A 71,305-nucleotide genomic window follows, 5' to 3' on the forward strand; every position below is an offset into this window, starting at 1 on the left:
GGTAATAATATGGTAGCTAGACCTTCAAAATTTATGTGTCTAAACTTTGTTAGTGCTGTTTCTTTGCTATTCTTTTACCCTTCTTGGTTAGAGCGATGTAGTAGGAGCTGCAAGCTTCACGTGCTCAACTTTGGCAGAGAACTTTGGCAAAGTTATCTGTGGTACCCATGAGCTATTGTTGCGTGTGGGAAGTGGGTGATTGAGCAGTAAGATTCATGTGCTTTCTACTTCACCAGAAGTCTTTGACAGAATGCCCATAATTTCCGTAAAGCTGAGTGTGCATGTGACAGGTGCTGACAAGGCTGGAAAAAGTAGGTGCCTCTTCGATTTCTGAGATCGGCCCTCGTGGTCTCTGAGCAGCCCAGCTTTTGAGAAAGCGAGCGCCTCTTCGATTTCTGAGATTGGCCTTCGTGGTCTTTTAGCAGCCCAGCTTTTGAGAGAGCAAACGCCTCTTTGATTTCTAAGATCAACCCTCGTGGTCTCTGAGCAGCCCAACTTTTGAGAAAGCAAACGCCTCTTCGATTTCTGAAGCTCCGTCGAGTGCAGATTTTTATAGGGGCTGGCATTAAGTTCTAAAGCACACCTGAAATCCACCAGTAGAAGCTCCATTCTTGCACTTCTAAGATCTTGATTTGTTCGATCTCTTCTCTCTTCAACACCTTTGAAAATGTCTGGCCCCTCCGACCGTCGTTTTGACTTGAACCTTGTTGAAGAGGCAGCCCCGCCTTCTCCAGACAATATATGGCGCCCATCCTTCGTCTCCCATACTGGTCCTCTTACCGTTGGGGATTCCGTAATGAAGAATGATATGACCGCTGCCGTGGTGGCCAGGAACCTTCTCACTCCCAAAGATAACAGACTACTTTCCAAACGGTCTGATGAGTTAGCTGTTAAGGATTCGCTGGCTCTCAGTGTTCAGTGTGCAGGTTCTGTGTCTAATATGGCCCAGCGCCTATTTGCTCGAACCCGCCAAGTTGAATCATTGGCGGCTGAAGTGATGAGTCTCAAACAGGAGATTAGAGGGCTCAAGCATGAGAATAAACAGTTGCACCGGCTCGCACATGACTATGCTACAAACATGAAGATGAAGCTTGACCAGATGAAGGAGTTTGATGGTCAGGTTTTACTTGATCATCAGAGATTTGTGGGTTTGTTCCAAAGGCATTTATTGCCTTCATCTTCTGGGGCTGTACCGCATAATGAAGCTCCAAATGATCAACCTCTGATGCCTCCTCCTTCTAGGGTTCTGTCCAGTACTGAGGCTCCGAATGATCCCCCTCCAGTGCCTTCTCTTTCTGGGGCTCTACCGACTGCTGAGAGTTCTCCTAAGCAACCTTTGTGAAGGCTCCCTCTTGTTTGTTTATTTTGACTTATGTATATGTACATATTTGTAGCTTATCGGGAATATCAATAAATAAGCTTTCCTTCATTTCAACGTTTGTGTTAAATACACCAAAACCTTCTTCGCTAAGTTCTTTGAATTTTCTTTTGTTAAAGCTTGTATGTTGAAACTTTGTGAGTGGAGCATGTAGGTTGAGGTAGTGTTCCCTTAATTTCCCGAGTGAGGAAAACTACTCGGTTGGAGACTTGGAAAATCCAAGTCACTGAGTGGGATCGGCTATATGAATCTTAGAACGCCATTGTGCTCGGTCCTGTGTCATGTCCTTTGTTAGATCCAAGTACTCTAAGTCTTTTCTTAGAGTCTTTTCCAAAGTTTTCCTAGGTCTTCCTCTACCCCTTCGGCCCTGAACCTCTGTCTCATAGTCGCATCTTCTAATCGGAGCGTCAGTAGGCCTTCTTTGCACATGTCCAAACCACCGTAACCGATTTTCTCTCATCTTTCCTTCAATTTCGGCTACTCCTACTTTACCCCGGATATCCTCATTCCTAATCTTATCCTTTCTCGTGTGCCCACACATCCAACGAAGCATCCTCATCTCCGCTACACCCATTTTGTGTATGTGTTGATGCTTCACCGCCCAACATTCTGTGCCATACAGCATCGCCGGCCTTATTGCCGTCCTATAAAATTTTCCCTTGAGCTTCAGTGGCATACGGCGGTCACACAACACGCCGGATGCACTCTTCCACTTCATCCATCCAGCTTGTATTCTATGGTTGAGATCTCCATCTAATTCTCCGTTCTTTTGCAAGATAGATCCTAGGTAACGAAAACGGTCGCTCTTTGGTATTTCTTGATCTCCGATCCTCACCCCTAACTCGTTTTGTCCTCCATTTGCACTGAACTTGCACTCCATATATTCTGTCTTTGATCGGCTTAGGCGAAGACCTTTAGATTCCAACACTTCTCTCAAAAGGTTAAGCTTTGCATTTACCCCTTCCTGAGTTTCATCTATCAACACTATATCGTCTGCGAAAAGCATACACCAAGGAATATCATCTTGAATATGTCCTGTTAACTCATCCATTACCAACGCAAAAAGGTAAGGACTTAAGGATAAGCCTTGATGTAATCCTACAGTTATGGGAAAGCTTTCGGTTTGTCCTTCATGAGTTCTTACGGCAGTCTTTGCTCCTTCATACATATCCTTTATAGCTTGGATATATGCTACTCGTACTCTTTTCTTCTCTAAAATCCTCCAAAGAATGTCTCTTGGGACCCTATCATACGCTTTTTCCAAATCTATAAAGACCATGTGTAAATCCTTTTTCCCATCTCTATATCTTTCCATCAATCTTCGTAAGAGATAGATTGCCTCCATGGTTGAGCGCCCTGGCATGAACCCGAATTGGTTGTCCGAAACCCGTGTCTCTTGCCTCAATCTATGCTCAATGACTCTCTCCCAGAGTTTCATTGTATGACTCATTAGCTTAATACCCCTATAGTTCATGCAATTTTGTATGTCGCCCTTATTCTTGTAGATAGGCACCAAAGTGCTCGTTCGCCACTCATTTGGCATCTTCTTCGTTTTCAAAATCCTATTGAAAAGGTCAGTGAGCCATGTTATACCTGTATCTCCCAAAACTTTCCACACTTCGATTGGTATATCGTCTGGGCCTGTTGCTTTTCTATGCTTCATCTTCTTCAAAGCTACAACCACTTCTTCCTTCCGGATTCGACGATAGAAAGAGTAGTTTCTACACTCTTCTGAGTTACTCAACTCCCCTAAAGAAGCACTCCTTTCATGTCCTTCATTGAAAAGATTATGAAAATAACCTCTCCATCTGTCTTTAACCGCGTTCTCTGTAGCAAGAACCTTTCCATCCTCATCCTTGATGCACCTCACTTGGTTTAGGTCCCTTGTCTTCTTTTCCCTTGCTCTAGCTAGTTTATAGATATCCAACTCTCCTTCTTTGGTATCTAGTCGTTTATACATATCGTCGTAAGCCGCTAACTTAGCTTCTCTCACAGCTTTCTTCGCCTCTTGCTTCGCTTTTCTATACCTTTCACCATTTTCATCGGTCCTATCCTTGTATAAGGCTTTACAACATTCCTTCTTAGCCTTCACCTTTATTTGTACCTCCTCATTCCACCACCAAGATTCCTTTTGGTGTGGGGCAAAGCCCTTGGACTCTCCTAATACCTCTTTTGCTACTTTTCGGATACAACTAGCCATGGAATCCCACATTTGGCTAGCTTCCCCCTCTCTATCCCACACACATTGGGTGATTACTTTCTCTTTGAAAATGGCTTGTTTTTCTTCTTTTAGATTCCACCATCTAGTCCTTGGGCACTTCCAAGTCTTGTTCTTTTGTCTCACTCTTTTGATATGTACATCCATCACCAACAAGCGATGTTGATTAGCCACGCTCTCTCCTGGTATAACTTTGCAATCCTTACAAGTTATACGATCCCCTTTCCTCATTAGAAGAAAATCTATTTGTATTTTTGACGACCCACTCTTGTAGGTGATCACATGTTCTTCTCTCTTCTTAAAGAAGGTGTTGGCTAAAAAGAGATCATATGCCATTGCAAAATCCAAGATAGCTTCCCCATCCTCGTTTCTCTCCCCAAAACCATGGCCACCATGAAAACCTCCATAGTTGCCTGTCTCCCTGCCCACGTGTCCATTTAAATCTCCTCCTATAAATAACTTCTCCGTCTGAGCAATTCCTTGCACCAAGTCTCCAAGGTCTTCCCAAAATTTCTCCTTCGAACTCGTATCCAACCCTACTTGAGGTGCGTACGCACTAATCACATTGATAAGTTCTTGTCCTATTACAATCTTGATTGCCATGATTCTATCTCCTACCTTCTTGACATCTACGACATCTTGTGTCAAGGTCTTGTCCACGATGATGCCAACACTGTTTCTCGTTCTATTTGTGCCCGAATACCAAAGTTTAAACCCTGAGTTTTCTAGATCCTTTGCCTTACGACCAACCCACTTAGTTTCTTGTAAGCACATAATATTTATCCTTCTCCTCACCATAACTTCCACTACTTCCATAGATTTTCCCGTTAAGGTTCCTATATTCCACGTTCCTAAACGCATTTTGCTCTCTTGAACTCTACCCTTCTGTCCTAGCTTCTTCACCCTCCCTCGTCTAATAGGATCAAAGTAGTTCTTTTGTGTGTCCCGTGTAAAGTTGATAGGAGCATATGCTCCCAAACAACTTTGAGTGGAGTCGTTCGAAAAGAAGTTTCTATGGCCCCCTTGCTCATTTAACACTGCATCCGGGTGCCGATGGAGATACAGCGACCCTTGCTCACTTATCACTGTGCTCGGGCCACACAGCACGCCACTTACGGGTGACGCCCTAGCTTTAGCGCGATTTCGTTCTGGATTCATTTTCATAAGGATTCGACGTGATCATGGAGTGCCGGCTGTCGACTACCTGACGCCCTCCCCCTCTTCCTTTATCCTGGCTTGGGACCGGCAATGTAAGAACATAGGCGGAGTTTGACATTGTAAATAACATTTCACAAAAAAAAAACCTAGAAAAAACTAAACTAATTACACTCGGATTGCAATGTTATCATTTAGCAGAAGATCCTGCATCTGCAAAGGATCCTTTAAAACCTTTTTTCTTGAACAGCCCCGCACTGCAACACATCCAGGCAAGGTAAACCAACAGCACCCTCATGCTGAGCTCTCTTAAGCAGCACAAAATGATATCCTCTGCATTTCATTCCAAAATCCATCACTCTTATGTCTTTGCCTGCACAGAACCGAAATAAATTTCAGTTTCGATTTCGATTTTACCCTAAAAGTGCACTGCACCAAACACTAACCACCACTACTTCTGGTTACTAATGCATGGAATACAAAAAGTGTGTATTATGCATTAAAATTTGTAATTCAATACTTGAAAAATTAAGAAATCAGATTAATTAGAATGACTATTTGGTGCACACCAATTCCTTCTTTTCCTTCAAGATTTGTGATTTCTTCAATTCCACATAGGTAGAATGGAATTAAATCCCAAAATAAGCTTGTATTTCTTTTCTGCTGTGATGAGTTAGTCATTTTATGTTGCAATTAACTGGACTTCAGTCAAGTTTGTAAACAATACTCGATAATCATTTTAAGATCAAAATATCAACAATATCAATAATATCGACTAGCATGCACCATATATTCTTATAACGTGAAAAATTGTAGTTCACCGGATTGGAGAAAATATGACGAATAATTTGATCTTACACTTGCCATGAAAAAGCAATCTCACCACACCCTGGTTTCATCGAACACTACAAATTTGTCTACAAAAAGAATCTAGCATGCACATATCCACTCTCCCATAAATAACCCTTTTTTTATCCCTAAAGAAAACCATTTTTTGTAGGTGTTAACATCTTTATACGTTGATTGTATTGTATGGTCACGATCATGTAATTCGTTTGACCACTATCTTTGACGTGTAAATTTGGTCCCCCAGCACAAGTGGCTCTCTAATAGCCTTGGATTTGGTTTGATATTTTTTTTGTTTCTTAATCACTTGCATAATCATATATAGAGTCATATAGTCTTATCTCATTGGACGGTTTAGGCAATTCACCTAATCTCTTTGATTAATAAACTTACTTTCGCAATCACAACTTTGTAATGAACTCTTGCACTTAAATAATCTTCAAGATAATACATCTTTAATCACAATCTAATCTCTTCCACATCAATATTGATTTCTTCTAATCATAGCGGCGAACAGGTCTTTTTCCATTTGTTTAAGACCGACTTTGTGTAGAATATTGCTGATTAGCTAATGATAATCTTGCTAGTGCTTCCAAACCCACATAGCCACACGTATGCAGTATATATTTATTTATTTGTTTGTGATAGCTTAAACTAAAAGCATATCATATGGCTGAAGTGGGCAGGCAAATGATGTATGTGAATACGTTGATGTAACACCCTCTCCCTCTCTCTCTCTCTCTCTCTCTCTCTCTCTCTTCTTTCTCTCTCTCTAGAATGTCCAAAAGAGCCATGACAACTGCATGACATGGCGGCCACGGTATTGGCGTTATAGTAATTTTGCACTCAAAGCATGCTTTTGCGTAGGTCTACTTAGAGCTTGCAAACAGAAGAAGGTGAAGTACATGAAAATGGAGTATAAGCAAGAGGAAGTGTTTGTTTGATTGTTTCGTCGTGGACCATCGCCTCTTGCAAGTGTTTGTTTGATTGTTTCGTCGTGGACGATCGCCGGCCGGAAATCATATTCCAGCAACTCATACCGTACAAAGTAAGAACTTATCGATATTGAAGGCTTTGTTTCTCTTTCTTCTTTGCCAAGGAATGTTGAAGAATGATTTTTATTTTTTCGGATTTTATTGGTATATATTTGCAACCAATCACTTTTATCTTTCCAAATCCTTTGCATGTCTCTTAAACAAAGCATGATGATTGATGAGAGCCTAGAGTTGTTGTACCTTATTCTATTCAAGCTATAGAATTATAGATACTTTGTTTTCAAGTGTGTAATTATCGATCTGGACTTAGGGGCTATGGTGTTATTTCCATCTCTTCTTGAGGGGTTGGGAAGAACGAAATCGGGCAAGAAAACGAAGAATTGCCCTAGCGATGTTGCGAGGAAAACTGCAAAAGCATTGGAAAAGGAAGCCAAAAAGAATGAACGCGTTTCGAGTTCTTCCGGCATGGTTATGTCTGAGAGGTCCAACACTCTCTCCTCCGTTTGCTCCAAGAGAGGCCGGAAGGGGATCAATCAGGATTGCTTAACCATTTGGAAGGTAGGTCCAAAGTCACGTGACATTATTTTCGCAGATGCGGTCATAGCTGCATCAGCTAGAGCGGATGTGCTCCCCATATGCATCCAAGCTGGAGTCCCCTCCTTTAGTTTAGATGAGTTTAAAGTAGTATATCGTTTGTATCCATAAGACGTACCATTTTCAGTATTTTCGATAAGTTGGATTTTTTGTTGCAGGAATTTGGATGCCAAGAAGACATGATATTTTGTGGGATATTTGATGGACATGGCCAATGGGGTCATCTTGTTAGCAAAAGGGTCAGGGAATCCTTGCCTGCTTCCTTGTTGTGCAATTGGCAAGAGACTCTCACTTCAACATCACTTGACCTGGATTTTGAAATGGAGATGGACAGAAACCTCCATGGTTTCGATATGTGGAAGCAATCCTTTCTGAAAACCTATGCTGCCATTGACACGGAGCTCAAGCATTCTTCCAAACTCGATTCCTACTGGAGTGGCACTACCGCACTGACAATTGTTAAGCAGGTAATCAGAAGATTCCGATTCTCTCTTCACGGTAGCACATCTTAAAAAACATGTCTATATTTCATCGAGCATCTTTACGAGATATCCTTGGTTCTCCAACTAGGGCTGAAGCTAGTGTCAAATATAGGAACTTTGTATATGAGTAGTTTGGTACTGTTTTTAGGAAGAGAAAAAAAGCATGTACGGGTAGTTTAGCTAGACACGAGAGACTACAATGCTTTCTCAACATAGGATTTAGATTAATGCCATCTCGATTATAGGAATTCAATTAGAAGTAACCCAAAAATGTCCCGATCAATTATCTTTCAGGGTGAAAATCTCATCGTTGCAAACATCGGTGATTCTCGGGCAGTTTTAGCCTCCGTTTCTGAAGATGGCAGTTTGGCAGCCCTCCAGCTTACAGTGGACTTTAAACCCAACTTACCTCGTCAGCTCTCTTTTTCTCTATTTGTCTCATGGATATACAAATGAGCATAATATTCTTAATATTCGAGGGTCCTTTTCCATTACAGAGGAGGCTGAGCGAATAAATAGCTCGAACGGGCGAGTGTTTTGCTTACAAGATGAACCAAGGACTTATAGGGTGTGGATGCCAAATGGTAAAACACCAGGACTGGCAATATCAAGAGCATTTGGTGACTACTGTGTGAAGGACTTCGGGCTCATCTCAATGCCTGACGTGACTCAAAGACGCATAACCAGCAGCGACCAGTTTGTCATTCTAGCAACAGATGGGGTATGCATTTCCTCTAAATATGCCATTAACTTTGTTCAAATTGGTTAAGAATAACAAGACCAAATTGCTAGATGGAATTATTGGTTTCAAAATATGCCAGAAACTTAACTATCCCGGATTCATAACCCCCCTGTCCTCTATCTCCCTACGCACGAGTAACGGTCGCAGATTCATACCCTACTCTTGTGAGTAGGAAGATGCGAATAGAAAGCGAGTGCCTTGAACAAATCTGCAATCAATTAAACAAAACAGTAGTATTTTCTGTCAAGCGTTGCACGAATGACAAGTAATTGTATGGTTGGTAGTCTTAGAAGTTTGATAAAATCGCATGGCATAGATGAGTAGAAAAAACTATATATATACATATGAAAGTTTCATCTCATTTTGCATTTCCCGATTTCAGGTATGGGATGTCATCTCCAACCAAGAAGCTGTTGAAATAGTTTCCTCATGTCCAGATAGGAAAAAAACAGCTAAAAGACTGGTGGGATGTGCCTCTCTTGCATGGAAGACTAAGAAACGAGGCATCGCAATGGACGACATCTCAGCTATTTGCCTATTCTTTCACGCTTCATCCCCGCCACAAGCCAACCATTTGGTCTCAAAATACTCTGGAGTGGAGGAATCGGGGTAAATAAGGATTTTGTATCCTCGGTTCCTATCAGCGCTGTGTGTATATATATAAGTGTATGCCCTCCTAGTTGATGTAGAGTGCTATCAACCACATAATATGACAGCCTAATACAATTGTGCTAATCAAATTCTTAGATCAAATCCTGAAACACGAGTGAATCAAAGCATCAAGCACCATGTATTAAGCCAATAAAATCCAGTTCAAAGGTTTCCAACTAACCTGGGCAATATGAATCTCATACAGAAATGTACTTTCCATTTTTTGGCCTAACAAGGAAACGAGAAGCAATAAAACCACCAATGAGGCATCAAAGTAGTGAGGCAATCATAACTGGTGCATCAAAATGATTGAAGTTGCCCATTACTAATAAACGAGGCAGGTTTGTGAGCAAGCACATAACCATGAATTGAAGGCATCAAGATAAACGAGGTATCCATCCACTAAGAGCATCTCCAGCAGTAGGGCAACTGCCCTACCAATTGGGTTTAACGGTCTTTGGGCTGAAGAAATAAGCTCCAGCAGTTCCAAAACAACGGGGCGATTGGGCAAAGGGCTTGTTCTTAGAAATATATCTTTCATTGATTGAAATGAATTTACATTGGCATATTTATACATTTCGGAATAAATGATTAGTAAGCTAAACAAATGTAACTAATTAACTTTTAACTATGATTAGTTACATTTCTGTTAAAACATACTAACTGCACTAAGCTATGACTATGCTGCTAACATGGACTGCTGACTAGGCTGCTTATCTGTGTCTTTATAACCCCTCAAGCTGAACGGGGGGAAACCAAGAGAAAGCTTGGATTGAAGATACAAAAATCTAGCCTTGGACAAAGATTTACTATGGATGTCTACAATTTGGTTGTGACTGGGAACAAACTAAACCTTCAGAAGTTGAGCAAGTACAAGTTCCCTGTTATAGTGTTAATTCATCTCAACATGTTTGGTACGAGCATGAAAAACAAGATTCAATGCCAAAGAGATGGCTGAGACATTGTCACACCACAAGACTTGAACCTTAGAAAGAGGAAAACCAATGTCCTTGAAAATTTTGCATATCCAAGTGAGTTCTGCTAAAAGTGTGGGCAAGAGATCTATGTTCAACCTCAGTGGATGAACGAACAACAGTATGTTGCATCTTTGCACTGCAACTGATAAGCTTGCTGCCCAGATAAACACAATAGCCATTAGTACTTATTCTGTAAAAAACACATCCTACCTAATCTGCATCTGAGAAAGTAGTGACATGAAGATTGTTTTTTTTTTTTTTAAAAAAAAAAAAAAAAAAAAAAAAAACCACATACCTTTATCAATAGAGCCTTTTAAAAATCCTAACATTTTTTTCACAGCTCAAAAATGAGTGTCCCTTGGACAATGAAGAAACTGACATAGTTGATTAACTACGAAAGAGATGTCAGTTCTAGTTCATGTTAAATATTGGAAAGCCCCAACTATAGACCTACATTTATGTGGATTAGACAACAAAGTATCACTATGATCAAGTTTCTGAGTGCCAAGAGGTGTAGTACAAGGCTTACTCCCTACCATATGTGTCTTGATAAGAAGATCTAGTGCATACTTGTTTTGAGAAAGAAAAATTCCATCTGAAGTCCTATGTACTTCTAAGCCTAAGAAGTAATGTAGAGCACCCAAGTATTTTATTGGAAAAGGTTGGCTAAGCTTAGTTATGAAAGATTTGCAAACGTAGGATTAGGACCAGTTATGGTTGAAATTTCACAAACAATGAGCAGTCAGATTGAGAATTTGAAAACCCAAGAGAGAACAAAGTGTGGAATAACTTGTTATACCAAGCTTTGGGGTTTAGGGGTTAGGGGTTAGGGTTTAATGTTTAGGTTTAGGGTTTAGGATTTAGGTTTAGGGGTTAGGGGTTAGGGGTTACGATTTAGTGTTTAGGTTAGGGTTTAGGGTTTAGAAACCACACATCAAATAATTTGTCTAACCCTAAACCCTAACCCCAATCCCTAAACCCTAAATGCTAACCCTAAGACCTAAACCCAGCCTTGTCTAATGCTTTTGAACTTGAAACTGATACATCGATTCTTCGAAAGCAACAATTTGTATCTGAAAGAAGCATAAGGATTTAATGCTATGAGTTTGCCTTGTGACTTTCCTGTTAAGTTGTGTTATATGAATTTCATGGCTTAGAATGAACAACATTTTTGTTGCACTTCCACCCTTCTGAAAATGGTACCCATAAGGATAAAGATTGAGGAATCTTATTACATAATTTTATTTTTTTATTATTGAATGGGGTGAGTTAGAAACTGAGCTTGAGACATCTTTTAACATTAAGAAGAGAAATAATACTAGACAAAGAGCTAGTTGGTCAGTCAATTATCCACTTGGCGTAGGATTTGCCTCATTTTCTTGGCATCACATATTGCAATTTTTCAACAATCAGTGTTCTAAAAATTGGCCTAGGCGGCCGCCTAGGCGCTGGGCAGTCGAGTGCTGCCGGGATTTATGCTAAAACGTTCATCAAATTGGGTAGGAGTTAGTTGGCCACCTATGCGCTATTTAGGCGGTCTCGGAGGTGGTAGGCGGCGGTCTAGGCGGCCTCTCGGAGCCTCGCCGGTTCTCTATTTTGATGCTATCTGACGAGAAGAGAGAGAGTAAACTGGAAATCTCAGCGACACATACAAACCCCACTTGATTGTTCAAAGAATCTACCTTAAATTTCTTTGGACGTTGTTTGTTCGTTGGGATTTTTGGAATTCTTTCGGGCTTTTGGAATGAAAGTTGGAGGTTTGGAGGAGCTTGTGGAGGCGGTGGGAGAGATCTGATGGGGATAACGACCTGGTTCTAAGAGAGGGAGAGGAGAAGAACAAGCAACATCTTTGTTGAAGAGAGAGAAGGTGATGGAAACGAAGATGTTTATAATACCAAAAAGAAATAGAGGGAGAGGTATGATAGTATAAAACAGCTCATGTGGTTATAATTAGTTGATGGAAACGAGGCACTCATAATTAAAGGGAGAGAGAGGTAAAGCATATAAGCTGCATGATTTGGCTTTTTTAATTAATAGATGGAAATGATGTTGCAGAAGAGAGAGAGGAGAAGTGGAAAAGAAAAGGTGGGGTGGGCTGTTATGTATGCTTACCATCTTATTAATTTTTGAATTTGAGTTAATAAAATAGTACATCTTATTAAGTATAACTAGTTTTTGTTATAATAAATTTAATTAAATTATGAAAAATTATAAATCCGCCTAGTCCGTCCAGGCGCGTAAGCGCTAGGCTCTTGCCGGCCGCCAGACTAGCGCCTAGCGTCTTTTAGAACCATGTCTACAATACCCCAGAAAATGAATGACCATATTTTAACATTGAGATCTAATTGCTACTAAAAGGATAAAATCATATGGCTACAAATTTGGGGCATTCAATACTGCGGGACATTGTAACCACACCCCACAGTTTTAGAATAATCACAACCCTTGTCAACGCTTTTGCTTTGAAGTACTCGCATTATAACACACCAAACAGAAACAGTTGCAATCCAACATTCTTAATTGTAGACAAACTTTGTCCCACATCGGGGGTGATGTAGTGGAAGGTTAACAAGTTGGCTATAAGTAAAGCGATACGCAAAGCGCTACCCCTAACCTGTCCTGTCAGGGGTGAAGGATGACGCGTCAATGATCGTAAGTGACGGCGGGTCGTGCCAACACCTATTATTTCGAACACAAATCTGTGCGTGCTAGTTCCACCCTACTTCGGTGGACGTGCTCGTCAATTTTTGAAAGCCTCGCCCTCTGCGGTGGGGCTCCAATAACTCTTAATGGACAATTTAACCAACTGAACATGCGCATAATTTAAAACTAGTACAAGTCATTCCTGTTAAATTGGTAAAAATTCTGATTAGTTTTCACGAGCCAAGTACTTCAAATCATAAGACGAGAAACTGCGGAAACAAGCAGTATGTTAGCTCAATCGGTACAAAAGACGAGAAACTGCGGAAAGAATCAATTGATTTTATTAGACTTTTGTTCCTAACTACATTCTTTAAACAGTGACACATATGCAGGGCTTCAGCCTTCTCCTCTTTTTCTATAACTTTAATCTACAAATTCGCCCGACAAATATTCTCCTTTCACAAAGCAATATGTGCACGTATCCAATGTTGGAGGGCGGCCCGAGATAGTAAAAGCTCGAATTACTTCAAAATGGTGTTCAATGAAATACTTGAGGAGACGCGTAATACTCACTTTCATTGAACACAGGTCGTAGATCTTCCTTCAACATGAAATCCAAAGGAAAAGAAACCAGATGGCCCTTCACAGATTCTAACCTCTCCATGGGTTCTGCTGTCTTCACATCTCCATTTTGATATGATTCTATCTTCTCGGGAGCAATTCCCAAGTCGATAGTTGTGTGCCCAATTTTCTCCTTCCAGAAGGCTATACTTTGCCTGAATGCAGCCCTGCGTGAAGTCACCCGTGGCCAGATGGGGCAAACAATTTGTTAGCAAGGGAGAAAATATAAGGGATTAGGAGGAAGACATAAGATGCATGTACCTGGAATGTATAAAATCGTTTGGTATGCAAGAAAACACATCTTGGTAGATTGTGGTATTTGTCTGTTAACAAAGAAACAAAAAAGCACATTGTTATTACTTGCAGATACAAAGCAATATATAACTTCAACAAAATTAAACTCCAATATATTAATTATTTATTCATCTGCTCGTCAAGATATTTTTCTCCTTGTTTTTTTCACCTTTGCAGTTGCCATCCAGATGTCCTTATAAGTTGAATCGACAATTGGGTCGATTATTTGATTCATCTGACAACACAATGAAAAACGTACAAAGACAATCAGACAAGTGACACAGGGTATCTTAAGATTCACAATATCATTATCGTTACAGCTGTGAATTAATGATGACGAAGAAGAAAAGAAGTGAACAAAACAAGATTTACTAACCTCTGTGGCACGAATACCGAGGTGTTCAGACCACAGTGACATGCGAAGACTCAATGAAAACTTTCCAGCCTTCCATGGCTTTCCTCCCATAAATGAATTAATCATCTCTTTATCTTCAATAAGTAGACCAATCTAAGATACAAAATAATGACGGTTAATGGAAGCAACCATGCATGTAGAAGAGGAGCACAAGAAAAGTCATGTTTACGCAACAGACGGTATATACTGAAATAGTACTACATTAACAATTCTGGGTTTATACGCTCAGTCAGCATTATGTTGCATTTTATTCAGAATAAATGCTTTAACAAGTCATTTTGTGCGCTTAGGCCATGCATAACTTCATAGCATAACAAACACACTCTGCATCTTTAAGGTTTAAAGCACCATCAAATGTATAATAAGATAATGCAGGAGAAACCAGAGCGGAAGAGATACCTCAGAATCTCTTGAACCAAGCAAACTCCTATCATTGATGTTAGCTGATCCAATTAGAGTTGTGCAATCATCGACAATCATAATTTTACTATGCACATAGATCTGCAGTGCCAATAATAATATAATGATGACGTATTCATGAGGTGGAAGCTATAAAATTTGACAAACATGTTACCAATATCTTTAGATGGGAAAGAGATGCATAGGCAGGCACAAAGTGACATTGATGATAGGGAAATACCTGACTACAGGCCAACGGACCGCCTTCAAAGAGTTTACCATAAGATCTAAGGCCATAGAAGGAAATATAATCATGCATCTTTGCACCAAGAATTTCATTAAGATTGTGCAATATTGAATTATGTCCTCTGCAAATGGTTCGATATTGCCAATGCATAACAGCTCTTACAGATGCTGCACCAGCATCATCCAGACCCCCCTGTTCAACCACAAAATCAGCACAAGGAATATATGGGCAGATATATACAATATGTTATGGACTTTGACAAGAATTGGAACCTGGAAGCCGGGTATAAGCGGTATCACAATTATAACTCTAAAAGGCTTTTTATCATTGTATGCTCGCATGATACGGCGAAATAATGCTTCTAAAACACGATTCCGTATAATTTCATCTCCTGAAAGACCTGATATGAAAAATTGGTTCTGGGAAGAAGTTGCAAAAAAGTAAAAGGATGTCAGAAAAATAGTTATCACCAAAGTCCCTTGCAGGATATCCAGAAAGATCAGAAAGCAGAAACTGCATAGTGCAAAAATGTATCCACAAAGAAAGGGGAGTTCTCAATATAGACTAAACGCTGACGAATGGACAAGAAATATCATACATGACTACTAGCAAATTCAACTCAAGCAGAATTTTTCTTTTTGAAATAAAAATCTCAAGCAGCAATAATGCTTGTCAAATTGTCGAGAAGGCTTAAAATACTCTTTATTTTGAGCATATACTTCCTGAAATATATGATATATCAGTAAGTCTAAATTATTACATAAGAACATTGAAATACATTAGGTATGGGTTTCGTTACTTTTGTATCATCGCAAAGTGAAGAAAAATGAGAAAGAAATTTACCTCAATGTAAATAAAGTGCTCTGATTTGTCGATTAGAGAGCAATAAGCATTGTGAATGCTCTCTTCAACTTGGCTTGTTCCTGCTGACCACTGACTGACGCTTCTAATAACCTAAAAGTGAGATGTTGTTAGGAACATGCAGGATGCAAGGTCCATTATCACAATCAAACAGTAAGAAAACAGAAACATTTACTACGCATTAAATGATTAAACCCTCTGACATTTCTGAATATCACCTCCTCCGGAGGTTTATAGAGTACACGTCCCCTTGGAAACTTAACTTTGATTAAAATTCTATAGTCCTTCTTTCCCCTGGTTCAATTCCTACGACATTGTTCTAAGCAGTAGGTTCTTCAAGGTTATTTAACTTGACACTTATGACAGATATATCACTACATAAATAACATCAAAATAGGAAGATGGGAAATAAGAAATTAGAAGCCAAATCAGAAATGACATTTGCAATAATATGGAATTTCAAAAAGACAAAGGAGTTTTGGTTCACCTGACATCGACACGAGCAACAAGGGCCAACTTGTCCCGATTCATCTGTGAAACCACCCTTGTTGCCCCGTTCTTGTGTTTCCCACCACTCTGGATCTTTCATGCCAGACTGTGCCACCCCGTCAGAAGCCATTTTTCCGTGTCGAGACAGAGAATCTAGGTCATCTACAAAGCCTCTCATTGGCGTATCAGGACCTACTGGTGGAATTTTTAACTTCCGGAAAGGGAAAGCAAGATTGTTGCTAACCCTGCTTGGCTGATCAAGGAGATCATGGGGAGAGTCCATCCCATTTAGTTTTGTGTGTTCATTTGGAGAATCCAGCCCATCAGCTTCTTGGGGTATAAGAAGTGGAATATCTTGACAGGATGATATCGACGAGAAGGAATCCGTCCTTTTATGCTCTTTGTGATTATTAGCGTTCTTACTTTCAATCTCCACCTCTTGGCTTCTTCCCATGTAATGAGGAATGACCATGTGGTGCTGCGGCATAAGTAGTGGAATTGCTTGTTCGTTTGGAGCCTTATTTCTCTGAAAGAATAAATACCGACTTAGCACATAACTTATTATAAATCAAAATCATACCATCCTAGCAGGATATCAACCTTTGCATAGTTCCAGCGCTGAACAAAATGTCTAGCCACATCACGGCAGGGTGGTCCCCAAAGGGCACAGTGAACGTCATGCCAAGGCATACGAGGATATTTTCCACGATCCAACTCATCTTTCATTGTATCCTCCCACGAATTTGGTTCAGATTCCCTGACAGGGTTATATTTCAAAAACCATATTTCACGACAATGAAATCATTTCAGAAAAGATCTAGAGCTAGGTAACATATGAATTTAAACCCTTAATAAAAGATACAAAGCAAAGAAAAATAAATATGTATAAATACAGATATCATGTTTCTGTCATTATCTGCAGATAGTTGTCAATGCATAATCCCAGAGTAGACAAGAAGCTCACCTTGGGTTGTAATAGTCTTTTCCAGGCCATATCGAAGGAGGGCAATCACCCACTTTATGCTCAGCAGTATCGTAACGACCAAAGCATAAATCCAGTCCTCCAAGAAAGCAAATCTGATAATCAACAATGACAAGTTTTTCATGGTGGGACCTATATGTAACAAGTATTTAATATCAGAAGCAGAAAAAGATTACATGATAGGGGAGTTCCAAGAGACTTTCTGAATAAGTAATACAAAATCTACAAATTGATTTGCAAATACAGCGCGTACCATAAGTAAACACCACTTGAGAAGTGGTCAGGATAACGTAGTACCCTCACATTCTCATGAATCCCGAGTAGTTTTCTCTTGCTATAAACACTGTTGATTTTCAGAGCAAGAGCTACCTCTTTATAGAGAAGAATGTATATCTGCAGACATGTTTCAGTGTCAAAAAATTAGAAATAACGTCTAAATCTTATTTCAAGGAACCGTGTTTAAGTCAATTCACAGTTGATGGATATGCAAAGAAATAGAGTTTGAAGTCAATTCATAGATGACGATCCTGTAAAGAATTAGAGTTAAAGATTGCTTGAAAGTAAGGTTCACCTGAACCCCTTCCTTAGCTTTTTCTTCCAGTAAAGAATCAAGTCTAGAAGAAGCATGAGCATGAAATGGACGCCGCAGGTACAGTTCTGGACACAGCCACCAGCCACAAATAAATATCTGCATGGTACTTTCATTCATCAAACAGAAGAAAAATGAAAAATGATACTTATGATATACATCTGAAAAGTACCCAGCAAACTGAGAAGAACATACCTCTGATTTTGCATCCTCAATTGCAGAAGCAATAGCTTCAAATGCTGACTGACCATCTATAAACCATTGAGCCTGACTGCCATCGTCAGTCAAGCCTCTCGGAGGTGCAAAAGAGCCAAAGCGGTGAGGATGACACCAGCCCTCTGGAGGCCTAAGTCCAGCATCATTGATTGAGGCAACCCAATCTTTTACTTTGGAACCACTCTTAACTCTCAAATTAATGCTCCGGCTTCCACAAGCCACCTTTTCAAGTTTAACGTTACTTATCAAAAGATTGTCTGGATATTCATTCATTAGGCAGATAGTGCCCGCAACAACAGACTACAAAATTGGGGGAAAGGTCTACTTGCAAACATAGAAATTCGTCAGCCACCAGCAACTTGTGCATTTTATTTATAATTAACTAAGAACAATATTCTTACAGGGGTAAAGTTAGCAGTCCAAGTTCCTAGTTTATTTTTGAGTTTTTAACCATAACTCATATGGTTGCATTCTACTAGAGAATTCACATCCAAATGATAATAAACCATAATATATAGATTGCCCAGAGTAAAAGCAATATGCACGACCATCTGATAGAATCATTTATACACAGACCTAACTGGAATTTCAGGAAAGAAATCACAGGAACTGCAGTTTAACAAATCTGGAGCATCAGATATAACCCCAGGAAAAAAAAGCCAACTAACACTGACCTTAAATGTATGCCGTAAAGGATTCCGCTCTTTTATTTCTTTTGCCAGTGATACCCGGCCATCCCCATTGCCATCTGAGGTTGGTAGTACATCAAATACTATTATATCTAAAGGTTGGGTATCAAAAGGATGCGCCAGCAAGGCCAAGAATCCTGGTTTTAATACAGCCCAAACCTGCACAGGATCAATTAGACGGTAATACGAAGATAACAAGTGAGAAACATGCCTTAAATTAAAGACTTAAAAAGGATGAGGAGATTATGCATATGATATCTCTTAAGCTTGTATATCTGTTGTCTAAAAATAATAGAATCTTCTGTCATTTGATTCAAATCTACATTTGGACTCCTACCAACAAAAAACCTATATTTTGTCGAGTATCTAAGAAATCACAGGTCTCTGAGTTAATTAAACTTTCACAGACAGATTACTAATATGACTGGAGAGTTGACCACCATAACTTTGTCACCAATGTGCTCAAGTTACAAGTGAATATAAAAGATAACTTATCAAAAGGACTTCTTACCTTTTGCCAATTGTCATTACAGCAATTGAACCAACGACATGCACAACATTTCCTGGTAGTATCATCCTTCGGAATTTTCGGAAGATGCTTGACCATCACATAGTCTTCTTTTAGCTTAGGGCCATATTCTGGAGAAAATGATAACATAGAGACCTCCAGGAACTTGCAGACCTACAATACATAATTATTGAGGCTTAGCCATTTAATAAGCAAACTGAAAATAGCTAAAGGCAGAGGACGTTCAAAAAACACCATTAATTATAGCTAATTTCAATTCCAAAACTAATTATTTAAATCGACACATGTGATTGACATTTAGAAAGAACAGCACCAAGCACACCTCTCGAGAGTTCACAATGTCCATGTTTCCTAGAAAGTGGTTTAGATACCCTTGCATTGCAACCTTAGATCTCTCCGAAATGGATTGCTCCCTACCCAGCGCTGGCCGGATGATTGGCAGAGCAGCGCTAGATGGAACATCTCTGAACAAAAGATGCAACTATAAGATTTATGACAGTAATTCCAGAAAAACGTACACAACAAATATAAATTTAACAAGTAGTGACCTGTTTTTAGCGCTTTCATCGTGCTGCAGGGGAACAGTCTCATCATCCTCATCATCTTGCACCACATCAGTGTGATCTCCTATTCCTAGATTTTGAAGCCATTCTTTAACCTTTAATATAATGTTGCAAACGAGATTAAATCCCAAACTTTCCGAAATAAGCAGTTAACTGCCAATTGCATACAAGAGTGAAAATGCAAACTGGCTTTCCGCTCACAAACTCAGACGATAAGATAAAAAATCACAGACCTGCTCTTGCTTCTCTTGAATTTCCTCAAAAAATGCACGCTTCTTCAATGCGAAATGCAAGAAGAATACATGTGATGGTTTCTTCACTAATCGCCACTTAAACTAATGTTTAAAAGAAAATAAAAGCACATAATTAGTACATGATATTCTTAAACAGTAATCTACAAAGCTAGCAACTTCACAACTTGATATTGAAGCCAAAATTCGAAATGAGTGGACCCAATTAGGAAATAACACCTCAATTTTACAAAGTAAACAGAAATGCAATGATTCTAGAAGATTCTCTATAGTTAAAAGTTAACGACTTTCTCTTTACTTAACATCCTGATATCGGATTTTCTCTGCTCTTATCCAAATTTTCTCGGCATCCAAACACATAATTCAGATTGAAAACTGAAATTCAGAAACAGAGAATCAGGCAAAAGCGTGGAGAGAGAGAGAGAGAGAGAGAGAGAGAGAGAGATCGGAGTTGCGTGCCTGCTTGTATTGGAACTCGATGGTGTACGAGAGAAGCACGGGGCTGATATCGCCGGCGTCGGGACGGGAGACGGAGACGATGGTGGCGCTGGGCAACTCGTCGAAAATCCGAGCGGGCTCGAAGGACGAGAGACGGCAGAGAAAGGAGGAGGGCGACATGGCCGACTCCGATCGCATTTGGAGGTAGCGGGATCCGCCCCCGGAGATTAACTGCTCCGATTCCATTTTCCGGTTTCGATCACTTGGAGATTGATCTGAAAAATTTGATCCACTTTTGTTGTAATTTGTTTGTTGCAGGATATAATTTGAATGATAAAACGAAAAGTAAAACAAAATAACGAGACGGAATTGGGGGGAGTCACCACTCGCCACAAGCAAACATGTCAAAAGAAACGAGTCTTTATTTCGGTCAAAAAAAGGAGGGAGGGGGTCGAATTCTCCTCAAAAGTGGAAACTTCGAGTTTTATTGGTTTATACGTGTGGAGTGGTGTGGGGAGTCGACTTTAAGAATCGGACAATAAGAAGCATGTTTTGTATACGCTTCCAACAATACCAACCAACTTATGACTATGTGTGCCATGTCCCATCTAATTTAATTGCGATCCATAGTTTATATCAAATTCAATTTGTGATTATCTTTTTACATTCTTTATATATGTAGAGTTCAGTATCTATGTGACACATTTGGAAGCGATTTAGAAATAATTGAAAGTACTTACAAATCACCAAAACCACCTCTATCTATATTGGGAATAGAACATTTTTCCTAATAAAACGCTTTTCATTTTATTATTCAAATTATATCCAAATTTCGAATATGCAAGTTATGTTATAAACTTCAAAGTACATGAGCAAAAGTTCTAAAAAGAGTACAAAACGAGCATGCTGGTTCATCGTGTGGCGTAATCTAATCTTATCCTTACCATGAAATTTATCAGATAACCCAAATCTTGTAGTGATTTGGTTTGGGATTTATATCTAACAGTCCAAAATTAATTATAAAAGACTGGTTGGTCCAGATTGTTGGTCAAATTATTGGTGCTACTAGAATGTTGTGCATGTTTCAGAAACAAATGTGGGTAATGCAGTCCTATCAATGTTCAACCTTTTTTTAGATACGGTCTGAGGCCAAGAAATGCACTTTCGTTTTCTAACTTTGGAATATCGGAATCAGCGGAAAAAATAGTTTAGAAATCGCAGGCGAATTTAACAAGGAACAAAAAGGGGAGTTATAGTGTAATCTCATAAAATTTGCTGAGTCTACCAAACAAAGCACAGAAACAACCACAACATGGGCATCGATCCCTCCTTCCAGACAGCATCGACGCCGATGATGTCCGCCCCCCTTCCTCGACTCACATGAGATGTCATTTGTATCTAGACCGCTTAATGTAACTAGAAAGAATGACATTTATTCTTTAGCCCGGAAAGAGGACCATTCTCAATCAAATTGCATTCTGAAAATTAGCACAAACATACGCGTTGACTGATATATTCAACAAAGTTACCAACACTGCATTCAACATATAAGAAAATGTACTACTCGATCTCAAAAGGTTTAACGGTTTCTTTTGAGTAGCTCACAAAATAAAACTTCTGTATATAAATAAAACTTAACAGCAATAACGTCTAGACTTCTGGTTCTTCGGTGCTCGGAGTAAAGGTCCCGTCGCTACTCACTTCTTTGCCTTCTTCGCACCTCCCCTGCAGAAACGAACAGAAATGTTTCATTTCATGATCCTTGTGTCCAACAAATGTATAAGCGTTAACACAAGATTTCAAGTAAACTTACTCAGACTGTTGGGGTGCGGCTGCGGGTGCTGCCTTCTCTACAGGTCCCTGCAACATCCAGACACAGAAATAAAAATTAATGTCCAAAAACGTGTGTTACAAACTATCAACATGAATTCAGCACAAAAAAGGGCAATCAAAAGATTTTCTTAATGTCTAAGCTTACCTGTGCCAATCGTTCTTCACGGCGAGCATGCTTCCTCTCTCTGCTAGCCTTGTTCTTCGCACGCTTGGCCTCAAACTGGTCAGCTAGAGTCTTTTCTCTTGCCTTCTCGGCCTTTGACTTGTGTATGCTCTCCATCAACACACGCTTGTTCTTGAAGACATTACCTTTCACTTTCATGTACATGTCATGGTACATGTGCTTGTCAATTTTCTTGGACTCTCGGTACTTACGGAGCAAGCGCCTCAATACTCGCATCCTCCTCATCCAGAGGATTTTGGTGGGCAGCCTTGCCTCCCTGGTACCCTTGCGCTTACCTGGAAAATTTAAAAAAAACGCGTCGTATCCTTTACAATGTCCTTCCTAGTAACAGTATGGGAAAAAGAAACCTAACTGAACTAAGATGGTTTGCAGAAAGAAATATGACCATCATATGACAAAAAAATTGCTGAATCAATTGAAGAATAACATACCATAACCAGAGTGACGACCCTTCCTCTTGGCCTCCTTCATTCTCCGAGCACGAGAACGGGAGTGGATCTTTGTTGGTTTCCTGATGATAAACCCATCCTTAACCAATTTCCTGATGTTTTGCCCTGAAAATCGGTTATTATTATCATCAATCACATCAAAGTCTATAACAAACCCAGAGGCAAAAGAAACCAGTGCGGAGAAATCGAGAAATGGAAAAAACTAAGATGTATAAAGCACTACTTCGGTTGTGTATACAATGGTGATAAAAGTGCAATCACAAATATAGCGGAACTATTGCAGCCGGGACTTTAATTTATCAATTAATCCCATAAAGTGCAGTGCTTTCGGAACATTACAGGAAGATATTATCAAACAATCAGATTTTAACTGTGAGAAGGCGGACCGCAACGCAAACTTTTTCGACAAATAACACGGAAGCACATTGGATGGTCTTAATCGATCATTTCAAAAATCGACGATATGCAGTATACACTCGAATCATTTCTCTTGCTAAACTAAATCAATTAGTTATACTAATCAATTGGGTAAATTAATCAACTCAACACCGTTTTTATAACATAAATACTCTCCTATTAAACCCAATCGAAATCAACTCGGTGCAACAATCCAAATTCGCACAAATCGTATTCCAAAATGTTCAGATCCAAACCCAAGAAATAAGCAAAAAACCTCGAATTGAAACGAATTGGAAGAAACCCTAAAAATGAAAAGAGGGGTACATACTGGAATTGGCCATGGAGATCTCGCTGACCTCATTGGGGTCGAGCCAGACCTTTCCTTGGCCGCACTTGAGGACGCTGGCGGAAAGCCGCTTCTGGAGCTTCAGCGACACCATTGCTGCTACCTCTAGGGTTTTACGGGAAAGAGGAGAGTTGGAGGCTGTATCGGAGGTCGGGGATGAGTATATAAGGCTAGGGTTTTAAGCGGCTGAGTTAGTGAGTTGTTTACGATTTTGGAAATGTGGGCTACCATCGACCCAAAGCTACTTTCCCTAAAGCCCAATATATTGGCCCCAGTTCTTTGAGCCCATTAGCCCACATAGTAAAGGTTCGGGTAAACCGTAATTTTGGTCGGTGTGTTTGCTCACTCTTTTTTTTTTTTTTGGAAAGTGTTTACTCACTTTGCCTTGCAAAAAGATCATCATGCACTAAATTTTTACGGAATGATAAGAGATAAATTACATTTCGAGGAGTCCATAATGATTTGATGAAGTGAAAACGACAAATCCCTTTTTTAATGTAAATTACTTTTATTTTATTCAATGTATCTAAGCAACAATTTTAATTTTCGACACTCTTTTGTATATCTTTAGCATTTCGGATGCCAACGAATGCCTTTAATTTTTCTTGATTCGAACCATCTATGTCGAGCCATTACTTATGCCCTTTTATCATGATTCAACAACAAATGCTCACTATGATTCTTTTATAAGCTAATTTTTGTTTACTCTACATTCTTCTTATTCCAGTTCTATGTATATAAACATGCTATTAGTATATCTAATTTTTTTTTTATAAATTTCAAATAGAAATGAAGAAACTAGGGAATCAGAAATGTAAAGCCATCTCGAGTCGTAAAGAGCCAACATTAGTTTCATACTATGTTTTAGTCTATTTTAAAAAGAGAAATGCTAAGAGAACTCTCTTGAATGTATGCTTGTATACCACTTCATGTTTTTTGACATGATATTTTACAATATTTATACGTTAAATTGTGAAATAACAAAAACTTCATAAAAAGTCACTTTTAAAAGAGAGATGTTAACATTTCTTTTTCAGAGACCCAATCTATTGTTCGGGCTTTTGTCATCAAACCCAATCCAAGTTGGATGCAATTTACTCAAGGGAGATTATATTCACACACCCCAAATTACTTCTCTCACACTTTTTTAATTTTTTAATATTTTTCTATCAAGTGTTAATGGTATGTAGAAAATATTAAAAAATTAAAAAGGTGTGGGAGAAGTAATTTGGGGTGTGTGAATATAATTTCTCTTTACTCAATTGAGAAATCCATCGCCGACGTCGAAATTGTACCGTAGCCACCCGCCAAGGAATAACACCTGGCCGTTCACAGCTGTCGCCAATTTCTTCTACTCTTCCTCAAGTTCCCATCGTTTCCCTTTTACCGTCCTTATTTTCCCGCACTTTCCCGGAAAATTTCCCAACCAAAATTCACACCCTTTTAGACTCCAGAATTCCCAACCGATTCCGCCAAATTCACTTTACCCACAAATCGAAGTCATCGGCGATGGATATCTCTCTTCTATACGACACCGTTACAGTCGCCACCACCGCCCAGGGCCTAGGGTTCGCCAAGTTCCTAATTCGTCGCCATGACCTCACCTCCAACAATCAAATCTCCATCACCGACACTCATCCCGATCAGCCTTCGCCTTCCAATGGAGTCCCCCAGATCTCCGCCGTTATTTTTTCCTTCGACGCTGTCGCTCCGCCGCGTGCCCGGCCCAACTCTACCAGAACCGCAACCCGAACCCTCCTCCGCAAAAAACGCCGCACCAGACGGAGACCTTCGAGCGGCGACGATTCTAACGACGGAGGCCAGGAAGACGGCGGGTTTTTCGGCGGCGATGGTCCGTTTTTCAACGGAGGATGGGGAGGCAGTGGAGGTGGCGGCGGCGGGGGTTGGAATTTCGATAGGTTTGGAGGGAATAGTTGGGATGAGCCCTCGTCGTCTTCGCCGTCCGATCCGGCGTTCGATTTCGTCTACGAGGTGATGTGTTGGATTGCGCTTTCGAATTGCGTGCACTTCGCATTCAAGAGGGTGATTCGAATATTGGCGGATGGGTTGGGAGACGCCCACAGGGAGAAGGTGCCCATGAGATTGACTTCGGTATGCTGATTTGGTACCGTTTCGTTCTCAATGCTTAATGTATGGATTGGGGAAAGAATTCGGTTCTAATTTATGCGTTTAGTTTGGTTTTCCTCGATGCTCGAATTTGTATATATTGTACATATATTGCCATTGGTGTTATGAATAGGTGGTCTGATTCTGTTAATAATTAATTTTCCTTTGAATAAGATCTCTGCTCGAAATTCATGATTGTGTAAGTACGAGTTAATGCTAACTTTTAGGAATATGAAATGAAATTCTGTGTTCGAAATAGGCGGAAACATACTGACTAGTACAATGTCAGAGGATTGGGACATAGATTACGCAGATTTTCTCGAAAAAAACATTGATTCATTGTAGGCATTTCAAAATGTGAGTTTTTAGAGTAAGATATTGATGTTTAGACCTTCATCCCGAGGTGGAGCTTAGAAGCATACTGGGGCTGTATAATGCCAGAGGATTGTGATGATAAGTTATGCAGATTTTCTTGGAAAGTATTGAGGGTAAGCACTTCAAAGTGTGACTTTTTAGGGTAAAAAGCTGATGTTTAGAGCTTTAGACCCCTATCCAGAGGCGGAGATAGAACAAGTTGCCGTGCTTATGGTAAACTTAGGTCCAGTCTTGGTGATGCTTTTGTCTAGGTTTTTGTTCTTAGGTTAGGTTCTCGACGATAGTAGTTCACTGTAACCTCTTTGTTTAAATTTGAATGGGCAAGTCTTGACAAGAGCTGCTTTGTGGTATTGGTATCTTAGGAGTTAGGTCTGATATGCACTATAGATTGATTCAAGTATCTACGATGTCATATGGGTTTGAAAGTGCGTAGTATTGGAGTGAAGTGTTGTTCTATCTGATTTTAGGTATGGCTTTTGATATTAAAAACGATTACTCTTCCTGTATATTATGATTGCTGTGATTTAGAATGATGGAAATTTTAGAAATAGCAAACACCGATCTTGCATAGATTTTTCTTTTAGTAAAAGGAATAGGGTAGGATAGGACGGTGAGGAAAAATCCAATGAGCAAGAGGAATAGTCTTTAGAGCTTACAAGTCGAGCTGCACGGTGCTGAGAAGTAAATAAAGAAAGCGAATGAATAGTTTCGTTTTATCATGACTCTATAAGCATGATTTAAGTGTTAGTTTGTGGTTGAAATCATAGGTAAGAAGTTGGTTTCATAGATCTCACTAGGTGTAGGTGGATAATTAAGCCAACAGAGGGCAGAGGGGGATGAATGGGAGGCAAGTTGATGATGGCTTCTCGTCTTTATTTCTTTTTCTATGGTCCCTTATCTTGTTCTATGGTGTTAGCTTTGTCATTGGAGCTTTCCTCGATGAAAAGCAGCAGCCTGCTTTTGCTGTTATTTGTTTAAGAACCTTTTATAAGGAAAAATCCAAATAAATGGCATTACAGAAATGATGCACACGTTGAAATTGAATGACATCGTGAAGGAAATTTTGTTTTGCTTTAGATTTTATATTTGTGGTTTTTTCGTGTTTCGCGGATGGTTTTTCTAAATTAACGATGCCGCTTCAACCATTGGATAGGCTTTGTAATGTCCTACGTTGAGTCCTACATTGTTTCTGAATGTCACTACCCGCAAGGGATGCATGTTTACTGAGTTCCTGTTGCTTGTACTAAACAGTTTTGAGCAATCATTCTTCATACATTATAATGTAGTTTGTGGCAGTTTGTATCGTAGCTATCTCATGATTTCGATTCTTAACTCTAAACCTGGAAGAACAAGTCATTATGGATACATGTTTAATTACGTACTATGAAAGCAGCTTTCAGTTTAAGATTTTGAAAACTGAAAACGAAATAGTTATCAAACGATACTTTATATGTTGATTTTGTTAGATAATTGTGAAGACTTGTTCTTATCCTATTTTTGCAAATTGGTGATATTAGTATTAGTTAATTGACAACTTAAACTTAATGGTATTTTTAATTTCCATAAGTCCTTTGGTAGTGAAGCGGGTGATACTTGTTCATGGAAGGTGAGCCGAGACAGGTGACATAAACATATATTATAAATGTGACTTTGCAGCGTTTTGTTCGTCTTCAAAAGAACAGTTTCAGTAATGATTGTATTCGATTAACCGTAAACTAACAACAAAATAATGGTGGATAAGGTCACAATGTTAGTCAACTGTCTTAGAATCTTTAGCTTTAAGGCCCCCCACTTTGATTTTGAATGACGTGAGTATTGCCTTGGTTCATGCATCTTTCCTTGTGAGCTCGCATTATTCTAATCTTTTTGTCCTCTTTGCTTCACCAACTTGCGTGTACATGAACTGACTTTGGAATAGTTTTTTGGAAGTTGATTTTCACATACATTTTAAAGTTTTTTTTATAGGAAGTTTTAACAAAACATTTCTGGTACTGTTTACTTTTAACGAAAAATCATATTTTTACCTTTAATTGGTACTATTCACTATACATTTAAAAGGGGTTTTTCATTAAAATGAAAGTTTTTTTGGACTTTTGGTTAGTTTTCCTTTTTTTATATGTTGTTTATTTATGATTATCGAATTGAAAAAATCAAGCGAAAACAACGAATATGATTAAACATAGTGTGTAAAAGAAGAAACGGAGAGTGTTTTGTCGTTTTCCTTTTTCTTTTCTTTTTTTCTAACCTACATTACTAGTATAGGATGTGAGTCGTACCAAATTATTGAATTCGTGATCTAATTTGATAGTTACCATTAAGAATACTTAAGCCCTTTTCTAAGTTTTCTTTTATTTGGGAGCAATTGTCTCTTATTTTTGTTGTGGGGGTAATACAAGACAAATTACCTTTTTATGTTCATTTTGACTGATTTTAAGATTGACAAGTCTTCTTGTGACCGTGTGTTTTTCCAATATTGGAAGTTAATTATTTCATTTTTTTTTCACCAGTTATATAGGTATTAGTGGACACTCGTACTTATGGGATATGGGTTTGGGTTCAGCCTCATAATGAGCTAGCAATAATGTGGTTCAAATTCGTCTTTGGCAAGAATCGAACTTAAGACTTCTCACTTACCAATGAAAAAGACTACCACTAGACCGTAGTTCTAAGTGGTCTACGTGGTCAAAGATAAAAGGGAATGTAATAGGTACGAGAGATGGAGAATTGAGGAGTTAGAGGTAGGAATGTAGGAGAATTTATATAACAACTTGAGAATGAAAATTTCATACTTGTTTTCAAGGTCTAATTTTCTTATAATGTACTCGTTTTAGATGAATCATTTCACAATTTTTCTACCGTCCCCTTTCCTCCACCATCTTCATTTCTCCTTGACTAAATCTAAAAGAGGAAGAAAAAGTAAAAGGTATCCCTTGATTCGTAGGAAAAATGGGGAAACCATTTGACTACTTACCATTGGTGGCAAAAGGAACCTAGTCTTGAGTGAAAAATGTTTTGGGTATGCAAGTGTCAATGGGTTGTTAGGCATGACGACTAACTGCCCTATGGTAAGGAAAATGCTAAAGGAAATCTTTCAAAGTAAGACTCTTCACCTATTCTCTGCCATTTCATACTTTTTATACGATATGTTATAATGTTGGTGTAGAGAATCCACATAGGTTTCAACTTTTTACCGGATCCCGTGTCCAAATTGGTCACTTGGATTGCAACGGTCAGTAAGCGCAGACAAGTAAACGCTCAACAGCTTCTTCTTCCTGTTTCTAAATTGGGAGCGATGGATGTACTTTTCTACTTGTAATGATTTTTCAATAATTATTCTATCATTTTTGTACGGAGGACATGGATATTTGTTTCTTTTTGGTCAAAGTCTATGAACATCTTACCCTTCCCCGAAGATTTCACTGAATTCTCCTCCTCCTCTCCCCACCGCACCTGACCGGCGGCTGTCCGCGTCTACCAATCATCACCTGACCCCCCACCCAATTCTCAGCCCTCCTCCCAGCAGCACCACCTCCTCCTCTCTCCAGTCTCCCTTCAAGAAATTTACAATCTTTTACTCCCTTCAAGATGGACACTTTCTGTTCAACTCTTAGTTCCATGTTTCCTCGTCAGAGGTCAGGATATATAAACTTAGGACTTGGATTCTCTGCCCTCCCATTTCGGTGTCATTCCTGTGCCCTTCTGTTTTGTGTGATCACGGTTAATCCATGCTAACATTTTATATTGTTTTTTATAAAAATAATAAGACAAAAAAAAATAGTAATATAAAATATTGACGTGGCTTAACCGTGACCACACAAACAAGAGGGCACAGAAGGGCACCGAATTGGGAGGGCAGAGAATCCAAGTCCAAAATCTACTCCTCCCCATCCAATAGGCTGGCACAAAGTGGAGGCCAGCTTTGAGCCCAGCACATAATGGACTGAGTAAGAGACTAGCCTACATGACACCAAGTTGACATCAGGCATGTGAATTTTTTTTTTTGCCGTTGGCGCATGGGCGGGTGTTTCAGCATTAAAAAAAAAAAGTCAGAATCTTACCATGGGCCACGTGTTCACTTTTGGACTGTTGGATTTCATTTTTTAAAAATCCAATGGTCCAGATTAATAAACTTAATAAAAAAATTATAAAAAATGTTTTAAAATATAGAAAAAATTTAAACGATTATATATATATATAAATACCTAACCATCTTATACAAAAATTGTACTTTCGAAAAATGACATGTGACGTAACAAGATTGAAAATTCTATCCAAAATTAAAAATAATTTTTTTTATTATTTTATAAAAAATTAATAATATTTTAATATGAATTGATTAGACTTTGGACCAGCTCATTTTTTAGGAATGGATATGTATTTGGCCAATTACTATTCATTGAGGGTCAATTACTATTCATTTGGGTGGATTATTGGATTTTGGGCTAGCTCATTTTTTAAGGATGAAGTAGCTCCTAGGAGATACACTTTTTCCGTTATGTATAAACAACGTATTTTTATTGTAAAAATTTAATGTAAAAATGTGATTTTTCGTTAAAGTGAACAGTACCGGAAACTATTCGTTAAAGTTCTCTTAAAACAATTTATTCAAATTAGAATTTAAGAGGATTTAAAAGATTTTTTAAGCGGTATATTCGATAGGATTTGTAGAATAGATCCAAATATACTTTTGACGATTGTGTTTGATATCTTTGTGAACTTTGATAGATTTTCAGAGACTTTCTTTGTCATTTAAATATCCAAATAAATTTCTTATACCATCCCAGGACCGGATAAATATGATCCAGTCCCTCTGGAAATGGGACCCGGATATTGAGAATCAGATGGAATAATTTGGAAGATCAAACAAGTTTCTTTGACAACCAGGTTGTCCAATGGTAAATGACAGATTGCGAGACTTCATTCAAACTAAAAACTAGAGGTATTAGGTTCGAAATCTGCTGTTGGTGTAGACGCCAGACTTGTGGCCAAGAAAGGCTAAAATGTCTCAGTGAATCTCTCTGGCCCTTCGAAAGAGTGAATAACGTGGCTTGCCACTAATTATCTCATTTAAAAAAAAAAAAAAGAACAACAAGAAGTTTCTTTGGCTTCACTGACAAAGCTGATTGAGACTGTACATGCATGCATAAGTTTATGGACTTGGATTCTCTGCCCTCCCAATTCGGTGCCCTTCTGTGCCCTCTTGTTTGTGTGGTCACGGTTAAGCCACGTCAATCTTTTATATTACTATTTTTTTTTTGTCTTATTATTTTTATAAAAAACAATATAAAATGTTAGCATGGATTAACCGTGATCACACAAAACAGTAGGGCACGGGAAGAGCACCGAAATGGGAAGGCAGAGAATCCAAGTCCGTAGATTTTTTGGGGGGTAACCTAAAAAATAGACTTTAGGCTAGCACATTTGTTAGGGGAAGAAGTGCTCTAATGTAAAAGCACTGATTATTATCCTATAACATAAGTTTATCCCGCACTACGATAATTACTGTCATCACCATCACCTTCCTGCCATATTATATGTCCTGCCTTGACTTAGTTTATTAATTCTTACGTAATCTTATCCTATAATTGCACTTTTTTTTTTTTTTGTCAAACGATACATTTTGTTAAATTAGTTACCGATGAAATTTAAACCTACACTATCATGCAATGATTCAATATTTTTTCACCACTGTAGTAAATGATCACTTGTATAATTACACTTATTCGTACATACTGATATTAAAATAATAACTAACAAGAATTTTATGAGTATAATATAAATATATATATGTACTGGTCTTATATTATTATTATATTATATAATATCAGATACATGAACCGACATGAATGGGAGCATAACCAAAACTTTAATTTGCGAAGACAAACACAGTCGACCGCCCGCAACAAGAAGGATAAGGCATCATGCATCTAATCTAAACACCACCCTTGCCATATTTTGAATGCCATGTAACTACAAAGCAGACGTCTCTTTTGTTTATTGATATGTACTTATCTATATATAATATTTGTCGGTAAGTAAGCGATGATGAGTTTATAGTCAATAACAAGCAAGCAGTGATCTTCTTGCTCTTTTTACTGTGAATTCGTGTGTGTGTGTATATATATATAATATTGCATGTCATTTGAAACAATAGGACATAGATCGTCTTCGGATCTCTTCCACAAAAACCTCCAGATTAAATGATCTAGATCCTTGGAATTTGATCCAACGACTAAAATTATTATAACTTTTAAAAAGGGCTTACGTTTTTAGCTGTTAGATCAAATTTCAAAGGTTCGAATCACTTGATTTGAAGGTTTTGGTGGAAGAGATCCGGAGATGATCTCTTTCCGAAACAATATAGCCAACAAAACATACTAACATCTTATAATAGTTTTTAATGGATTATACGTGTAAACATCACACTTTTGTTAAGTCCTTTATTAGAGCGTCTCCTTTGAAGTTAGCAAAAAAAAAATTTTGGGAACTTTTTTGAAATGTCATATTAACTTGTTCATATTTTTTAATTTGTCATATAAATTAAAATTTTAAGCAATTTGTCATACCAACTTTACAAAATTATTAATTTGTCATTTCACCCTAATTCCGTTAAGTTTACCATCCAATATAAATCATGTGACTCGCACATGACTTGTGTTTAGGGTTATTTAGCTCATTTTAACATATCTTTCACAAGTTTATTACTTTTCTTTAGTACAAACACTTAAATTTTTTATTTTTCTTTAGTGCATATGCATCTACAACTCCATTTATGACACAAAACACCAACCTATTTCTCATTTATAGAGCCTATATGAAATTATGTCTTTGTGACATGCTAAAATGCAAACTCACATTGGTGTATCATTACATATTTGGAATAACTAGGGATGGGCAATGGTTACGGTGGACGGATAACTGCTGTTATTTACTCATAATCGTTTAAGCTATTACCCGCATAACCGTTTACCTGTTGGGTATTTGCATAAACGGGTATACCCATACCCATAACCATTTATAAACGGTATAACATACTCATAACCGCATACCCATTTAACCATAATTGTGTACCCATTTACCCGTTTACTCTCTTTTTTACTTGTCTACCTATTTTTTAAACAACTTGAAAATTTAAAAAGAAATTTGTCATAATTTTATTTTTCTAACAATTAAACACAGTTATAAATGCATTTAACATGCATTATCGTATTAACGGTGATATTATTTATGAATATATGTGATGTCTCCCAATTATTTGATGGTCAATTTATAACAAGAATCATGCATGGTTGTAGATTAATTAATATTCTTCAATATATATATATATAACACTACGCATTAGTTTGCTACTTGATAAAATATTTGAATTTTTATTTAGAAAGATATGTTCATCGATCCAGGCCATTTAATCGGTTTCTAATTTTTGGGTTAAATATTTATTGAAAACTCAAGGTCAAATATATATATATATATATATATATATATATATATAGTTACGCATCAACAATAACATGCTTCTAAAAGCTCAAGGTAATCATTATCCTGAATACTAGATGATTCAAAACTAACAAAACTTTCAAACACTCTAATGCTTTAGCATATTCAATCACATATATTAAACATAGGCCCCTTAATATCAACTATATTTTTCTCTCAAGTGAGGAATATACATACATATATATTATATGGCTGATTTATAACCAGTTATGTCTCGAGATACTAAACTTAACTAGAAACTAATGTTTTTTTTTAATCTTACATATTAAAATAAACGGTTAAATGTGTCATAGCCTGTTCCGAAATAAATTATCGATGACGTGAGTTGACCATTTTACCCTTGGACGTGGTGTGGTGGTGTGTAATATGCATGTTAGTGGTGGTCCAAACTTACATTTTCCTTAATTTTTGGACCAAATTAGAACTTAGTTTTTGTGGTTTTGGTTGGTGACCCACGTGGACCACTCACACACACACAAACTCTTCCTCTCTCTTCTCTCCCGTGCTCTCTCTCCCTTGGACTCACTCTCTCTCCTTCCCTCACGTACGGATCAACATTAACACTAGTGGAAAGTTGCAGATCGAGGGTTTAAAGGACGCCATCGTGTTCCTGAGGTTCGTACGAGTTGAATGGTACCATTTTTAGGTAAGAACTCATTCGAAAACCCTAGTTTCTCTCAAACTCCGATTTAGGTACTATTCATGCAATCGTAAAATCTTGTGTTTTTGGGGATTTCAAGCTTATAGGTAGCTTAAGGAGGTCCTCACGAGGCTAGGAGTGGTTCGTTGGAAGATTTTGGACATCGGACTATCGAGAACCACGAGTTTTAAGAATTGCCGGAATATTGAGGCTTTTTCTAGTGGGTTTCCGGACTCGACTCAGTATGGTTTTGTTTGTCTTGATGAGATCTTCAAAATGGTTCAAGTTTCATGAAGTTTGGTGTTAAAACGAGACAGATATAAGGTTTCAAAATTAAACCCAGAAACCGACGAAGTCACGGCGTCCGGCGACTCGTCGGAGAACATGAGGGTATATTCCGTCAGTTTTGACGGAATATGCTAACGGCGTTAGATGACGCCGTTAATAATTGACGGAATATGCTTGTTTTTGGACGGAATATTCCTTAACGTCGTTAGGGTTACCGTTAGTGTGCCTGGCACGTGCCCGCGCGTGGGCGGCGCGTGGGTGGTTGAAAATTTTTTCTAAAAATATGGGGATGTTCGTGAGGTTATGTAGATCACATTGATATATTCAAACATCCCATTTGAGCAATGTATGAGAAGTTATTAGCTAGTATTGGTTATGTGCTTTAAATTAATGTTTTTATAGTTATTTCGCACATAGGAGAGGCTTATCCCGAGGACAAGCGTAGTCAAGGGCGACTCGGGGGCTACAACCCTTCGACATACTAGTGAGTGGGCTTTTGGTTTTTAGTATATACTTATATACTTGATATTTTCCCAGAAAATGTGTTTAAATGAAAGTATGTCTTGAAATGCCATGCATATAAATTTATATTCTGTATATGAGTTGATACATGATGCATAATATAGAATTGTGGTGCTATGGACGCTCAGGCCCAGGTGAGTTTAGGAATTGTGAATATGAATAACGGTTGTGATTAATTGAGAAACATTGAGCTCTTAAACATGCACCTAGGGTGATTGTGATTTAGCTAGAGATAGAGTACATGCCTATTATTAATGTCACATTTTGTACCATATGCTCATATTGGATCCAATTTAGGTGCACAGTCTTGTCGTACAGACCATCATAAGTGGTTTCGACTCGTAGGTGACTAGCGATTTATCACCCAGCTATCATGAGAGAGTAGTATTGAGCATAATTATATTACACCCAATATGTCGTACATACCCCTTTTTAGTGGTTCCGACTTATGTGCAGTGTAGTGTCGTATAGGTCATTATAGTGACTCCGGCTAGATTGACTAATGAGCTATGAATTCAGCCGTACAGACTTCTACAGGGGTTCCGGCTAATGTGTTATGTTCCATGAATTTATTCTCACCTGAATTACTTATTCTGTTATATCTTGGTATGACATACTTACGATTATGAATATGTGAAGCATGAATTGAATTGAGATATTTACATATATATTTATGCATATGTTTATATTCTATTTATGGGAAAGTTATACATGTTTTACAGAGAGGGGTTAGAACTTTTGAGAAATGAAATGATTTTGAAAAGCTTTGTTTTTGCCCACTCACGTTTTCTGTTTTGCGCCCCTCCAGGTTTTAGGTAAGCTTGTTGTTGGTGGCATTGAGGATTTTGGCGGTTCTGACATAATAAAATATTTGTATGACATATTCTGGTACTTTATACTTAGTACTTGTCCTACTGAACTGCACCTAGACTTGCTATGCTCTGATTAGGAGTGTCACATCCTGGCTTGGGCCCCCACCACATTTGGGCTCGACTCTACCGTAGCATGATATTGTCTGCTTTGGGCCTCGACCACGCCCTCACGGTTTTGTTTCTGGGAACTCACACGAGAACTTCTCATTGGGTCACCCATCATGGGATTGCTCTCGCGTAAACTCGCTTAACTTCGGAGTTCCGATGGAACCCGAAACTAGTGAGCTCCCAAAAGGTCTCGTGCTAGGTAGAGATAGGAATATACATATAAGGCTTACATGATCCATTCCCCTGTGTAATGTGGGATGTTACAATCCAACCCCCCTTAGGGGCCCGACATCCTCGTTGGCACACTTCCAACCAAGGATTGGCTCTAGTACCAAATTGTCACATCTTGGCCCGGGCCCCCACCACATTCGGGCTCGACTCCACCGTAGCACGATATTGTCTGCTTTGGGCCCCGACCATGCCCTCACGGTTTTGTTTCTGGGAACTCACACAAGAACTTCCCATTGGGTCACCCATCTTGGGATTGCTCTTGCGCAAACTCATTTAACTTCGGAGTTCCGATTGAACCCGAAGCCAGTGAGCTCTCAAAAGGTCTCGTGCTAGGTAGAGATAGGAATATACATATAAGGCTTACAGGATCCATTCCCCTAGATGATGTGAGATGTTACAATCCAACCCCCCTTAGGGGCCCGACGTCCTCGTCGGCACACTTCCGGCCAAGGATTGGCTCTGATACTAAATTGTCACATCTTGGCCCGGGCCCTCACCACATCTGGGCTCGACTCCACCGTAGCATGATATTGTCCGTTTTTGGCCCCGACCACGCCCTCACGGTTTTGTTTCTGGGAACTCACACGAGAACTTCCCATTGGGTCACCTATCCTGGGATTGCTCTTGCGTAAACTCGCTTAACTTCGGAGTTCCGATGGAACCCGAAGCCAGTGAGCTACTGAAATGTCTCTTGCTAGGTAGAGATAGGAATATACATATAAGGCTTACAAGATCCACTCCCTTGGGCGATGTGGGATGTTACAATCCAATCCTTCTTAGGGGTCCGACGTCTTCATCGGCACACTTCCGGCCAGGGATTGGCTCTGATACCAAATTGTCACATCCTGGCCCGAGCCCCCACCACATCTGGGCTTGACTCCACCGTAGCACGATATTGTCCGCTTTGGGCCCCAACCACGCCCTCACGGTTTTGTTTCTGGGAACTCACACGAGAACTTCCCATTGGGTCACCCATCTTGGGATTGCTCTCGCGCGAACTCGCTTAACTTCAGAGTTTCGATGGAACCCGAAGCCAGTGAGCTCCCAAAATGTCTCCTGCTAGGTAGAGATAGGAATATACATACAAGGCTTACAGGATCCACTCCCCTGGGCGATGTGGGATATTACAAAATGGGTACCCCGTTTATAACTGCGGGTAATACCTATAACCGCCCATTTAAATTTTACGAGTAAACGGTTATACCCATAATCGTTTATTTATCTAAACGGTTACCCATAACCATAATAGTGAGTTTTAAATGAGCGAGTAATCGCAGTTAATTACCCATACCCCTGGGTATTTTGCCCATCCCTAGGAATAACAATAAGATAGTGCATTGCATGATCATTTCATTGCTTTCGTATCAAATTTTTTTTTCCATTGCCTGAAAAACCTTACAGTTTTTTGTTGAATACAACTTATTAAAAGGAAAGTAAGGTATTATAATGATCGAAATAACATAAACACAAGTCATGTGTCTCGCACATGACCTATATTGGATTGGAAAACTTAACGAAGTTAAGGAGATATGACAAATTAATGATTTCAAAAAGTTGGTATGACAAATTGCTTAAAATTTTAGTTTATATGACAAATTGAAAAATGTGTACAAGTTCATATGATATTTCGAATTTTTTTTAAAGTGACATTTGCTAACCCGTTTTGCACTTGTATGATACTTTAGGTATCGTTTGGTATGCAGACGGGACGGGACATAATAGAATGGGATGGGACGAGACGGGACGGAACGGAGAGGGAGCAAAGATGCCCTTGGATGGAAACAAGGAGGAAGAAGAAGGAGACAGAGAAGTTATAATTTTGTGTTCCATGGATGTGGAACGAGTCGTTCCAGGAGGTGAGACGGAACGAAAATTCACTCAAAATTCGTCCCGTGGAACAGCGCATTCCACCAGTTTTAGGCGCACCAAACGTGGGACAGAACGCCTCGTCCCACTCTGCTCCGTCCCATCCCACGTACCAAACGGTACCTTAATCCACTCGTCAACTAACTATTTAAATTTTATCTTTTATTTTAAATATTAATATCTTAACTTTATCTTATTTTGTAAGCCCAAAATTTATTTTTCTCTCTTCACTAAACAAGTGTTCACCACTAACAAAGTAATGCTCACAATCACTTTATTTATTGTCGTGGAATGACTTTGCATATTTATAAGTCAGTTGCTAATTTTTTTAGCTACTACATTCATTAGAGATGTATTTTTTCTTTGAGACATAATAAATTTAACTTCGTTACTCAAATGCTAACTCGCTTAAAAATGCTCCTACGATCACATTAAAAACTTTTATTAAAAATCGAGTGCTTTATTAAAAAGTACTTACTTGAAAGTACTTTCTCGTGAGCATTTCTATCTTTTGTTTTCTCCAGACACACTCGAAAACACTTCCAACAAACACAAACCGAAACACTTTGATCATATAACATGCACAAAGACAAAAGCAGTTACTATTAAACATAAACACCGTAGCAAACAACACACGTTACACAAACCCAGTCATAGACATACTCAACACTCGCATTTCACACACGTAAATTAAACATACATACCCTTTAATTAATATGTTTTTAATTCCTAGCCATACAAATATTTAGCTAGAACAATTCCGCTGCCTTAATACAGAAGCTGCCCTTGTTGCTGATATGCCACCAGGTCATCCAGCATCCACAGGTACAACGAGTCCGACTCTCCGCTTCCACTCACCACCTGACTCAGCTGCTCTACCACCACCTCGTCCCCACCCGCCACCTCTTTCTTAGCATACATTTCCCCACCACCACCGCCGTGATATAATGGATCATAATAGTAAGAACCGGTCTGGAAACTCGGTTGAGTCGGCTCCACCCGAGTTGACTCAGCAACAATGCACCGCCTCTTTGTCGGCGGCGGCGTATCCGGCGCCAGAGATGGAAGCGGTGAAGAGGATGGTGGTTGGGCAAAGTTGAGCTTGGCCTTGTCCCCGCGGATGCGCACGGCGGCTTCATCGTAAGCGCGGGCGGCTTCCTCAGCGGTGTCATAGGTGCCGAGCCAGACCCGGACGCCTTTGTAGGGGTCGCGAATCTCAGCCGCCCATTTGCCCCACGGCCTCTGCCTTATTCCTCTGTACACGTTTTTCCTCACTCTCTTGCCTTTTGCGGCAGCAGCAGACCCGCTCGCCTGCTTGGGCTTCTCATCACTTGTCACTACTCCAATCACACATAATTTAATTATTTCATTTTTTTTGTTAATCGAGTACAAAAGTTAGAAGAACAACCCTTAAAACTTTTTTTCGACATGAAGGAAAATAAATTATTTGCATCTCTTTTCTTCTTCTATATTATTTTTTTATCGTTTAATTTGTTTTCGATTTATTCAATTTACAAAGAAAAATAAATGGCAGGTGTCCATTTTCCAAACATAAACAGAATTTCATAAGAGAATTGTTATTAGCATTCCAAAAATCTTATTTGACGTTCTAAACTTTATATAATTAAAAAGAAAAATACACTTTTAAAAAATATAGAATAAATTTTTGAAATGCTAATAATAGTGCCCTTCTATAAAAACCAATTTCTTTTGTGTTTTGATCTTCCAGAAAAGTTGTAAAGAAATCTAACTATTATCTTATTGTATTAAAAGAATAATTAATAGACACAAAAAGCGGTAGATTATGATTAATTACTACTGTAATTTAGTAGTTGTGTGATCATTAAATTAGAAAACTGTACATAATTAATTGGAGAATTTGATTCCAGCCGAAATCAATAATTAATTACCTTCCCTCATAATGACGATCCAACTTTTTCTAGAAATAAAAAAAAAAGGAAAAAAAAAATGTGTTGGTGGCAAGCATCACCAGCGAACAACAACAAAAATTATATGCAAATAACCCAATTCTTTGATAGAAAATCTAGTGAAAAAAATTAATTCATAAACAATTCCCAGAAGTAGCAGATGAACCAAAACAAACTGAAGAACCAGACAAGTTCTGAGAAATAAATACAATTAATCATGCAAGCTTTATAACAAAGTATATGAAACTCTAGATAAAACCCACTAATGAAAATGCCATATCATATATATATATATATATATATATGTATATATAGATACCTTTGGTGATAGATGGTTTCGGCTTTTGGACCACCTTGTGATTCTCCGGCTGTTTGTTGATGCTGTTGGAGTAGTCTATGCCAAGGAGGTCAGAGATGGTGTCAAGATCTGACCAGAGGTCCTCCGCCGTCAGCTTCAGGGCGCGCTTGACGGCGATGAAGTCGGAAATGATAGCACCACCACACATGTTTATATTGCCACTTGTAGAAACTTAGAGAGAAAAAAGAGCCCTCTCAGGACACGCACAAAACGAGAGGTCTCTCTCCGTATAGAGCTCTGTATTTATAGACGACCGTCGGTTACAAGCAACATTTGCATAAAGACAAAAAAACACAGTAAGTTGCCTTACTGGGCTTTCCTTCCTTTGGTCACAGCCCATACAAAAAGCTTACTTTAAAAAATGTCACTGTAGCGGTATTTAATGTATATCATTATTTTTGAGTGATTCTACATGACAAATGTATGATTAACTTGAAAAACATTACTTAGTTCTTTTTCTTGAAAGTATGAGTTCTTACATCCTGCCAATTTCCATAAATAACTCATCAAAAACATTAAAAAAGGTAATGCTGGGTGAAATTTTAAATTAAATAATGTGTCACCAATAAAAAATAAATACGTTTATTAACATTTTAGTAATAATCTAATCATCAACATCAACATTAACATCATTTGGTTGACAAATTTGGTATCTCTAGCATTTTTCTAAAAAAATATCCACTAATGTTAAATTGTGATTAGCAATAATGTAGAATTTCCTACTCCTAAGGAAATGAGCCAAGTATGCTCGTTTGGTAAGTACTTTTAAATGACTGAAACTGCTTTTACAGAAAATATTTTTAGGTTTCGAAAGACTTGAAATACTTCCTGCTAAAAGTACAGTGCTTTTTGCTAAAAACACTTTAAATGCTATTCTAAAATTAACTTGCATTTGTACTAAAATTTGGTTTAAAAAATATTTTATCTAAAAGTGTTTTCAGTCGTTTAAAAACAGTTGGCAAACGGGCAAGTTAAAAAATAACCTACTTGATCACAGGGAGGGAAGAGAGAAGCCGTAAAAAGTAAAAAGTTTGATGCTGAATAGAAAATGCCCAAAAAGTGAAGGAATCTAAAAGTAAATGGAGTATGATTCTTTCCCTTCTTCTTCTCATTCCCTTTCCTCATTTTTCTCACAGTTTACTTTTTGTCTTATTGTTTCTACAAAAAAATCATATAAAATGTTGACGTAACTTAATTACAAACGTTCAAATGGAAGGACAAAGAAGATGAGAGAGATTAGGAGGGGAGATAACCCTTTCCCAAAATAAATTGCGGTCCAATGGTGTCAAGTGGGATTGAAGGGTTGACGATGTGGCCAGTGGCGAAGCCACGTGGGAGCGACGAGTGGCGGCCGCCACTCCCCTCGCCGGGAAACACCACTGGACCCCAGGTCTTCGCCACTCCCCTCGCATTCGTCGGAATTCATGGTGGAGGAGATTAACAGAGGTCTGGAAGAAAGTCGAAGAAGGGATTACGGTGGGGACGACGAAGGAGGGGGTGGGAGTGGGATCGACGGGGAAGGAGATGCGGTTGCGATGGACGGAGGAGAGGTTGATGGAGGAGGTGTGGGGATGAGATTGACGAAAAGCGGTTGGGGGTGTCGGGTCTGGGAGAAAAGCAAGGAAGAAGATGGGTGTTTGGATGTGGGTTGAAGATAAAGTTGGGTGTTTGGTTAACAAGATAACAAGTATTGGGGAAGAGTTTTAAATGACAAGTGTTTTAAAGTTGGGTGTTTGGTTAACAAGATAACAAGTATTTGTGGTTTTATTTTTGGGAGTTTTAACAAAAAAAACTCCTGGTACTGTTCACTTTTAACGAAAAACCACATTTATACATTTCTCTGGTGCTATTCACTATACCTTTAAAAAGGGTTTTTCATTAAAAATGAAGTTTTTTGGAGTTTTTTTTAGTTTTCCTTTTATTTTTAAGTCTTGTATGTATTTTTATTTTCTCTTTTAAGACTCCCACCGTATTTATCTTAAACTCTCACATTATTTATAAATATTGTATTACTTTAAAAACAATGTAAATATTGTTTAATGCTTATTTTACGATAATTTAAATCTATCTAGGCTCCCGCCTAGATCTCGTCTAGGCACCTAGCTGCTAGGTCTCAGTCCGTTGTTTGATTAGTACCTAACATTTTTTAGGATCTAATCCTAGTCAATTTAAGTTTCTTACAATGGCTTAGATATTATTGCTTACAACTGCTTGGGTGGAGAGACCATTTTCTGCTATGAATATTGAGTCAAAACTTTGCACTATCTAATGTGAAAGTAACCGCTTCGATTGAACTTTACACTCTTTTGAATTTCGCCCCTCCCCTCTGAAAATCCTGGCTTCGCCACTGGATGTGGCAGGATGTGACTTGAGCAGTTACATGAGGGTAAATTGTTACTCGGGGTTTGGCTCTGGCGTGCGTCAGATTGGCTCATAAATTTAACGGTTGACAGTTACAGGAACATGGCATTGTTTGCGGCAGCTTTCATTTGGAGTGACGTCCCTGCTAAACGACTCCCAAGATTTGAGATAATTGCAGTCTTGGCCACAGTAGATATAAAACTACATGATCTAGACCATCTTAAAAGGAAATGTAAAAAGTATCACATAGAGATATAACAGTAACAAATGACATATCATTTACTCTAACCGAGATGTTAAAGCTGATATGAAAAACAAGGCTAAGCTGATATGAATGAAGAGATGTCAAAGTTGACATTGCCTTCAAATATAGTTTTTGCTATTTTCAAAGGCATTTTCCACTTACATTACCTTAAATGCTAACATATTTAAGTATTATTTTATTATTTTTAAACCAACAACAACCCAACTTATATTATTTTTGTTTTAAAAAACATATAAATGAAGCAATAAATTTTGACATATCGTATGGAAAGAAAATATTGACAATAATGTTAAATTATCAAATCAGCTATCAAATAAAAATTTGATGTTTTGAATTTGACGTCTCCTTTGGATATGCTCTTAGCAACTTAAATTACAAATCTTTACAAGTATTTGAAATGTTATGATTACTATGATCTGTTTGGGTGTTCTTTTATGAAAGAAAATCCGATCTTGGTTTTGTGCTTGATGATACTTGTTGGATTGAACAAGCTCACGACTTGTAACCACTTTCAATAAATAAGAAAAAAGAAGAAGCTTTCTAACTTTTGGTAAAATCTATAGTGGATTGCTATTTGTGCTCTCCGCTTGTACCCTTGTACTTATGAAAGGAGTGCAAGAAAGTTTTGAAAGACTATCTTCAACGTTAATGTGTTTTATCGTATACATGGTTCTATAAAACATTAGGCGCTAGTCTGACGGCTGGCAGAGTTATTGTATTTTATCATATACAAGGTTCTAAAAAACACTAGGTGCTAGTCGGGCGGCTGGCAGAAGCCTAGGCGAATTATGTAAATTTATTATATATTTTGTAAATAAGTGTCTATTTACACCTAAAAAAAAAATACTTGTATGGATAATAAATAAATGATAAAATTGAAAAATAGAAGTAGAAGAATACACAAAGTATATAGATCCAAAAAGTTAATATTTAAAAAACAATAAGCATATAATCATAATGAGGATGATTCTTGGATGATAGATTAAATTCTTCTTGTTCATGATCCTTGCATTGAATTGGACATAGACTAAATTATTTAACCTTGTTGTATCTAATTTATTTCTTTTCTTTGTATGTATCTCCTCAAAAGTGCTCCAATTCGTTTCACAATTGGATGAACTTGTAGTAAATCCATCATTTGCAAATTCGGTACACCATTTCCATAAGTATACCTGTGACAGCCCGTCCGGTATTATCATTTTCGAAAGTGTGAAATTACTAAATGTCCTTGAACGTTTTAAAGATTTAGAGTATTAGAGTTTATCAAGTCACCCTAATTGTTAAAAGATGGTTGATTTTGGACGTTTTGTTTGTTTGTGTTGATGAGTGTGGCTTTTAATCCACACACTCACAGACACACTCATTCCCTTTTCTTTTCTTTCCCGTAATTCCCTCAAACACTCAAACTCACTCTCTCTCTCTCCCCGTCGAGTTCTCTCACACTCCCTTTCTCTTTCTACACTCACGGACTAACACAAAGACCTTCAAAAACTTCACAGATCGAGGAAAATAAAACCACCATCGTCTTCATCTCGACGATATGAGTCCAACCATACCTATTTCAGGTAAGATCTCTAACGTTTTCACGTTGAAATCACGAACTCCGATTTGGGTACTATTCATCAACTTTGTATTGGTTGATTTTTAGGAGTTTTCAAGCTTGTAGGAATAGTGAGGTCCTTAGGAGGCTCGGGGTAGTTCGTTGGAAAATTTTGGACGTAAGAACACGGAGATCGACAAGTTCAAGTTTGACCCGTGCCTTTCGAGGCGTTTTCCGGCTAAACCACGGAGAGTTAGACGTCGTGCGAGGTACCATTCTCTTCGTCTCTTCGAGAAATACAACTTTAGTTTTTGTTTCACTCAATTTCGTTGAGTATTAAAGAAGTTATACTCATTTGAATCTTACCCAGTTTCCGGCGAGTCCGACAGCTTTCGAGGCTTTTTTCGGTGAATCCACGCCGCGTTAGGGGTCAAGGCAGATATGGATGTGTTCGTCTCGTCAATACCTTCATTTTGATATAAATTACGTCGAAAATGGTTAAGAAATGAAGAAGTTATGACACTTTGAAGTTTACCCAGAAATTCCGGCAAAACACCCACCTTCGGCGAAACCAGTCCGGCGACGCGAGGAAGAAGACGCGCGCGTGGGCAGCGCGTATAGGTGGCGCGTGAGGGCGCGTGAGAGGTCCAAATTCCGTTCTAAAAATTGTCACGTGTTCATGACGTCGTGTAGATCACCGTGGTATATTCACATACCCAAATTGAGCAACATATGAGAAAGTTATTGACGAATGTTTGTGTATGTGCGTTTAAATGATGTTTTATAATTATTTTTGTATAAGTGAAAATTATATGGACGAAGAAAGTAACCAAAATAGGCGAGGGGGTTACGAACCGGCTACTTATCAGTGAGTGGGCAGTTATTTTTTAAGTATATATATATGTATACTTGACGTATTTCCTAGAAAACGTATTTTAAAAAGAAATACAAATTAAATAGCTTGTCATATATGCATTATATTTTAAAATGTGCATTACCATAATTGTACATATTGTTGCATGGTGCTGAGGAGGCCCAGATAAGTTACATGTGAGATATTATGTTGAAAACGATCATGAAATACGATTGAAATACAAATGAAATACTATGGAAATATGATTAAGATACATTTGATATATATTTGAAATACATTTGAAATACGATTGACATACGTATTAGATACATTTGATATACATATGAAATACGCATGAAATACGATTGAAATCCAATTGATATACGTATAAAATACATTTGAAATATGTAAGTATATACGTTTGAAATACGATTGATATACATTTGAATACGTATAATATACATTTGAAATACGTACGAAATACATTTGATATACGTATGAAATACGATTGATATACATTTGAAATACGTATAATATACATTTGATATACATTTGAAATACATTTGATATACGTATGAAATACGATTGATATACATTTGAAATACGTATGAAATACGATTGATATACATTTGATATACATTTGATATATGTACGAAATACTATTGAAATACATTTGAGATACGTACGAAATACATTTGAGATACATTTGATATACGTACGAAATACATTTGATATACGTATGAAGTATATTTGATACACGTATGAAGTACATTTGATATATATATATGAAATACATTTGATATACGTACGAAATACTATTGAAATACATTTGAGATACGTACGAAATACATTTGATATATGTATGAGATACATTTGAAATACGTTCGATATACGATTGAAATACGTTTGAAATACGAGGGAAATACTATTGAAACATGATGAATTATACGATTGAGGTATGATTGAAGTATGAATGAGTTATAATTGAGATGCAATTGTGACATGATCGAGATATGTTTATGATATGTTTGAGATATAATTGAAATGTGATTGAAATAGAATTGAGACACAATTATTGAGATATTATGCTGATAACGATAATGAGATATAGTTGAGATATGATGAATCATATGTTGAGATGTGATTGAAAGCTCATTTACTTGCACACGTATATTAGTGCTCCCGCCCAGAGTTAGAGGCACAGCCTTCACGTGTATGTTCACCTCCCGCACCGCATGCTCGCCTTGGATCCAAGTTAGGTGCATAGCCTGTCGTATAGACCACTTATGTGGGTTCGACTTGTAGGTGACCCGCGATTTATCGCACAGTTTCACGTGATTGTAGCACTAGAGCATATTATGATATATACAGTGATGAGTTGCAGACCACGTGAGGTGGTATTGAATGTGTGCAAGATATACATGATGTGATGAGATGATTATGAGCTATATATATACAGCCGAGGGCTGAGTTGATTATGATGAGATGATTATGAGCTATATATGCAGCCAAGGGTTGAGTTGATTATGATGAAAGAGTATGAACTATGTTTATAGCCAAGCGCTGAATTGATTATATGTTATTCTATCATATGTACATATAGATGATGAGCATTCAGTTATGATACTTTGGCATGACATACATTCATATTGCCTAGCATGAATTTGAGATATATTACGTATATGTTACTCCATCATATGTACATAGAGATGATGAGCATTCAGTTACGATACTTTGGCATGACATACATTCATATTGTCTAGCATGATTTGAGATATATTACGTATATGAGTATATACTTTATTTTTAGGAAACTATACTTGTTTTATGGCGAGGGGTTAGTAAATTCAAAGAGAAAAGAAAGTTTTGAAGAAGAATGTTTTGCTGACCCACTCAACTTTGTTTTGCGCCCCTCCAGGTTCGAGATATTACAAGTTATGGTGGTCACGAGGAATCCAACGGTGTTCTGGCAGAATTGACAAAGTAGGACTCACCTTCGGGTGTTTCATCTTAGCAATTGTATTTTAAAGCTTCCGAACTGTGTAAATGGCTACGTCACTCTCACGTGACGGCCAGCATGCCTTCAGTTATGATACTTTGGCATGACATACATTCATATTGTCTAGCATGGTTTGAGATATATTACGTATATGTGTATATACTTTATTTTTAGGAAACTATACTTGTTTTACGGCGAGAGGTTAGTAAATTCAAAGAGAAAAGAAAGTTTTGAAGAAGAATGTTTTGCTGACCCACTCAACTTTGTTTTGCGCCCCTCCAGGTTCGAGATATTATAAGTTATGGTGGCCACGAGGAATCCAACGGTGTTCTGGCAGAATTGACAAAAGTAGGACTCACCTTCGGGTGTTTCATCTTAGCAATTGTATTTTAAAGCTTCCGAACTGTGTAAATGGCTACGTCACTCTCACGTGACGGCCAGCATGCCCTCCTTCGGGACGGGGTGTGTCAATACCACCATGAAGCAAAAAAAGAAAAAAGCACACAATTAATAATAATAAAAAAAAAAACTGCCTAGGTGCCGCCTAGCCCTCCGCCTAGGAGCCGCCTAGGACCACCTAGCTCCAGATCGATTTTTCAAAACGATTTGCCGTAAATTGCGGCGGGCCTTCACCACCTAGCTCCTAGACGGCCTCCTAAACCAATTTTTAGAATACTAATCATATATTACAATTTAATACTAACAGTGAAGTGATTTTTACATGTTTTCTCTCTCTTTTTATATGCTTGTAAATTTAGGCATTTAGATCAAATAAAATGAATAAAATAAATAAATAAAGGTGTGCACATTGCATAAGGATAGAATTAATGTGTGGAAATCATTTTGCTATTGATATTCCTAAATATAATGACAATTCATAAATTGTTACCCAGAAGATGATAATTTTTTTTTACACTAATTATGGAAGAGGTAGAGCTTTTTGGAGAATTACCCACCGGAGTTTTTATAGGAAACACCTTCAAGCGTTTTTTCAAAAACTACTTGAATTTCTAATAAACATATGCTTCTCACAACAGATTTCCACCAAAATCTTGTCATTAAAAAGTTGTTACCCAAAGCTACTTAGTACTACGGTCTAGTGATATTTTTCTTCACTTGTAATTGAGAAGTTTTAGGTTCGATTATCACCAAAGGCGAATTTGAATCACATTATTACTAACTCATTGTGCGGCTTAGCCCACTCTTCCACCCTCTTAGTGTAGATAATATCATTTGTTAAAAAAAAACGTTGTTACCCAAAACATTTAGTAAAAGGAAATGATTGTTAACCAAACAAAAAGGGCGAGGGGTTGGAGACCAACTTATATGAAATAGATTTATTATCACGTAGCGTCCCGGTTAATAATACATTGTCATGTATAAAAAAAATGCATATAACAATGCATTATTGGACAAAAGATTATACATGGGGGTGAACTTGTTCTATATAAGTTGCTTTGGAGGGTTGAACGCTTAATTGTATAAAAGTTTTGCAAAAGTAGGTAGCTATGAATTTTTTTAATATCCATGTGGGCCCAAATTAACACGTGGCATCCAGTCACTATCCACGTGTGCGCCATGTCACAGGTTAAACGGCTATTTTAACAGCAAGGTTAACAGATGTATGAAAAGTGTCCCAAAATTATCACTTTACGTACCAGACTGAGATGAAAAAAATCTTGATGTATGAAATGTTTAAACAAAAAAACTTTAAGATAGTAAACTTAGAATTAGAATAGTAAAATAAGAATTATTCAAAAAATTAGAATAGTAAAATAAGAATTACTCTAAAAATTATGATTGATTTTTCTTTTGTAACTATGAAAGAATGTTTTGTTAATATATTTATTGATGGAGGAGATAGAATTTTCGTCATCCCAGACGAAGATTGCAGCAGCGGGCTTTTAGGAAGCAAGGAAAGAAGCTAAAGTTGCAAAGTAAACGCTTTTTGTTTCCGCGTCCAACAAACAAAAAACCTCCTCATATAGCATATGTCATCCTTCTATCATCGTTTTTTTTTCTTTCACAATTATTGTATTGTTTTTATATTTCACGGAAAATCTTACGATGGACCATTCTTTGCTTGCGCACAAGTAAATTGACTTCATTTGGTCACCACTGTGGCCAATCAAACTATGTAATTCTAAGGTCACCCAACAGATATTCTATCACTGAAGCAATAAAAGATTGATATTGTAACTAGGGCTCGTTCGGTAGGGGATCCCGAATTGAAAATGGGATCCTAATCCCGAACTGACCATTTTCGAGATGGGAATTTGAATCCCGACCCGAAATTTTCGGTATTCCCGAAATGTTTTCGGTATTTTTCAAAATGTTTTTGGTATTTCAGAATGGATCGGAACTCACATTCAAAGAACAAACATAACTTCACATATTCACAGAAGAAGCATGAATATGTGTTCGCGTACTCTCATCAAACCAATAAGGGCAGTCATTCCATCACAAGTCTAAAACAAGGATCCACGGCAAACAACCAGCATTGAAAGAACAAATTTGTTAACCTTGATGCCTCGATTTTCGAACTAATACTATCTATTGCATACGCAAATCCCCTCAAATCAATTACCCATATCACTGAATGTGACAAACTTTAACCCTAGACATTAATTCGAAAACCCAATTAATTCCAAAATTGTACCTGATTTAGGAGAAAAATCTCTATGCTAGGTCGAGGATTCAAGAGACAATACTCTCAGACTCTAGGCGTCTGAGAGAGAATGGCGAGAGAGATAGAATCGCGAAAGAGAGAGAGAATCGTGAGAGAGAGGGGTGGCTGCGTGTGGTGGAGGGAGGCTGGAGAGTCAGAAATGGTATGCCGTGGTGGTGGGCAGTGGCTGGCCGGAGTTGAGTTGAGTTAAGCTGAGCTGAGGTTCAGTTCGAATTCGAGACAAAGAGCTGGTTTGGTATTGCTGTGCTTTGAAAAAAAGCTGATGTGAGAATAAGCGGCTGTGAAATAAATCAGCAGAGTGTTTGGTAAACTTTTTTGTAAAAGTGCTTTTGGAAAAAAAAAACAGTGTAATAGTGGGTTTTTTCATTAAAGAAGCACTGTAGCTCCGTGTGCTTTGAAAAAAAAGCCAGTTTTCCAAAGCTGCAAATAGCAGCTTCAGCTTTTTCCTTTGATTTCAGCTTATTCTCACAGCAGCTTCCAAAATAAGCCCTTTTTTTTTTCAGTTTACCAAACATCTAAAACCCTCACAGTTTTTTTTCATGGATGCTTTTTTTTTAAGCACCTCACTCCCAAACTAGGTCAAAGAGAGGGGTGGGTGGTTGAACTTCGAAATGAAATGAGAGAGGCTTAGGGCTGGAGACCCTTAACAAAGAATGGATGAGCCATATCGTTTTGAAACAATCCAACGGTTGCAATTAATTCTAACTATAATTAAAACATAAATGTATAATAATATATATAGTTTCCATTCGGTTCGGGACATTAAATAGACAATCTCGAATTCCGTAGTGAATGGTTCGGGATCAGTTTGGTATGGTATCCAAAAATTTTAGGAATTTTGGTTTGGGACTTTTTGAGTTTGGGGTCGAGATTTTTTTAGGTTTGGTTCGGGATTTTCGAGAAATTTTTTCCAGCCCTAATTGTGACAATATTTTAAGTTAATTAAAAATTAACGAACTATTATTGGCATTTCAAAAATCTCCTTTTGCATCATCACAAGTGTATTTTTTTCTTTCTAAATATAAAAAGTTTAGAATGTAAAATGAAAATTTTGGAATGCAAATAACAATTTTCATAAATTATTATGTACATATTTTAACTTCTCAATAAATATTGTAATACTTGATTGATATAAGTTATTATCTCATCAACATTTCGTTATACGTAAGTCCTTCTCGAGAGGCAGATGAAGACCGTTAGTTTGACCTGTCAATGGTATCTGTGGAAGGAGAAGATGCATGGAGGTCAGGTCAGCTGGCTGCCGGCAGACCCTTAAATGACCGTTGGTTTATGCTCAGAGACTCTGAGTGATGACTTTGGAAACGAGAAAGTCATCATGATCATAACCGCACGAAGTAAATAATATGCTCCTACAATACTCTATGACTTTAAGTACATCAAATGTTAATAAGATAGATGAAAATAATGAGCGCTTGTTATGTAATTTTTCGTTGTATTGAATATGTTTTCCTCTTTTCTGCCGGACGGGGTTGCCAAAAAGGATTTCTTTTGTTCTTTTTTAATTTAGATGCACAAGCATGCCATCACATGATCAAGATTGGTTAATGTAGAAAAAATGTCAAAGTGATTGTGTTTGTGTCTTGGATTTGACTTTTTAATTAAACTATTTAACGGCCAAGCAAGGATTATCTTCTCAGCTTATGTATTCTCTCTACCTCGAAAACAAGGATTTGAACGAACAACCAAATGATGTGAAATAATGATGGTGAAGATCGAGTGAGAAAGTAAAATGAATTGAAAATAATTAAGATTAAAATTAATCTACTAGCGATAAAATAAATTAAATTAAGAACTGTGCATGAAATAAAAGTTCTTTGAAAGTTAATAAAATTAAAAGACGAGACGAAATGTAAAGTGCGTAAAATAAAAAAATTGAAAGAAATGTACGTATTTAAAATACAAATGCATAAATTAAATTGCTTAAGTAAAGAAATTGAAATACAAGTTCAGGAAGTAAATGGTACAAAACTAAAATAATCTAGACTAGGACTAACATTATACTAGGATAGAATGTGAAGAGAAAATAGAATAACAAGTTGTGTGTTTGATCGAATCATTTTCTCTTCCTCAAAACTTGTATTTATAAGGTGATTTGGGTCCCATTTTGTACCATAATTTGATATTATTTCCAACTTTTTTTAAAGTCCAATTGAGAAGGGCGGTTGTATCTTAGATAAGATATTAGATTTTGTTAGATTAGATAAATTTTGTTTTTCGTTAAACGATAAATTTTATTAGATTATATATTAAATTAGAGCATCTTTAAAGGAGATTTCAAAATGTCCCAAATCAGCAATAACGGTAACAAAAGACAGCATTAATGTTTTCCAACTGAGAAGCCAAATCTGATGTGGCATGACATGGAATGACATCTCTCCCCTTGCTGCCAAATTTGACAGCACCTTCAAAATTTTTAATTAATTATTAAATGTTTTTTTATTAATTTGTTATTGGTTTAGAGTATTATCCTTTTGTTTCTTTTCATTCCCAATGCAAAGAAAATACATATGAATTTTTATTTTATATTTAAAATTTGGCATATCGGTTGAAGAGTAAAACTTTAAAAGATGTCAAAGTGCCACGTAAGCCTTCAAATGTAAATTTTAGGTTTAAAATTTGACATCTCCTTTGGAGATGGTTTTGGTCATCGACTGGGTTCGAACCAACGCCGTTAACTTCTTTATACCATTGTGGTAAATGGTCACTTGCGGTTTGTATCTTGTACGTTGGGGAGTGTTACAATGTTTTCATCCCTAAATATAGATCATCGTTCAACAATTCATTTTGTACAAATGCAGACCAAAAGGTACGTACGTAACCGTTTTCTTTTTTGGGTTTGCTACTTTATTTTGCACGTCTCCACTGACAACTTGAATCCTTGGGCAACGAATGTGACGGGAAGGTAAACACAATTAATTTGTATCCATTGGATAATAGTTTAAACGCTTTGACAATAAAAAGATAATAGTTTAAACGATTAATAAACGTAACGGTAACTATTAAGGACCCTTGCATCGTTTTTTAGCAAACGCAGCTTAATTTTCAGAAGCTATATATAGAAATATTCAGCCAACCAACCCTCAGCAAATTCATCATCCTGAAAGGGGAGTAATTGCTGTTAAAAAGAAATCCAACAATGTAATGGGAAACTTTGACAAACTTAAACTTGATTTATATTGATTGAGTTTACTTCTATTTACACTGAGACATTTTGTAATAAAACCCTCACACTTGGTGCGCAAGTTACTGACTAGAGCATCGGAATTCATCAATATATGCCAGGGCCATTACCGGCCCAACCTGCACTCTGTTGGATCACTTTGGTTGGTTTCTATTTGGGCTTTCTGCCCCCATTGACAGCATCGAAGAACACAGATTGCTAAATCACCAATACTACAAACAAATATATTTGGAAGACAAAGAACAGTGCAATTCAATCTTTGGATTCCAACACCACTCTGAAGTAACAAAGAACCTTTTCCGGTCACAAGCAACAGAAGAAAGAAAATATACCATACACGCGAACACCATCCTCGACGGCCAAGTAACCAGTAAAAAATTATAGTTCCCCAGAAATGTATGATGGTAAAGAGGGGAGAGAGGGAAAGTATCAATGTACCTAAATGAATAGACTAGCAATATGAAATTTCAAAAACCATCTAGTCTGCCAATTTCTGCAAGCGGTGAATGGTGCTTCTTGCAACCCTGTTACCAGGATCAAACTTCAGAACAGTCCTAAGATCTTCTGCCCCAAGTCTGTACTTTTCCATACTTTCGTACAAGAGCGCACGCTGTACCAGAACAGATACATTTGCTTCATCTTTATCAAGAACCTGCACAGGATTGAACACATCTATGAACTCTTTTCTACACAGAAATAAAGAAGATGGAACACTTCATTTCATTAGAATTTAAATCAATGAAGAGACTTGACAGGCAGAAAGAGCAATTGTAAAAAATAAATTTGTAAGCCGTGTCTAGCAGAAACATATATCTACGTACAGTGATGCACTGAAAATAGCTAGAGAAGAGGAAAAATGCTATTTTGGTTTGAAAACCCTACATGCATCAACGCAACAGATGAACATTGGTGAGGGGTGGGGGTGCCACCCACAAGGCCAAAGCAGCAACATCGGACTTCTAGCTGGTCTCTAAGCAGGGATACAATGGAAACTAAATATGCTAATGATCCCTTTTCTTTTTATCTTACGAAGGGAATTCAACTAATATTTACCCCCTAACCCCATCTCATGCCAAACTGGGATAAGGCTATCAGTATTGCACTAACATTTCTTTTACAATGACATTTCCATGTTTAGGCCAGCTAATTCACTCGGCTAACAAATCGTGCAGCTATACAATACAATGTCAGGCCAATAGGATTAAAAAAATGATCCAAAAATTAAATCCCATGCATTCACAATTTGGAAGGTACAAACTGAATTACTGAATGCCAATGAAAATTTTAAAATGCCTAAAAAGATTTAAGGAAAGCAAACAAGATACCTTTGTGCAGTCTGCCACAGCTTTCTTATACTCCCTTACTTCTTTGTAACATGAAGCCCTACTTGATAAGACATCTGCAACGCCAGCACTATCAGCTGATTTCTCAAGAAGAATAATAGCCCAAGAAAGCCATTTAATAGCATCAGGATACTGCCCTTGCTTGTAATTATCCATTCCTTTATTCTTTGCTGTTGAGGCTGACACCCCAGCAGGAGAAGGTGGAAGACCCTCAAGCTCAGTTGTTGAACCACCGTCATCATGTCCTCCTCCAAACTCTGTCCCCCAACCATCAACTTCAGTTGCTGTTGCAGCACTCCAGCCGAACCTGAAGATGGGGTAAACAACACGCCGAAGGGATCATTGCTAGTAGATTGAGCAGGGGTTGGCTTCGCCGAAACCCCAAAATCCCCAAAGCCAGAATCCGAATCTGATCCCATAAAACTGCTATCTGAGAAGGCACTCGAGGCTGATGTAGTATTGGTGGTGCTTGGTTTCGGAGCATTCCGAAAATCTCCAAAAGCATCACCAACACTACTTTTATCACTAGTTTTACTCGCTGAGTTAATAGTAGCAGATGGTTTCGATGTGAGATTCACCAAAGAACCAAAAAGGTCTTTCTTAGAGCTCAATCCAGTGCCACCAACACTAGCACTACCCATATTTCGCAGCGAAGGACCTCCAAGATTCGCACTCTTATTACTATTAGCGTTAACACCACTATTAAACTTATTAGCATTGCTATTAAACCCACCAGAGAAACTCCTAAAATTCCCAGAAGCACCATAATTTGCACCACCACTTTTCACCTAACTATTACTAGCAGCAATGGTGGTTTTGGGCAACGAAGCGGACACGCTCCCAATGGAAAACGAGCTCTTATTCGAAGTCGGGGTCGCATTCTTCAAAGGAACATTGCTATTACTATTGATCTTACCACCCATGGCGGAACTGACCAAATCCCCAAACAAATTTGGGTTTTTATTGACGACGGTAATCGGGGTGGCGGAAATCGCCGGAGCCGCGGAAGTCCAGCTCTTTCCAAAGATATCCCCAACCATGGAAGTCGGGGTGTTTGTCAATCCGGGTCGGGCGCTCTGGGTCGGAGCCGGCTGGTGGGTCCAGGAGGTGGTTCTGCTGGCGGTGGGTTGTTGCCAGGCGGGTCGGGTTGGGCGGCGGTGGCGGAGGAGGAGAAAGAAGAGGTCTTGTTCTTCTGGTCGTTGAGCGATTTGGGTCGGCTCGATCCGAGACCCAGATCGAAGTCGAAGTTGGAATTCATGGTAATGGAATTGAAATTATTTACTATTCTGGATCAAAAGAAACGAGATCCGATTGCGTACCTGAGAGAAGAGAGTTTTCTGAGATCTGCAGATTCCGGAGAGAGAGATGACACGCAGTAGCTAGATTGTCATCAAATAACGGAGGGGGGATGGGAATTGCAAATAATATGGTTTTAATATATTTTGGTGCCAATTATTCAGCTTTCTAATTTGGGAGTTTTTAATGTTAAAGTCCCACATCGGTGGGTTCAAAGAAATCTAATGGGTTTAAATAGGATTACTCTTCTCTAATTAATACCTAGGTTTTTTGTGGTAAAACCTCACACCTAACGGATTAGGCAGGTGGTAAAGTTGGGGATAATATTAGTGTCGTTAGAGTGGGACGAACCCGGTGATCCAAAAATCCAACATGGTATTAGAGCCCACGGTTCAGGCCCGTGCAAGCCAATGAGCTTGTCACCAAGAAGGATTAACATAGAGACGACCGCTGAGTTCCATTGAAAACAAGTGGGCCCAAAGTGAGCCGACCTTTGAGTTTCAATTACCGACGTGGATCTCCACGTGTGAACCACTAAATGAGGTTACACGTGAGGGGGAGTGTTAAAGTCCCATATCGATGGGTTCAAACTTCAAAGAAACCCAATGAGTTTAAATAGAATTACCCTACTCTAACTAATACTGAGGCATTTTGTGGTAAAACCTCACACCTGATGGATTGAGCATATGGTAAAGTTGCAAGCCAATGAGCTTGTCGCCAAGAAGGAAACAAGTCTAAACTCTTAACATAGAGACGACCACTGAGTTCCATTGAAAACAAGTGGGCCCAAAGTGAGCTGACCTCTGAGTTTCAATTACCGATGTGGATCTCCACGTGTGAATCACTACATGAGGTTACACGTGAGGGGGAGTGTAATGATGCAGCACATTAATGAAAGGGTTTATGATCATTTTGATGATTAAATGTCATTCATGCATTTCATTAATCATCCATATTGTAACCGCTAGTGCATTTATCTTGGGTTCATGCACTACAATTGTGTAGTCTTTATTTTGCATTTATGCAGCCCCTAGCCATATAAGGGAGGCTTGTTCCCTTAACTTTTAAGTATTCCAATAATCAATTTACAGACTATCTTAAGTCTCTCATTGAAGAGTGCTAATTTCTTTGTGGATTCAAGGCTTCCTAGTAGAATACGAAGATATTTTTCTAGTTTCCTCTTTCGTTCTACATCAGTTGGTACCGGAGACAAGTCTTTCCTTGGGCTGATGGCCAATTCCCCTAATGACAATGAACGTCAGAAAGAGGCTCTTACAAGAGTCGAATTTATGACGTACCAGAATCAAACCCAGCAGACGTTGTGTGAAATCCAGACAACTCTTACCAGGTTGGTGGTGCAACTAGATGTTAACAATCAAGGTCCAAGATGAGAACGTGCTCCAACGTACCAAGATCGACGTCAGGTAGCAAATGAAGATTCTAGCGATGATGAAGAATATGTTGATGAGATATTCAGAGGACTAGGAGGAGATAATGGTCATCCATGACGACATGATCATGGTGTAAATAGAGATTATCGTATGAAGATTGATCACCTTCATATCGAGGATTTCTTGGACTGGCTGAATGAAGTAGAGAGGTTCTTTGAATACATGGAGATTCCTGAAGAAAAAAAAGTCAAACTTGTTGCCTACAAGCTAAAAGGTGGAGCTTCTACTTGGTGGGAGCAACTTCAGATATCACGAACTTGTCAAAGAAATACCCCTGTGTGTTCATGGATAAAGATGAAACGGTTACTGAAGGCAAGGTTTTTACCTCCTGATTATGAACAGGTTCTTTTCCAACAATACCAAGAGTGCAAGCAGGGGAGTAAAACTGTCCAAGCCTATACAGAGAAGTTTTACAGATTAGCTTTACTCAATGATCTCATGGGAACTGAAGCGCAACAAATAGCCAGGTACATTGGTGGATTGCGACTAGCCATTCAAGATAGGGCTTGTATGCAATCAGTATTCATCGTGGTAGAAGTTGTTAATTTAGCTACAAAGGTGGAAGCTCAAATTGACAGGTCGAAGAATCAAGCAAATTGAAGTTTTACTTTTGATTCGTCGCGATCTGTAGCAAGTAAAGGGAAACAAACTTCTCATCACAGCCAACAACTGGAAATATTAGTAATGAAATTTGTGGCAATAATAGTTCTTCACAGAAACCAGAAACAACCAGAGGCCATAAAGATGTTCCCCAAGACCCCTATGCAAAGCTTAGGGAAGATAAGTGTTACATGTGTGGGCAACATTGGCACTTGTCCAACAATTGTCCTAAAAGGAGAACTGTGAATTTGTTAAGAATAAAAGAGACAAGTGAAGAACAACCAATAGAAGATTTGGAAGGTGCTGCACTCACTTATGAGGAAGATGAAGTTATTGGAGGAGATGATGAAGAATTGCTTGAAAGGTTTTTGGTTATCCAACTGCTGTTATTAGCACCAAAACGTGAATAACCTCCTCAACGTCATAACATTTTCAAAACTTGATGCACAATAAATCAGAGGGTTTACGATCTGATCATTGATAATGGCAGTAGTGAGAATGTTGTTTCCAAGAAAATGGTAGAAAAGCTAGGATTGAAGACAGAAAAGCATCCTGCACCCTACAAACTTGGGTGGATTAGGAAAGGTGTGGAATCAAAGGTGACTGAAACTTGCCCCATTACTTTTTCAATTGGAAAAAAGTATGTTAATAAAGTAATATGTGATGTGGTTGACATGGATGCATGCCACATGATCTTGGGGAGGCCATGGCAATACGAAGTTGAATCAACTCACAAAAGGCGAGTAATGTGTATATTTTCGTCAAAGGAGGACATAAAATTGTTTTGGGGCCAATGAAAGAAACCGAGAAATCAAATCCATCTAGAAAGACAATATTTCTGGTGAACAATAATGAGGAATTTTGGCATACTGAAATGCAAATAGGTGGACAAGTTTATGCGCTTGTGGTATAGGAGAACAAATCTCACAATCTGCCGATTCCAAAAGCAATTCAACTTTTGCTTACGAAGTTTGATGACATCATCCCCGATGAACTGCCTTCAAATCTACCTCCTATGCGGGATGTCCAGCATGAAATAGACTTTATTCCTGGAGCTTATCTTCCTAACCTTCCTCATTACAGGATGAGTCCTAACGAGAGCAAAATCCTACAAGACAAGGTTGAGAACTTGATACAAAAGGGGTTCATAAGGGAAAGCATGAGCCATTGTGCTGTCTCTGCACTTTTGGCACCTAAAGGCCAGGGAGACTGGCACAGTGCACTGATAGTCAATCCATTAACAAAATCCCAGTCAAGTATCGCTTCCTAATTCCAAGGTTAAACGATATGCTTAACAACTTGGCTGGATCAAAGGTCTTTTCTAAGATCGATTTGTGTAGTGGATACCACCAAATCCGCACACGACCTGGCGATGAGTGAAAGACGACTTTTAAGACGAAAGAAGGGCTATATGAATGGCTAGTAATGTCGTTTGGGCTTTCCAATGCGCCAAACACTTTTATGCAGCTAATGAATCAGGTATTTAAGCCTTTTATTGGAAAGTTTGTTGTTGTATATTTTGATGATATCCTAATATATAGCCGAGATGAAGATGTACACCTAGCACACTTAAAAATGGTGCTAACTGTTTTGTAAAAGAATAAATTGTATATCAACTTAAAGAAGTGCAATTTTATGACCACTCGGCTAGTGTTTTGGGGATTTGTTATTAGTGGAGATGGAATACATGTTGATGAAGAAAAGGTCAGAGCAATTCGTGAGTGGTCAACTCCTAAAATCATGCATGAAGTTCGAAGCTTTCATGGTTTGGCCACCTTTTATCCGCGATTTATCAGAAACTTTAGTAGCATCATGGCTCCAATAATTGAATGTTTGAAGGAAGGAAAGTTGCTGATCAAAGCTTTGCCTTAATAAAAGAAAAACTTTCAACAACTCCAGTTTTGGCTTTACCAGATTTTGACAAGTTGTTCGAAGTGGAATGTGATGCTTCAGTTGTTAGGATAGAAGCTGTTATATCATAAGAGGGAAGACCATTTACATTTTATAGTGAAAAGCTTAGTAAAGCACGCAAGAAATGGTCTACTTATGAGCTAGAATTTTATGCTGTTGTTCGAGCTCTTAAAGTTTGGGAGCATTACCTAATTCAAAGGGAATTCATTCTTTATATCGATAACCAGACCTTGAAGTTTATAAATAGCCAGAGTAAAATAAATCACATGTATGGTAGCTGGATCACCTACATACAACAATTCACCTTTTCTTTAAAGCACAAGGTAGGAACACAAAATCGTGTTGTTGATGCTTTGAGCAGGAGATCATCACTACTTGTGACCATATGAGCATAGGTCATCAGATTTGAATACCTCAAGGAATTATACCCTGAAGATGAAGACTTTTCTATTGTTTGGGACATGCTACGAATGAGAAAAACTGAAGATGGTTATTTGTTTCGAGGGAATCAGTTGTGCATTCCTAGAGGATCGCTAAGAGAACATTTAATTCAAGAGCTTCATGGTGGTGGGCTTGGTGGACATTTGGGAAGAGACAAGATAGTGGCACTTGTAGAAGAAAGATACTATTGGCCACAGTTAAAGCGAGATGTTGGATTTGGTTCCTTTGCCAAAGCTATAAGGAAAAAGCATAGCTGCTGAGAATATGGCAAAAATAATTTCCACCAGTCAAAGGGAGGTCCGTCAAAATCTTGAGGAAGCAACTCTTAAGTACAAAGAAGCTGCTGATAAGAAAAGACGTCACAAGGTGTTCGAGGAAAAGGACCTAGTCATGGTTTGTTTACGGAATGGACGGTTTCCTGTGGGAACCTACAACAAATTGAAGGACAAGAAGTATGGTCCTTACCAAATCAAGTAGAAAATCAATAATAATGCTTATGTTGTTGATCTTCCCGCTGACATGAACATATCTCATACTTTCAATGTGGCTGATCTGTTCTAGTATCATCATTCTGTTGATGTGGTTTACTATGAAGACAACTCAGGGACGAGTTTGTTTGAAGTAGGGGAGAATGATGCAACACATTAATGAAAGGGTTTATGATCATTTTGATGATTAAATGTCATTAATGCATCTCATTAATCATCCCTATTGTAACCGCTAGTGCATTTATCTTAGGTTCATGCATTACATTTGTGTAGTCTTTATTTTGCATTTATGCAGCCCCTAGCCATATAAGGGAGGCTTGTTCCCTTAACTTTTTAGTATTCCAATAATCAATTTACAGACTATCTTAAGTCTCTCGTTGAAGAGTGCTAATTTCCTTGTGGATTCAAGGCTTCTGCTTCCGTTCTACATCAGTTAAAGTCCCACATCGATGGGTTCAAAGACCCAATGGGTTTAAATAGGATTACCCTACTCTAACTAATACCAATGCCTTTTGTAGTAAAACCTCACACCTGACGGATTAGGAAGGTGGTAAAGTTGGGAACAATATTGGTGTTGTTAGAGTGGGGCGGGCTTGGCGATCCAAAAATCCAACATTTAACTGCTGAAGCTTGAAATGAAGACGGATATTGTTTTGTTTTACCATGGTGGTTGGTTTGAATCCATGCTATGCTATTAACTACTAACTATTTACAACAAATTTTGAGTATGTAAGAAAGTGTTTTTAAAATGATTGAAAGGGTTTTTGAAACCAGTTCTTAGTAAAATTACAAGTGAATCTTGGAAAAATACTTGAAGCAATAATTAAAATATCGTTATCGGTGAAAATATCAATATCCAAATTTGTGGAAAGATCAACGAATATGTGGATATTGATATTGGTTGCCTTCAATGAAAATGATAGGAATTTACTCAAAAATGTGAAAATTTAAAATGAAACTGTTCTCTCTCAAGTTTCCCGCTCCTGCTCTCTATCCCTCTCTTATGTGTGATTTATGGGTCGATCGTCATAGACCTTTATAGGCCTCCTCTTATATTATAAGGCCTAAGATTTTTTTGAGGCATTTGTTTCGACGAATCTGAGTTTTTTGTTTTTCGTCGATAAAGTACCGATATTTCTTCGTATAAAAAATATTGACTGAAATCGTCGATTATGACAAAAATTGAGGAGTTTCTCCGACATGGGTTAAAGTTTAGACTTCACACCACTTTTCATATATTTCTCTAATTTTTCCGATATATCGACGGAAATATCGAAAAAATTTTCAACATCGACTTCCAAAATGTATTTAAGTGCTTTTGGAATCCAAAAGTGCTTTTAATTATTTTAAAAGCATTTCCAAATCTGCTCTTAATTTAAAAATGTATAACGTTTTCGTGTTTACATATTTGGACGTATCCAAATTGGCCAGATGAATGCGCTTTTATGCATTTAAGTTTCAGTTCCATTGTGGCTATAAGCAAAGGTGTGTTTTGTAGGACATGTTGTTGCACCATTGCTAATGCTACTAAGTGCCATAATTAATAAATTCACATATAATACCCGTATTACATATGTACATATTTTTAAAAACACTTTTATTTTTCATACGTGTTTTAATGATTTGTTACTTTTTTTAACTTTAAAATACTAGACACGTACATGTGTATTTCTTAACAACATCTATTATATATAAAGCCAAAAGAAAAGGTGAATGGTGTTTTTGGTGTCACCAAGTTTTAACAAAAATATTTGAACAAAAATGCCCTCAAGACCAAAAACTTCAAAGGCATCCCAAAATAATGCATCAAATAAGGCATGGGCATTTTCATCATTTTAACAATATTTTTTTAATAATTAATTTTTTTGTGGTTTGTTTTTTTTTTTTTTTTTTTTTTTTTAATTAGTACCTCATAATAGACTAGCAATAATGTGATTCAATTTCTCAATTTTTAAACAAATTCAAAACATCTTAAGAGGCATGTAATGTCGGTTATAAAAAAGGTCATTCGCATGCGGATAATAATGTGATTAAATTAGTTGTCAGATGATTTTTTTTTTAATTTTTAACAAACGATATTATCTAAACTAAGGGGGAGGGGGTGGGTTTAGCCTCACAATGGACTGACAAATTAAATATTATTTACTCTATTTTAAACACGTTCAAAACATCTTAAGAGGCGTGTAATGTGGGTTATAAAAAAAGTCTTTCGCACGCGGATAATAATGTGATTAAATTAGTTGTCAAATGATTGTTTTTTTTTATTTTTAACAAACGATATTATCTACACTAAGGGAGAGGGGATGAGCTTAGCCTCACAATGGGCTAGCAATAATGTGATTCAATAAGTTGTTTATTAAATATTATTTTCTCTATTTTTAAACATGTTCAAAACATCTTAAGAGGCGTGTAATGCCGGTTATAAAAAAAGTCTTTTACACGCTGATAATAATGTGATTAAATTGTAAACCAAGCTGTAATCACAAGGAAGAATATGCAGTATTACACTTGAGAGAGAGAAGAGAAATGAGTCGAGAGAGAAGAGAAGATAGAGAGAGAAGTAAACTTTCATATATTGTGTTTTCTGAATGATTACAATCTTACTGTTCTAAGACTATATATTCTCTATATAAAACTTTGCTGTTTAAGTCACAACATAACTAAATTCTAACAGCCTTGCTAATCTCTTGACAAGTGTCTTATTATATCACCATTAATACTATCCTTAACATCCCCCCTCAAGCTCAGGAGGTGAAACCAAGACTGAGATTGCGACAATGAGTTTGAAATAGTGGAGTAGATAAACCCTTGGTGAAAATATCAGCAAACTGCTCACTGGAAGTGACAAACTGAACCTGCAGGTGCTTCTTTGCAACTCGTTCTCGAACAAAATGAATATCAACTTCGATGTGTTTTGTACGCTGATGTAAAACCGGATTTGATGTTAAAGCAATAGCAGACATATTATCACAAAAGAGAACTGGTGAACTGGGAATATCAAGATGCAAAACTGTCAATAATTGCTTGATCCAATCCAATTCAGCAGCAGTTGTAGCAAGAGCGCGATACTCTGCCTCAGTGGACGATTTAGACACTGTTTGTTGCTTCTTAGAAGACCATGAAATTGGATTTGACCCCAAAAAGACCACAAATCCAGTTGTAGACCGTTTGTCATTCGGATCTCCAGCCCAATCCGCATCAGAAAATGCTCGTATAGTATCAGAATTAACCTCCAAACCCCCTCTAACATAGTGAATGCCCAAATTTAGAGTGCCTTTAAGATATCGTAGGATCCGCTTGACTGCACTGAAGTGAGACTCCATGGGATGCTGCATAAATTGGCATACCTGATGCACAGCAAACGCGATATCTGGCCTGGTAAATGTGAGGTACTGTAAAGCACCAACCACACTTCTGTAGAGAGCAGGATTGTTGTAAGGTTTGCCATTATCAAGAACTAACCGATTATAAGGCAGACATGGTGTGGAACAAGGCTTGGAATCTAACATTTCAGTCTTGGTAAGAAGATCCGTAACATACTTAGCTTGAGAAAGAACCATACCATCATTCTGAGAAATAATCTGAATTCCCAGGAAAAAATGCAAAGGACCCAAGTCTTTTATGTCAAATGCCTTTGTCAAAGCAGAAATCACATCAGAGATCAAATTGGGAGCATTACCAGTAATGATAATGTCATCCACATAGAGAAGTAATATCACTACAAAAGAATCAATCTTTTTCACAAACAAAGAGGGATCGGCATAAGTTGTAGTGAATCCAAGTGAGGGCAAAAAACTCGTGAACTTGTCATTCCAGGCTCTAGGAGCCTGTTTTAAGCCATATAAGGACTTGTGAAGTTTGCAGACATAATCAGAGTAATGAGGATCAACGAAACCTGGAGGTTGTGACATATACACCTCTTCCTGCAATACCCCATGCAAAAACACATTCTTAACATCAAGTTGTCTCAAATTCCACCCAAAATGAGCAGCCATGGCCAATACAAGTCTCACCAACAACTGGACTAAATGTTTCCCCATAATCAATGCCTTCCTCTTGATTGAAACCTTTTGCCACTAGTCGAGCCTTATATCTCCCTATAGAACCATCAGCATTCCTTTTAATTTTAAAAACCCATTTACACCCAACCAGGTTTTTCTGTGCTGGAAGAGGAACTAAACTCCATGTAGACTGAGTGTGTAAGGCAGATAACTCTTCTTGCATTGCATCAACCCATACCTGACACTTTAAGGCAGATTTATATGTTGCAGGTTCGACTGTAGACAAATCCACTGCCTCATTGTCATGAGTTGTAGTAAGTAAGGCCATCTTTTTGGAAATACCACTCTTGGACCTGGTTTGCATTGGATGCAAATTCAATGGAGGAATAGAGAGAACAACTTGAAGTCTCTCAGGTTGAAACTCAAAACTTTCAGAATTCGGAATTGGAACCACAGGATTCACAGATGGAACCTCAGAAGCCACAGGGATTTGTGGAGATGAATACTGTTCATTTGCAGACCCATCAGATATTGGAGATAAGGATGATGAAGAATTCAAGGAATTGGAATGCTGTGAAACCGGAGAGGCTGGTGAAACTAACACATTATCAAGATTAGGCATGGATGGTTGTGGGGGAGATGGTGGATGGTGAGGTAGGATTGGTTGTGAGGTCACATGTGATGTATGAAGACTAGGGGAATGTGATGATACAAGACCGGGATAGGGAAATTCAGATTCATCAAATAACACATGCCTGGAAACATAAACTTTCTTCTTGATGACTTCATAACACAAATAACCCTTGTACTTTGATGCATATCCCAGAAAAATACACTTGGATGTCCTAGGTTGTAACTTTGTGGTGTTGAAGGGTCTTAAAAGCGGGTAACAAGAACAACCAAAAACTTTAAGGTGACTGACATCAGGAACCAAACCATAAAGAATTTCAAATGGAGACTTCTGATTAAGTGTTTGTGATGGCATTCTATTAACAAGATACACTGAAGTCTGACAAGCAAATGACCAAAATGGTGCAGGTAGGTGAGAGGTTTGAAGAAGAGTAATGGTGGTTTCAATAATATGACGATGTTTCCTTTCGGCCAAACCGTTTTGTTCTGGTGTATAAGGACAAGACAACTGATGACGGATACCTTTAGAAGTGAGAAAAGTTTGGAAATGTTTCCCTATATATTCACCCCCGCCATCACTTTGAAGTGTTTTGATTGAAACTGAAAATTGATTAAGTATAAACTGATAGAATGTCATAAATGTAGCACAAACATCAGTTTTATTGATAATTGGAAAAATCCAACAGAATCGGGTACATTGGTCTATGAAGGTAACATAGTACTTAAAATCTTCTAGAGACAGACACGGAGCAGGGCCCCATACATCGCTGTGAACAATATCAAAGGGATGAACATACGTATGTGAAGCAGAATGAAAGGGTAATTTGCTAATCTTGCCCTCTAGACAATTGGAACACAGCCTAGATATAAAATCAGCAATACTAGGAAGATTTGATTTCTTAAGCATAAGAGAAGCAACCTTATTTGATGGATGACCTAATCTATGATGCCATAGACTCGAGGTTACTTGTTTGCCAATGTAAGCAGCTACTGGAGGAGCTTTTTGTATAGAAGAAGATGATGGTGTGGAAGGAATGGGATACAATCCATTACTGCATAGACCTTTGAACAGTATTCTCCCTGTGGCTTTGTCCTGAATCCAAAAACACCAAGCATCAAAGATCAGCCAACAATTATTGTCAAGACAGATTCTATGTACAGAGAGTAAATTCTGAGATATTCTAGGTACATATAGGACCGAATTTAACTTCAAATCATGAAAAGGAGTCTGCAATATGGAAGATCCTCTGTGGGATACGTTCAAACCTTCACCACTTGCAGTTTGGATCATTTCTGTTGAAGGAAAAAGAGTTGCCAATGACAGATTATTCAAATCTGCAGTCATATGATTTGTTGCACTCGAATCTGTAAGCCATACTTACTGAGAAAGATTGGATTCCAGTGGTGGAGCAGAAGCATTGACATGCATAGCATTCATGGATCCAGCAGTAGAAGGTAAATTTGCATTCCTAAAGTGACAGAACTTTGCACTGTGATTCCTTTTTCCACAGATTTGACACCCATCAGCCACTATAGAATCAATATTCCGAAATCGACAAGTATCAACAAGATGACCATATTTGCCACTGATTTGACAGGAAGTGCCAAAAGAAGACAGCTGCTGTTGTGGGGAATTTCCAAGAATCCCACGACCTTGAGTCGGGTAGAATGGCTTATTAGTCCCAAATTTAGAACCATACTGAAACTTTCCTTTGCCTTTGTTCTTGTTGTAAGAAGAACGATATTGAGAGGCAGCAGTTTGATTGTTGTAAAGATGCTGTTGATCAAATGTTCCCTTAAGATTTGACTGAGACCCATCATGATCCGCAACCATTGCAGTAAGAAAAGGAGTTGCAGAGACATTATCAATCATTGCTTCTTCAGCAAGTAATTGAGATCTCAGATCCTTCATTGAAATAACATGATCCCTGCCTCTAATGATTGATCTAATCGTGTTATATTCAGACGATAAGCCATTAAGAGTAAGAATAACTATATCATCATCATCAAATTTAACCCCAGCTGCAGAAAGATAATCCCGAGCCTCCTTCATTCGTTGTAAATACAGAGAAATAGAATCATTACCCTTTTTGATATTCTGCAACACTGACTTCATTTGGAAGATACTGGTTCTTGTAACAATTGAAAATTGTTCCTTAAGTCTTGTCCAAAGATCCTGAGCACTAGTGCTTCCTATCGCACAAGAAACAGCAGACGGTGAAAGAGTTGCAGTAATCAATTGCATTAAGGCACGATCATGCATCTTCCAAATCTTGTAGTCATCAGATTCTGTTTGAGAAGTAGTTCCTTGAGAATCAACCTCAGACCCACTAGAGGTAGTCCTTGTAAATCGAATAGGACAGGGAGTAGAACCATCCACAAAACCCAAAATACCATGCCCTTCGAGAAGAAGCTGCATCTGAAAATGCCAAACCAAGTAGTTTGTCTCATCAAGCTTTACTGTCACAGATGATGAAACAGTGGAGATGAGAGAAGTAATCGGAGACTGGAGAATCTGTAATTGAGAAGGAGTAATCATTGGTGCAAGAATTCAGAAAACTTGTTCGAGAACAATGATTGAGAACTTGTATCGAACACTTGGTGTGCACAGAAGACAATCGCCAAGAAGACTAATATGTAGAAGAAGATGAGCTCCAGAAATTTATACAGAGCACACAAAGATCAGAAACATCAAAGAAATCAGAAATGATGAGCGGAAGCAGTCCAAAATTGAAGATTTTCACCTAGCGATTAGCTAATCCGGCGAAGATACCATGTAAACCAAGCTGTAATCACAAGGAAGAATATGCAGTATTACACTTGAGAGAGAGAAGAGAAATGAGTCGAGAGAGAAGAGAAGATAGAGAGAGAAGTAAACTTTCATATATTGTGTTTTCTGAATGATTACAATCTTACTGTTCTAAGACTATATATTCTCTATATAAAACTTTGCTGTTTAAGTCACAACATAACTAACTTCTAACAGCCTTGCTAATCTCTTGACAAGTGTCTTATTATATCACCATTAATACTATCCTTAACATAAATTACATTAAATTAGTTGCCAAATGATTTTTTTTAACAAACGATATTATCTACACCAAGGGGGAGGGAGTGGGTTTAGCCTCATAATAAACTAGCAATAATGTGATTCAATCAGTTGTTTATTAAATATTATTTTCTCTATTTTTAAACACGTTCAAAACATCTTAAGAGGCGTGTAATGCTAGTTATAAAAAAGGTATTTCGCACGCGGATAATAATGTGATTAAATTAGTTGTCAAATGATTGTTTTTTTTTTTTACAAACGATATTATCTACACTAAGGGGGAGGGATGGGCTTAGCCTCATAATGGGTTAGCAATAATGTGATTCAATCAATTGTTTATTAAATATTATTTTCTCTATTCTTAATGTAAATTCTATAAAAACCGATTTTATTATGTAATTCAGCTGCTTTAATTGGTTTATGTGGTTCTTCTAGCATGATTTAAGATTATTCATTTACTTCAAATATTTGACTTTTCTTTTGTCAATTTACGCATCTAAATACAGTTAAAACATGTAGTTGCCCGTAGCATGCCGTGATTCAAAAAATGTCTTCTGCACACACGTGAACGCGTGTATGAAGGCTAATGACTACTGAAACCGATGAAAAAGTAAAACACAAAATACTTAATATTATTTATTAACTTTTTTTGGGGGGAGGAGGGGGCGTGCGTGCATGAAGGCTAGTCACTACTGAAACCGATGAAAAAGTAAAACACAATTAACATAGTGAAAAAAATACTTAATATTATTTATGAACTTTTTTTTGGGGGGGGGGGGGGAGCGGCGTGGGTGGGAGTGGGGAGGGGCGCATGGCCCCCGCTGGTCATCAAAGCCTAATATGCCACTGATGCTACAAATATTAACTTTTAGTACATGCATCATTCCATCCCCAGAGGCATCAAATGCTCTCCTTCTCATTCCCCGGCAGCAATGATATAAATATAAGTAGTTAGATAAGCAGGACATGTCAAGGGTGTTATGATCAACTTCAGGAGCTCAACTCTCAATGGCAGGCTGGTGGGTTTTGTATGCCACCAAAACCAGCTTTTACATTTTTACATACGGAGGTGAGAGCTGCAGCATTTGGACCAGTATACTTCAAATCAATGTCGTGAAGCTGGATGTTTTGGCAAGGAACCTGGCTGCTGCAAATGAAATCTACTGCCACATTTGACGGTGTTGTCCCTTTGATGTTTATGTAATGAACATTGCTGATCTGCACACGCGATGGCTGCACAGTGTTGAAGAAAGTCGGTAAAAGAAGGTTAAGATTAGAAGTCAAGAGTTCGATCTCATTTATCGACTTATTAAAAAAAAAAAGAGAGTGATTACTTAGGGTTATAGGATAATTAGGTTAACAAACCTGGTTCTTGTCGCATCCCCCAGCGCAGTACTCTTGGTCAATAATGATAGGGTTCCTAACATTCTGCATGATGAGGTCCTTGAAAACCATGCCTGATGCCAGACTAGGACCCGATCCTGGCCATGACTTGATTCTAATCCCATTGTCTGTGTTCAAAAATGTTGTCTTCTTCACGGTGATCCCTTTCACGTCATTTTCGTGCTCATACTTGCCAAGGCTACCGACACTGTCATCAATAAAATGGGGACACAAATTAGTCCATGAACATTTAGGAGGATAGGTGGTATTTATATAAGACATAGTAGCGGAACAATCTATTATATGTTAGCAGATTGTCAATCTAGACCTTGATTATATAACTGTCCTTCAAATGCATCTATAGTCCAAATTTTATAGTCCAACAACATTACATGTCAAGAATAATGTATAGCATAAGAGTTCAAATACTAAAAACTCGATTATATATCTACCTAATGCCATGTCCGGGGCCACAGATTACGTTGTTGATGGCAATGTTGGTGGATCCCTGAATCATGCCGATGCAATCATCACCAGTGGCAATGTGAGTTCTGGCAACCTTGACATTGTTGGAGTTGCTAATGTGGATGCCGTCAGTGTTGAGGCTTGTTCCAGGGGCAGAGATATTCACTCTGCGAACCCTAACATTCTGGCTGTCAGTGATGAAAAGGTGAACTCCTTTGCTGTTGAGGGAACTAATGCCTCGAATGACCCCGTTAGAGACGCTATTGAATTTGATGCTCTGCATTAATTAATCCAATAATTAAAGCCAGTTTTCTTTCTTATGAATTATTAGGTTCACATCCTTCTTTTTGCTACTCTATTGATTAAAATTCTATTCATTTTCAATTTTTGATCAAGATCCTTAGGTATTAATAACATCATTAATTATTTGAATAATAAAATATTTTATTTTTAAATATATTCCTTTAGTGTTAAAAATGTTAAAATTAGTGTATTTATATTTATGACTAAATTTTTTATCATATATTTTTATTTTTAGTTTGTACCTATTTTTAATTTGTACCAATTTTCTTTTCATTTTGTAATTTGTACCCATATATTGGTTTCTTTTTGTGCCCATATTTTTTAAAGTTTTATTTGTGTTTGTACCCATGTGTACACCGTCACTTGACATTGTATATTTAATCAATGATAGAAAAATTACATATGGTATATTTATGTTTTATGCCTAAACTTTGTATCATATATTTATATTTTTAGTTTGTACCCACTTTTAATTTGCAACATTTTTTTTTAAATTTGTAGTATTTTCTTTTTAGTTTTATTTTGTACCCATGTATTAATTTCTTTTAGCACCCATATTTTTTTAAAATTCATTTGTACTCATAATTTTTTAATCTTTTATCTGTACCCTAATTTATTTATAATGTACCCATTCTTCTTTATTAATGTACCACTTTGTTATATGTGAAATATACCAATTTTTTTTGTAAAATGTCCCATTTTTTTAACACTACGGATACATTCTGTTGCCATTTATTATTTCTTATTT

The 71,305-nt window shown here is 37.8% G+C and overlaps 6 protein-coding genes, 1 long non-coding RNA gene and 1 pseudogene across 10 annotated transcripts in view; 3 read left to right on the forward strand and 5 right to left on the reverse strand.

Annotated features, from left to right (window-relative positions):
• The first annotated feature begins 6,248 nt into the window (after window positions 1–6,248).
• LOC103414585 (probable protein phosphatase 2C 34) lies at window positions 6,249–9,171 on the forward strand. 3 transcript variants are annotated; one of them, XM_070810524.1, is made up of 7 exons: window positions 6,249–6,310; window positions 6,465–6,645; window positions 6,903–7,150; window positions 7,345–7,653; window positions 7,963–8,080; window positions 8,166–8,389; window positions 8,793–9,171. In XM_070810524.1, exons 3-7 carry the CDS (start codon window positions 6,908–6,910, stop codon window positions 9,021–9,023), a joined length of 1,125 nt encoding a protein of 374 aa, XP_070666625.1. In that variant the 5' UTR covers window positions 6,249–6,310; window positions 6,465–6,645; window positions 6,903–6,907; the 3' UTR covers window positions 9,024–9,171. The 3 variants fall into 3 exon arrangements, with proteins under 3 accessions (XP_070666625.1, XP_070666626.1, XP_008351175.2); XM_070810525.1 differs by having other exon boundaries at window positions 6,260–6,292; XM_008352953.4 differs by lacking the exon at window positions 6,249–6,310 and having other exon boundaries at window positions 6,323–6,645.
• A 3,829-nt stretch (window positions 9,172–13,000) lies between these two features.
• Window positions 13,001–20,790, reverse strand: LOC103452855 (phospholipase D zeta 1-like). The gene is made up of 20 exons (XM_008392392.4): window positions 20,286–20,790; window positions 19,809–19,910; window positions 19,561–19,670; window positions 19,335–19,476; window positions 18,995–19,165; window positions 18,469–18,642; window positions 17,774–18,016; window positions 17,561–17,677; window positions 17,243–17,382; window positions 16,972–17,121; window positions 16,608–16,764; window positions 16,006–16,533; window positions 15,501–15,611; window positions 14,930–15,076; window positions 14,652–14,849; window positions 14,411–14,512; window positions 13,973–14,104; window positions 13,766–13,831; window positions 13,564–13,625; window positions 13,001–13,469 (listed from the first exon to the last, which is right to left on the reverse strand). Exons 1-20 carry the CDS (start codon window positions 20,508–20,510, stop codon window positions 13,220–13,222), a joined length of 3,327 nt encoding a protein of 1,108 aa, XP_008390614.1. The 5' UTR covers window positions 20,511–20,790; the 3' UTR covers window positions 13,001–13,219.
• Window positions 20,791–21,695: 905 nt separating this feature from the next.
• On the reverse strand, window positions 21,696–23,712 carry LOC103452854 (large ribosomal subunit protein eL19z). The gene is made up of 5 exons (XM_008392391.4): window positions 23,458–23,712; window positions 22,713–22,835; window positions 22,243–22,556; window positions 22,078–22,124; window positions 21,696–21,989 (listed from the first exon to the last, which is right to left on the reverse strand). The coding sequence occupies exons 1-5, from the start codon at window positions 23,567–23,569 to the stop codon at window positions 21,962–21,964; spliced, it is 624 nt and encodes a 207-aa protein (XP_008390613.2). The 5' UTR covers window positions 23,570–23,712; the 3' UTR covers window positions 21,696–21,961.
• A 997-nt stretch (window positions 23,713–24,709) lies between these two features.
• Window positions 24,710–25,775, forward strand: LOC103423971 (uncharacterized). The gene has a single exon (XM_008362044.4). It carries the CDS (start codon window positions 24,985–24,987, stop codon window positions 25,594–25,596), a length of 612 nt encoding a protein of 203 aa, XP_008360266.2. The 5' UTR covers window positions 24,710–24,984; the 3' UTR covers window positions 25,597–25,775.
• A 12,806-nt stretch (window positions 25,776–38,581) lies between these two features.
• Window positions 38,582–40,542, reverse strand: LOC103452857 (ethylene-responsive transcription factor RAP2-3-like). Of its 2 annotated transcripts, none has more exons than XM_008392395.3 (2): window positions 40,249–40,542; window positions 38,582–39,338 (listed from the first exon to the last, which is right to left on the reverse strand). In XM_008392395.3, the coding sequence occupies exons 1-2, from the start codon at window positions 40,433–40,435 to the stop codon at window positions 38,770–38,772; spliced, it is 756 nt and encodes a 251-aa protein (XP_008390617.1). In that variant the 5' UTR covers window positions 40,436–40,542; the 3' UTR covers window positions 38,582–38,769.
• A 3,722-nt stretch (window positions 40,543–44,264) lies between these two features.
• LOC114826351 (uncharacterized) lies at window positions 44,265–47,778 on the forward strand. Its single transcript, XR_011575014.1, has 4 exons — window positions 44,265–44,478; window positions 44,562–44,722; window positions 44,824–45,321; window positions 47,225–47,778. It is a non-coding gene; the product is annotated as an uncharacterized lncRNA (long non-coding RNA).
• A 5,659-nt stretch (window positions 47,779–53,437) lies between these two features.
• LOC103423972 (nuclear pore complex protein NUP62-like) lies at window positions 53,438–55,977 on the reverse strand (annotated as a pseudogene).
• Window positions 55,978–69,029: 13,052 nt separating this feature from the next.
• LOC114820319 (exopolygalacturonase-like) overlaps window positions 69,030–71,305 on the reverse strand; it is a 4,035-nt gene continuing 1,759 nt past the window's right edge. Inside the window, exons 4-6 of the mRNA XM_070811511.1 lie at window positions 70,242–70,531; window positions 69,772–69,997; window positions 69,030–69,639 (exon numbers count right to left, since the gene is read on the reverse strand). Of these exons, the coding sequence (XP_070667612.1) occupies window positions 69,412–69,639; window positions 69,772–69,997; window positions 70,242–70,531 (744 nt within the window). The 3' untranslated portion in view covers window positions 69,030–69,411. The remainder of the gene's footprint in view (window positions 69,640–69,771; window positions 69,998–70,241; window positions 70,532–71,305) is intronic.

Source organism: Malus domestica, chromosome 13 (genome assembly GCF_042453785.1).
Source record: "Malus domestica chromosome 13, GDT2T_hap1".
NCBI classification, from domain to species: Eukaryota; Viridiplantae; Streptophyta; class Magnoliopsida; order Rosales; family Rosaceae; genus Malus; species Malus domestica.

What these genes read in the sequence shown, in the direction of transcription:
- LOC103414585 (XM_070810524.1), top strand. Translation starts at nt 6,908, where the DNA reads ATGGTGTTATTTCCATCTCTTCTTGAGGGGTTGGGAAGAACGAAATCG. An exon ending in CTTTAAACCCAACTTACCTC is followed by an intron (nt 8,081 to 8,165) that starts GTCAGCTCTCTT and finishes TTTCCATTACAG; the next exon opens with AGGAGGCTGAGCGAATAAAT. An exon ending in TCATTCTAGCAACAGATGGG is followed by an intron (nt 8,390 to 8,792) that starts GTATGCATTTCC and finishes TCCCGATTTCAG; the next exon opens with GTATGGGATGTCATCTCCAA.
- LOC103452855 (XM_008392392.4), bottom strand. Translation starts at nt 20,510, where the DNA reads ATGGAATCGGAGCAGTTAATCTCCGGGGGCGGATCCCGCTACCTCCAA. An exon ending in GTTGCTCGTGTCGATGTCAG is followed by an intron (nt 15,612 to 16,005) that starts GTGAACCAAAAC and finishes TCTCACTTTTAG; the next exon opens with GTTATTAGAAGCGTCAGTCA. An exon ending in TTGGTTCAAGAGATTCTGAG is followed by an intron (nt 14,105 to 14,410) that starts GTATCTCTTCCG and finishes TTTGTATCTTAG; the next exon opens with ATTGGTCTACTTATTGAAGA.
- LOC103452854 (XM_008392391.4), bottom strand. Translation starts at nt 23,569, where the DNA reads ATGGTGTCGCTGAAGCTCCAGAAGCGGCTTTCCGCCAGCGTCCTCAAG. An exon ending in GGGTCGTCACTCTGGTTATG is followed by an intron (nt 22,557 to 22,712) that starts GTATGTTATTCT and finishes TAAATTTTCCAG; the next exon opens with GTAAGCGCAAGGGTACCAGG. An exon ending in GCCGCACCCCAACAGTCTGA is followed by an intron (nt 21,990 to 22,077) that starts GTAAGTTTACTT and finishes TCGTTTCTGCAG; the next exon opens with GGGAGGTGCGAAGAAGGCAA.
- LOC103423971 (XM_008362044.4), top strand. Translation starts at nt 24,985, where the DNA reads ATGGATATCTCTCTTCTATACGACACCGTTACAGTCGCCACCACCGCC.
- LOC103452857 (XM_008392395.3), bottom strand. Translation starts at nt 40,435, where the DNA reads ATGTGTGGTGGTGCTATCATTTCCGACTTCATCGCCGTCAAGCGCGCC. An exon ending in GAAACCATCTATCACCAAAG is followed by an intron (nt 39,339 to 40,248) that starts GTATCTATATAT and finishes TGATTGGAGTAG; the next exon opens with TGACAAGTGATGAGAAGCCC.